The 72089-nt window shown below is 37.7% G+C and overlaps 1 protein-coding gene and 1 long non-coding RNA gene across 4 annotated transcripts; one reads left to right on the top strand and one right to left on the bottom strand.

Moving 5' to 3' along the window:
* Window positions 1-2944: 2944 nt before the first annotated feature.
* LOC6499931 (protein disconnected) lies at window positions 2945-57886 on the bottom strand. Of its 3 annotated transcripts, XR_004311396.2 has the most exons (4): window positions 57805-57886; window positions 18288-18544; window positions 3513-5291; window positions 2945-3417 (listed from the first exon to the last, which is right to left on the bottom strand). XR_004311396.2 is itself a non-coding variant. In XM_032456044.2 (3 exons), exons 2-3 carry the CDS (start codon window positions 18369-18371, stop codon window positions 3699-3701), a joined length of 1677 nt encoding a protein of 558 aa, XP_032311935.1. In that variant the 5' UTR covers window positions 18372-18544; window positions 57805-57886; the 3' UTR covers window positions 2945-3698. The 3 variants fall into 3 exon arrangements, 2 of the variants coding, with proteins under 2 accessions (XP_032311935.1, XP_014759710.1); XM_032456044.2 differs by having other exon boundaries at window positions 2945-5291; XM_014904224.3 differs by lacking the exons at window positions 18288-18544; window positions 57805-57886 and adding an exon at window positions 7558-8233 and having other exon boundaries at window positions 2945-5291.
* On the top strand, window positions 34584-35715 carry LOC116656437. The gene is made up of 3 exons (XR_004311397.2): window positions 34584-34673; window positions 34745-35434; window positions 35510-35715. It is a non-coding gene; the product is annotated as an uncharacterized LOC116656437 (long non-coding RNA).
* Window positions 57887-72089: the final 14203 nt, after the last annotated feature.

Genomic DNA, 72089 nt, shown 5'->3' on the forward strand with positions numbered 1-72089 from the left:
CTATAGGATATAATCGGCCGATCCTTATGAAATTTGGTAAATCGGATTAGATTGCCCAAAACAAAATCTGTATCAAGTCTCAAACTACTTCCAACTAAAAAACACCAAAGTTATGCCAATTATGATCGTTCTATGACAGCTATAGGATATAGTCTTTCGATCCTTATGAAAATTTGTAGATAATCCTGATCAAAAATATATATACTTTATAGGGTCGGAGATGTCTCCATCACCCGTTCACTGCGTTGCACACTTTTGGCCAATATTATAATACCCTCTTCAAGGGTAAAGTAAGGAAAGCCACCTTCGGGCGGGACCGATTTTGGGAACCGAGGAACTTGTACGCGTAGAAACTGACAGACTGACGCTATTACCGACTCAAAGGGTCATGCTGATCAAAAATAAATATTGTATATTTTATACATTTGATAAAGTATTTATGTACTTTATAGTGTCGGAAATTTCTCCGGCGTTGCACACTCTGGACCAAAATTGTAATACCCTCTAAAGAGTGTCATTCTAAGAAAGTAGTCAATACTTCAAACTATTTTAATATATTAACAAGAAGGGAAAGCTAACTTCGGGCGGAGCCGAAGCTGATATACCCTTGCAGTTAGGTAGCATTATTATCGGATATCGGATATATATCTGATCGTATATACTTGACCGATCCTTATGAGAATTTCACTATCGAATCTATTTTCTAATAAAAATGCTGGAAACAGTCCCAAGCATCTTTAAAAATAGGCAGATTAGACTATCCAAAATGGAACCCGTAGAAAGGGACATTATTATAGCTTCATAAAAAACAAAGTTAAGCCAATGCCGATCGTTCAGTTATAAAACAGCTATAGGACATTGTCATCCGATCCTTATGAAGTTTGACAAATCGGATACTTTGCCGAATATGGAATCTGTACCAAATCCCAACTCTTTAACTTAAAAAACACCAAAGTTATGGCATTTCCGATCAATCAGTTAAATGGCAGGATAGACGACCAATCCCGGCCATTCCGACTTAAGCCTGCAAACAATAGAAGGATATGTGTAAAGTTTCAACTCGATAGCTTTAAAACAAAGAGACTAGTTTGCGTAGAAAAAGGAAAGACAGATAGACGCACAGATGGACATGCTCATATCGACTTAGGAGATGATGCTGATCGAGAATATATATTCTTTATAGGGTCGGAGATATCCAAGAAATAATACTAAAAATGAATCTTAAATTGAAAATTTGTATTTGGCGTTGACCGCGTATGTAATTTAGGGAAATTTCTATAAATTTTTGTGGGGAGCCATATAGACTACATTTACATCGTCGATTTTTATCGGTTTTATGGGCCCCATAGAATAAATAAATGTGTTTTAGTAAAACGTAATCCATTAGGAACTTCCGTCATTTATAGGAAATTTTACTTTTAAAATATAAAAATCAATTACATAATTAATTACATTTTTCAAAGATCATAAATTCAATTAAGGTTCAAACGAATTGAAATGAAAAGGTCTTGAGTTTGTGTCCCTTTTTCTGCAAAGTATATCTTATCTTTTTCCATTGTATATCTTATTCGATATACTGGAGAGTTGACGTGTTATTTGAGTGACACTATTTAATTTAATTTCAAAATTACAGGTCCTTTCTGTGAAATCCATTCGACATAGTCGAGCGAACTCGAAAAAATGGTTTAGATTGTTCGGCTATTTATTATCTTAAGAACTGACAAAGTGGGCAGACACCAGCCGTTCTGTCTTTTATCTGTAACAGAAGGAAAGGTGTGCATGTGTTACAGATCGATGACCTAAGAACAGACGGACAGACATGGACTGCGACTAGCGATGAAGGGTCAGATGTGTCGCCTGCAGTGCGTTGTGCACACCTCTAAGAATTGTCTACCAAGATCGAAATTTGTACCGCGATGCTGATGAAACCGCAGCTGTTTTTATCAATAATGTGAGCCGAAGTTCATATAGGTACATATATGTATGTATATATGTATATGAATATCATTGTAATTGGCACAGTGTCAGTGCGTACTAGTACGTGTGTGCGCCAGAGTGTGTAATTTGTCCATAAGTAGCCTCCAAACCCCAAACCCTTGAACGCTGAAACCTCAAACCCTCGAACGCCTATATCAAACCTAATGCCGCTGTGACCAATGGGTGGTCATTTATATAAAGGGGAGGGTGGGCAGCAAGCATCGAGCAGCTGCCAGCGCGCAGTGGTTGGGGGACGCCGTCAAATCCAGCAACATTCGGCGTGTCACGCCTCCTCAAGAAATGCTTTGATTCACACACACAAAGCACCCATATACATATGTACCTAGCATATTACAAATACACCGACAGAAACACGCAGCCGGGGCGGGGAGACACTTTGGAAGGCGTTTCCGATTAAAAATCCCATCAAATTCAATCTGAACACATTTAAAACTATGTCCGTTCGTAGGGGAACATGTAGACCTCTATATCTGGACGTTCTCCAGCTCACCAGCGAGGCACCTATCAAGAGCACCAACCAAAAGTCACATCAAAGGCCTTCAGCTGCGCCGTCGTCAATGTCCATCAGAAATGGTGGAGCAGATCGAGACTCAATTCGAAAGTGTTCATGTTCGACAGATCATAAATAATACAATCCGTATCAACAAAAAAAAGTAAAGTATTATCAATGCCGAACACTAATGGAGAATGGAAAAAAAGAACGAAGGAGAAGCAAAGAGTGTAATTACTCAAGTTAATTTAACATTTTTTTAGTCCCATAATCCTAACGATGAAGATATTCCCATTTCCATATCGAGCGGAAACCTATTAAGAAATGTATATGTATAAAATGAACTTGTCAAATGAACAGATTTAAAAATTTATGAAAATGACAACCTAAGAGCATCCCAAAAAATGATTTTTTTTTTGCACTTTAATTTTCCCCCCAAAAAATGTCCAGTGGCTGTTTTCAATGTTGACATATTTATTGTTAATGAAAACTTAAATCATGTTATACAGTACACAATCGTTTCGTATGGAGCAATACTATTTCTCGGGAGCATTAACATTTTTTTAACTTACGATCTACATATAGCTGCTAACGGTTGTGGAGCTTTTCGTACACTTCGGATATGTTTCAGTAAAGCTTGCATGCGGTTAGTACTTCCAGCGTCGCAGTTTATTTAGAGGTTACAAAAAAAATTACTTAAAACTATTTAATATATGCTTGTATAATCTATTTGTTATAAATATCAATACTTCGTTGTGCACCCACCAAAAAGCAGGAACCCGAACCTATTGCCTGCTTCTCGTTGACCAATCTGCACAGATCGCCAGCAAAAATAACTGAGATCCTACGCACATACACTCTCACACTCTTTGCACGGTGCTGCTGCACTGAGGAACAGATTAAACACTATACACATAGATGCTGCATTACTGTAAACATACATAAATTCACAAAAAAAAGTTTTATATAACACATTTGTGAGCAGAAAAAGCTAAATTCCCGGATCAAGTCAGAGTTGTAATACCTGGGGTATAGGGCAGCGGCGGCGGTGTTTGAGAGCTGCCAGCCATTTAATGACCTATATTCGGCTAAGTCTTCTATTTCCACTTCCGATGGCCGCCCCTCTTAAGACGTCCTTAAAAAATAAGAACTAAGAACAAAAATAAAACAAAAAAAAAAAAAACATTTGACTAAGAAGCTCCGCCACAATTTATACCGATATAGCTGCGTTGGTTGACGCCGGTGACGTCTTTGGCGGCGGCTGTTGATGGTGTCGGTCGAGTGTTAGGTGACTCAGGTGCAAGTGATGTTCCGGTTGCTGGGGCTGGTGGGAGTGCTGGTACTTTTGCTGCTGTTGCGTCTTGAGCAAAATCGAGCGGTACATTTCGGAGAGCAGGCTCCACATTGGCGGCGACCCGCCCAGTGGCTCCACGGGTGATCCACCCGACGGCAATGCGAACGTGGTGGGTGGCTGAGCGGCGGCTGCTGCCGCTGCGGCGGCAAACATCTGTGTCTGCAGCAGTCGGATATGGTGTTGCTCGTCAATTTCCAGCAACGGCAGTGGGGGCGGTAGGAGCCGTCGGCCAGACAGGTCTATGCTGTCAACTTCCAGCTCCATGCTGCTCTCCGCGCCGAGACCAGGAATAGAGGTAACGGCAGCAGTGTCAGTGGCGTTGATAGATGTGGAACTTGCCGAATTAGACGCGTTGCTGTCGTGTCGCTTGCGTTTTCCCAGCAGCCTATCCATGGAGAAAGAGCCTCCACTGGGGCTACCCGATCGCTTCTCCAGCTCAAATTCCTTATTATGTAGTAGCTTCTCGCGACTGTGCTCCTTTTCCGAATCTAGCTCCTGGTCTGGGTCCTGCTCCCACTCTCGGTCCCGGCGCTTGTGCAAGCTGAAGTCCAGCGGCTGGTCGGGCCTGTCCTCATCGCCATTACTGCTGCTGATGCTTGCCAGGCTCAGACTGCAATGCATCTCTTCATCTTGATCATGGTCCTGGTCGTTATCCTCTTCGCAAGATGCAGTCGAGCTCGAACTGTTTGCCTGTATCTCTACGTATTCGAAGTCAGCCCCGTCGCCTCCATCTGCCTCCGCGTCGATAGGTGCCTCTGACTCTGCATCAGGCAGATCCAGACAGCCGGAAAGAATATTCAGGCCGGGCAGTCGGCCCTGGCCCCCGAACATGACGAACGAGGACTGGGTGTGATGAGGGTGATGCGGTGGCAGCAAGCCAGGGAAAGCTACAGGAAGGTGGCCAGCAGCTGCGGCGGCTCCTGTACCAAACACAGGAAACTGCTGGGCCGTGCGGCCGTCATGCGGTGAGATCTTGCGCCGGATGTGCGGCGAGTGCAGCTTGGGGTTCGGATTGGCACTGTGGCGGTTCCTGGAGCGACGCGAGCTAAAAACCATGTTGCAGCCCTCGACCGTGCACTTGTGCATTTCCCGCAGGTGCACCGCCGAAAAGTGGATTTTTAGGGCGCCTTTGTCGCAAAAAGTTTTGAAGCAGATTGAGCACTGGACGCGCTTCTTTCCCGTCGACGGATTGATGAACTGGCCGGCCAGGTTGATAGGCGGCGAGCCCCAGCGCTTCAGCTTCGATATTCCACCAGATGAGACTCCACCCGAGCCAGAACCGGATCCAGTCGACCCTCCTGGCGAGCTGGCCGGCGAGGAGGCGCTGCCCTTTGTATTGGTATGCTGGACATGGGGATGTGCGTGCGGATGAGGACCATGGGCGAGCAGATAAGCGGGCGACATGAACGGATTCACCATATGCTCCATTCTAACCGGCCTGGCTTTGTGCTGAAAAGATATGACGGAAAAAAGGAGTTGTTAGAAGTGTCAATCAGGGAGTCACTCACTTGATCAATCAGCAATCTCAAACTAATGCCAGGCACCAGGCCTGTCTGTGTGCCTCACTAGGTTGTGCAAATCCCGTTTCCCACTGCCTACTGACCACTACTTGTAAGAAAACTTCCTGGAAGCTACGTTATCACTAAGTCAAACAGCCCCCTTTTCCGACAGTGCCTACACTCCAACCTCCGTCGAACTAAAACTTATTCTGGAGGCCACACGCCTTCTGGGGTGGACTTTCGCGGTAGAATGTGTGTTTCGTGAGTGATTCATAACAAAAACGACAGATTAGCGCAAGAGTAGTCACAGGTCGGTCGGTCGGTCAACTTCCAGTTACAACTTCAGTATTCCACAGACATATAACTACAAGTTTTCGAAAGACATCACTTGTAAACACAATACACTACACTATCTATCGCTACATTGCGGTAACGAAAATTCAATCGAAGATGGCTGCAGTGGAAACGACAAGGAAGCAACGCTGTCCACATTATAGAAGCGTTCTTGAGAAACCCATAAAGGTGATTTAGCTAAGAGAGACAAAGAAATAACTAAAATGCCCTCCGACAAACCCACTTGGCAACCAGTTTGTCCTAACTCTAAGTGAAGCGAGATTCGAGCAAGTCGAATGGCATGGAGAGATACACACCACACTCGTCGTGTAAGCAAAGGTTTCTCATTTGTATAAGCAAAATCGTTTACAGCTTTTTGGCCTTTTGGCAATTAAAATCGCCTCTCAACGACAGCGGCGACGACATGTGGCGATGCCGTCAGATTCATTTAATTTTATTCCATTCGAGTCCATTCTGCCCAATACCATCCGATCTAGCGGCTTAGCCGTGTACATTATTGTTGCATTCGTGCTCCCGTAATTTCGAGCACCTCACATGAGATGGGAATGCCAAGAGGGGTAAGGGGTCTGGGGTGAGGTAGCTCCAACTGGGGACAATTGTTGGATTCGACATTTGGCAGTAACATGCGGATGACGATGATGATCGTGTGTGATGTCGTGGCCGGCTATCTGGCATCGATCTTAAAAGTCGGACATACTCGCTTGCCCAATGTCAGCGAAACCCCACAACTACACAGATGGAAGGGCACACATCTGCGATTAAGATACACGGCCACTAAAACTAAAAACACTCTCGCAGACCAGCTCCGCCAGACTAGAGCCAGGCGACGGAGATGGAGATGGCGGGCTTTTATAGAGCTCATTAGTAACGATAACAACAATGGCATTAAAATGACTTTAATTACACGGGGAATATTCACTGTCGAGTGCTGAAACAGCTGTACATTCTTTTAGCGGCGGATCTGACTTGTTTGGGTCAGCTAATCGGCCTATCGTTCCACTAAATTTTATCAAATGCTGTCCTATTGCGAATAAACAAATCCTCGAGCCTTGGCGTTCCACCGCATTTGTGCCATACCCCTTACGGGCTACTTACTATCTACTTTAAATACAAGCTTTTCGGGTAAAAATAGTCGAGTAAGACAGACCCCCACTTGAACTGTTTTTTTGTCCCAGTGTATCGATGGACCGACCCAGGTGATGCATGTACACGGGTAATTATTTTTGTCAAGCACATAAATGCAGACGGGGGAAAACCAATCACATGATTTGATGGTTCGGACGAATCTTTTTTTTTGTGATGTTTTTATTGTTATTATCGGCACCGTTGCCTGCATCCAACTACCAGAAGCTCGGACAACAAAATGTTGAATTACCCTGAGAAAGAGCGAAGAATTCCGGGGCCCAGAAGACTCAGACACAGCGTTAGATCCGCGTTCACTTTGCCTTCTTTAATTGCTGTTAGAGTTCCCCGCAATGGAGGTAGCGCGTTATAATAAAAGCGGCGGCAATGGCAGCCGTGGCTTCAGAGAAGCTGTTCGTATTGTAGCTGTAGGGTACTGGTCAGTGGGGGGCGGGACTCGAAAGTTGTTTCCGCGAGAACCACTGAAGCCACTTGGTTCGAGCTTCACCCCGAAAAGCAGCTTGCGATGGGAAAGTATTTCTCTTTCTAGGCCGTATAAGTATTCATACTCATTCATAAGTATTCATTCTATTCATCTGCCATCGATTGGAGACATAATCTGAACAATCGTTGGGGTCTTGGGGCTCTGCGACACAAATTGCGTTTAAATTGCGCAATAGCGCAACACGACTACCGACGGCGAATCGAACTCGAAAAACTTGAATTTGCTTTCCACTTACCTTTAATGAAAATTAAAGACTAGACACTTTTTATTTAGCGTAACTCCAATGGCTTGTATAAACTTCACTTTAATAGAACTTCGAATGGATACAATCGAAATGTCACAGCGCTTCCCATATAAAAAAAAAATTAGTTTATCGAATTACAGTCGCAGCAGTTCACTTCCATGAGCCCGATGCTATTTTTTTATTAGGTTTGTTTAAAGCTGGGCTCTATTCTAGAGCATCGTTGGCGATAAAACAAAAGTTTGCCGTCGTTCGCTTTAAGAGATGACCACTCACACGCTCATACAACACAAGAAGCGACGGGACCGTGATTCGGATTAGGATGCGGACACGAGTGCGGTATGTGTACGGTACCCGGTGTACGGTGTACGGAATGAGGAGTGTGGTGTGCGGCAACTAAGCAGAGACACGAGAGAACCACTTCTTCGGAAGACGTGGGTGACAATGATTGTCGCTGTGTCGGCGGCGAGGTTACGAGGCAGCAGCGGCAGCGACTGCTGCTCCGTCGCAGTCAGCGGGCAGAAAAATGTAACAGCGACGACAAATGCGACGCACAGGCAAACACTCGCACTCACACGCTCACGGACACTAACACAAACTCGATTCGGGGTGGGTGACACTTTGGTCTCGCTCGCTCCCGTAAGAGACACGCAGTGTTGGACAAGTTTAACGCAACTGCCCCACAATTGTCTACCTGAAAATGAGGAGTCGATGGCACTGTTATGGTGCTGTAGTGAGTGCTAGTGTGTTTGTGTGCGTGGAGAGAGGACAGGAATGAGTCGGCAGTGGCGGTGTGAGAGAGCGAGCTATTGGAATTGGAATTGGCCTTCCCTGAAGCGGCTGGATGTGACATATTGTCGCGATGGGTCACTAGGAGAGCCAGATAAAGAGCAAGCGAGAGGGCGTGCGCGAGAACCCATGTCTGGCGTCCTGCTCGCTCTGCCCAGTAACGCTTCGGGCGAGATAGTCTGGCACGAAGTCGGCAAAGCAGTTCATGGCGAAGAGAGAATGGTATGCTCTTAATTCTCTTAGCCGTCATATGACTCGGTTAATTTGTGATGCGTCCGAATAGAGACGCCTATATGCAAGCGCGTTCAGTTATTGCCGGCCCGCTTGCACACTGTCGTTTGAATGGACGTAACCGAAGTGGGTTGACATGCGACACATGTATTTGTGTTGCTGACCACACAAACTCTCAAAACTGCTCTGACGCACTTCAACGCAACCAAACGGAGCGCTCCTTTGGTCGTGTAAGTGCGAGTGTGTCGCCTACAGCAAGTTTGTGTGTGACAGAGCCGAAACGAGTGGCTAGGGCGCCGAATGAAATAGCAATGGCCAGCACCAGCACCTAGCTTGTCGCCGCAGCGGCGCAGCCCGCATATGCCATATGTGTGTACATACATAGTTCCACGTCCGCTGCCGGCTGCCAGAGGTCCACTGCCCATTGCCCGCTACCCAGTACTTCGTAGCCCGTTTCCGACTCCACCCTTCCCCTGCATCGTTACTGTTTTGTTATTGTCGTCACACGCTGCTTATTGCTGTTCGGTTCACGTCTTTTTAAATTTTGTCATTTAATGTCTTGTCCGTCGCGAACGTTTGTTGGAGAGAGAGAGGGTTCCGCGACCCCGAGCGCTCTGTCCGTCTTTTTCTGGCACACAAAAATATTTATTTCGGCCAGATTCGATTGCCAGAGTGGTGTGTGTCAGTGTGTGTGCCTCTCTCTTGCTTTACTGGCTGCAGATATGGATTGCGATTGCGCCACAATCGACTCGACAGTGTGTGCGTGTGCCGCACGCCTGTGTGGGTGCACCGATGTCACACAGAGCTCGACACTTTGGAGGCGATTGGACTTCTACCGTCGCCCTGCACCAATAGAATTCAAGCATTTAGTTGGTGACAATGGTCCCGAGGAGTCGCCGACGTCGCCAACGTAGTCGTCGTGTATTTGTCGCTGCGCTGTTCCACATTTTTAGCTCCTGTTCATGTTACTTTCGTCTCTGTTGGTTCTCCACCATACCCAAACAAGGTTCTCATTCCCCGTTCCATATCCCCTTGTCCATGTTCGCTTCGCTCCTCGTCACCTTTGCCATCCGCGTCCCCATTCTTTAAGTTTATGTAAATCGTAAAAACATATACACATACCTACATACAATACAGTTATATATTGATGTACGTATGTATGCTCCTTGATAATCATGTGGAGATGTACATACATATTTATGTGGCCACTTGCACTATGTAGGTATTAAAGCATGTATGTACGTACTTATATATACATAGGTACATACCTGACGGTTCTGTTGTGTTTTTCTTTTGCCTACTCTATTGTCCTTTTGTCCTTTTCATTGCATGTAATTACGGTTCGAGATTCCCTCGAAATTCGTTCTTATGTATTTATTATAAAGTATAGTTATATATGCGCCTACATATATACATACATACATACATACATACATACATACGTATAAAAATACAGATAGCGAGGGAAGGTCAGCGGCCCCCATAGCCTCCCATGGGAACGCCCTTGGGTATAACTATTGTTAAATATGTTGATATCTTGCGATTTTTACGGGCTCAGAATAACTTAAGCTCACTTTTATTCTCATATTTGCATAAATAACGTTTCATTTGAAGATCCCCCGCCTTAATGTAATGACATATTAATAAAGAAAAACTTAACAAAAATGATGTAAACTTGTAAAATAATTTGGTTTTTATGGGCGACACTTTCAACATAAAAATATTGAAAAAAAACAGGATACATTAGAGTAAGAACGGGTCAAAATTATAACTTCCACACACTTCCTCAAATAGGCAGATTAGGTTAGGTAGAGGCGGCGATGCGGGTAGCCAGTCATTCTGCTGCTAGAGCTCCATGTGGTAGCTCCATGTGGCTCCATCTTGCCACACAGGCAAGAATCGAAATCCTTCCCATCGTAGCTACTGTTGGGTCCGTGAGGTCCGATTTCCTTGTCACCGCGGTGGGATCTCGGTGAGATCTGTTGTTTTTGTAAGTAACGGCTTCTAAGAGAAATAGGCTTAAAATAGATAACATAGGGAATATGAAAGACTACGATGAATTTGACAAATTTTTTAAACAATTGGTTTATTTAAAAGCTTTGTACTTTAGCACATTTATAGAAATATGTACATATGTATGAATATCGAATAAACAATAAACTAAAAAGATTTCAAATCTTTTAAATATTCAAATCTCAAAGCTTTTACTTTTGTATTTTTTTGTATTGTTACTTGTATTTAGTTTCGTATATTGCCAAAAAAAATTTAGAATTGAGTCAAATATGTATGTATGTACATATATACATACAGTTGCGAAGAAAAACGCACTTCAGCCAAATTTTGTTTGAGAAAATACAAATTTGTTTAAGATTCGGTTAATGGTGAATTTATTAAAATTTAATTTTTTTTTATTTTGTTTAATGTTTCTTCTAATCGAAAACAGTGTTACTGGTAGTCAAATTTATTTAAAAATATTTAATTTTATTATTCATTTTTATAAAGGAACGAAAAAAATAGCACAACTTTAACTTTTCTTATGGAATCATAAAAATTTTCCTTTATACATATGTAAGAAGTAACCAATTCAATAGACTTTTATTTCGATAATCCGGTAAAAAAATGCATGAATAATATAAATATTCGACGCTGCAACCATTAAGCTGTGAAAAAACTTAATATACCTAAAAATGTATATAGAAAAAAAACTTGTGGAGTAATTTTGGTAAAATGTTCCAAGAAAAGCCCCTAACTATTGGAAAAACTTGAAAAATGTGAGCCAATATTATATTTGACCTCTATTTCACCATTTAAACATCGCTTGTGCTAGTGGTGATATTTTAATTATGGCAGCTGTATGTATAAACATACATGTATGTATAAGCTGTATGTATTGTTTAAGAATATGTGACTCACAATCAAACTACACTTTATCTAAAATTTAAGTTCAATTCTGCAGTTTGCTAGTTATTTCACTGTAAGGTAAAGAAAATATTCGGCTGTACACAGTATTTTTTGGACATACATACATATATAAAACATACATATGTACATATATGTAAAATACCTAATTACTTAATTAATTAAAATACCTAATACTTTATTAATTTTAATTGAATTCCGTAACATTTACGGCTATTTCTAGCTTTAGACCTGTAGTCGCTATAGTTAAATTCTCTAAATGTCGAGTAATTTAAGTTACCCGCAAATTTCTTAATAATAAAATAAAGAAATAAGAATTTGGGGAAAACCACAAATGAACATATGTATGTATATTTTATCTAAATCTGCTAAATTACCAGAGCTAAAATTGATGCAATTGATATAGTGGGCTCATCCTTATGAAATTTTAGCGAAAAGCGCAGCACTCTTGGGAAATTTATACACGGTCATCGCAGAGGTCAGGGTATATTTTTGATTCATTTGTATGTATGTAACAGGGAAAAGGAATCACCTTTGACCTCATGAAGTATATTTTCATGATCAGCATCAGCAGCCGAGTCGATATAGGGGTCTGTCCGTCTGTTCGTATGAACGCGTGGATCTCAAAGTTAAGAGATAGAGCTATAAGATTTAACATATAGACTTCTATAATACAAACGCAGTTCAAGTTGGTTTCAAATTTTTGTCAAATTTCCGTAGGGCCAGTTCAAGGAACTTTTTTAAAAAAAATTTGAAAAAGCTTGGCTAATGGGCTGAATGGCTAATTTAAATCTGCAAAATTCACACAAGCCAGACCATTTCTAGAGGAGTTATGGAGTTTTTGTTTTGCTTCCAACTAGATTTTTCAGTTGTTTGTTGAAAAACACAAATTCAGCTACCAAATTTGGATTATGTATCTTTATATATTTTATGTTAAAAAGTTAGTTACATAAAAAATCTTTTATAATGCGTAATAGGGAAGAGCACAGGGTATCATTTAGTCGAGAAACTGGACTATAGTCGTCCTTTCTTGTTTCAAAATTTTTTGATCATTATTTAAAAAAAAAATAATATTATTATTCGCCTACAAATGTCAAAGGCCTTCCTGTTTCGATACGGAAATCAGAAATTAAATATAAAAAAAAAAGTGTTGCATGGGAATTCTTGCTAGTGGGAGTCCTCCTTTTTAGGTCATTAATTGACTGTACTTGCTCAAGAATGCTTGGGGCGTGTATGTTGATTGTAGAGGATTTAGAGAACAAAATCGAAAAAATGTAATTAAATGTGAGATGTGACTCATTTGCCTGGGTTGAAGGCAAGCATGAAACTAGATCGAGCGATCGCCTTCCCATGGGCCATGGCCTTAGCTACTTGGCCGAGTTCGCATTCAGGTCCGGCATTTTGTGTTGGCCAAGAATCGTTCGAAATCGATGTTGCTTCGAAATTATTAATGGATTTTTAATATCGTTTGTGTCGGCGTAAATTGTATTTAAAAAAAAATGAGGGAGAGCGATCAAAAACGAAAATCTGAAACGATTTATTGACACGAAGTCAAGTACGCACCGCAGCGGTCATGGGAGAAATGTATCACATGCAATCCGGTGTCTGATCTATGTGCCTCGTACTGCCGTCAAAGCAACGCACTCCACAGGGCCCCTGTCCCAATCCACTTCACTCTACTTCACTTCACCTTGCCGAGGACGACAAAATGTAAAAAATGATTGATCGACTTATACTTGGACCTCGGATTCGGGTACAAAGGGCGCCGTGCCATGCGGTGCCGTGTTAATAAAGAACTTTACACATCCAGTCCGTGGAATAGCATTGGATCAGCTCTGTCTTTGGAGCGATTGTCGATTCCCCGATACCCTGATTCCGATTCCAACCGAGCGAAGATGACGGCGGCGGCGACAGCAACGATAATCGCTATAATATGATAGCAATTATTTATTAAATCTGGACAGGAGATTGGAAGCGGGAATGACAAGAAAGACATTCCCATGCTTGATTAATGAAAGAAATTCGCCATACAATGGAAGAGAAAGGAAAAACGAAAGTGTTGACTAGCTTTGACCAACTGCAGGGGGCGATACAGCGATAGGCCCTGGAATATTATGGTGAAATGGGAGTGGAGAAAAGGAGGAGGAGGAGACTTTTCAATTTTTCTTATTGACTTTTCAAATATACATATAATCAATAAACAGGGCTTGCACATCCACACCGAAGCAATAGCCCAAGTTCCCAATCCCAATCAGACACCATTAAAACTACACATGTCTTTACTAACATTTTTTAATGCTTTTACTATAGACCATTTCTGAATTTTAAGTTTATATTGTTAAAAGGTAGAATAAGATGTAAAGCATCCATTTTGGCTTTGTGTCATAAATTAATCGTAATATAATTGACTTTAGTGCTGCTATTTTTAGCTTGGAAGATATGGACTACAGATGGGGCTTGCGACCATTATTGTGAGCATGCATGTACATCAAAAATACATATCATTTAGAACATTCTTCATTTTTTGTCTGAAGATAAGTGTTCTGAATGAAACGGAGTTGCGGATACGGAATACATTGCGTTTTCATGCTCTCGATGGTGGTGGTGTAATAATCGCGCAGCGCCCTTGACAATTCCTCAATGAAGTTGAGAGGTCCGCGCGGCATTTCTTAGGCACTCGGCTATTACACAATCGCGGACTCAGGTAGGCAGGGCTAAATTGGGAAAGGGTGAACAGGGATAAGTTTGGAAAGGGAGGAAAGAGGTCATTAAACGGGAACAAGAACGAGAGCGGGAGTGGTTTCCTTTGTCGATACGCCGTTGTTGGCCGCAACAGACGGTTACCATGAATATGGCACATTATGTACCTAATAATTAAGTGAAAGGGATACAATGGCTTCATGAGAACTTTGCTAACCGGGTGATAAAACCCCTACTCGCCGAAAGGGTTTCGTTTTGCTTCCAACATGTCGTCGAAAATTTTATAATGGCCCCTTATATAAATCCATGCCAACTGCAAGACTCGCCCACTGTAGAATGGATCGCTTTTTTTGTTTTACCATAGGCAGTCAGACGAGGAACGAACAGGACAACGAGGAGAGACGAATGGCAGCTAAATGCCATTGCCGCCAGAGAGCACAGAAGGTCGATTAGCAAGTTCGACCTTAAACGAAGCCGCTTAATTTTTGGGGCTCAGAGGTTCCATCATAAACAGCCTCGAGTTTGAATTGCCCAAGATCGGTAGCGGAGGTGGCGGCGGCGGAAAACAGGTACCGGCATGCAACTCGTATGTATACCTGTAACCGCCCGCTTGACGACAACAACGTCACGCACATGTGGTAGTGCAGGGCGACTGGGCGTCTATTTAAAACATCAATTTATCAAATTCAGTACGTCGGCAAGTCTAAATAAAATCGCTGCCCCATGCTTCAGCCCCATGGTTTCGGAACTGTGAGAGAATCATTGGTCTGACCAAATAGCCCAACAATTTGGTGTTCTTTACGGTGAACCATGGCCAATTGGGAGTGTAATCCTGCCAACTGCCTTTTATTATTGTTATGAGAACGATCGACCCTAACAGACAGACCCCATTTGAAAGAGAAATGTTTTTATGGAATAGGTGAAACGTAGATTTGTAATATTTCCATTAATGAACGATTTAATACCGTCCCCATAATCGGGTAACAGTCACAAAAAAAAATAATTTCTGTTATTTACATTTTAGGATTAAAATGGAAAGAGACAAAATTGTTGGGCTCGACAAAATTATAAGGTCTGTTGTGGCATTCTGTAACAATCTGTAACATGCCAGCTTTAAGATATAGTCGACCGATTCCGGTCATTGCGACTTATATGTATATTGCGTTTGAAGTCGATAGCTTTAAAACTGAGATACATCGTCTAAGTAGGTGATCCTGATCAAGAGTATATATACTTTGTAGGGTCGGAGAGTTCACGTCACTGCATTGCACACTTTTCACCAAAATTAAATTACCTTCTGCAAAGGTATAAAAACGATAAGTTGCTACAATTAAAAGATAAAATTATATTTTATACCCTTGCAGAGGGTATTATAATTTTGGTCAAAAGTCTGCAACGCAGTGAAGGAGACATCTACGACCCTAAAAAGTATATATACTCTTGATCAGGATCACCTCCTGAGTCGATATAAGCATTTCCGTCTGTCCTTCTGCCTATCTATCTGTTTCTACGCAAATTAGTCCCTTAGTTTTAGAGCTATCGAGTTGAAACTTTGCACACATCCTTCTTTTATTTGCAGGCAGTATATATGTAAGTCGGAACGGCTGGAATCGGTCGACTATATCCTATAGCTGCCATATAACTGATTGATCGGAAATGCTATGACTTTGGAGTTAGAGGGTTGGGACTTTGCACACATATTACATTTATCCAAGATATCTTATCTGCGAAATTTCATAAGGATCGGCCGTCTATATCCTATAGCTGTAATAGAAAGATCGGAATGGGCATAACTTTCGAGGCCGTCTTTATCCTATAGCTGTAATAGAAAGATCGGAATGGGCATAACTTTCGAGTTTTTAAAGTTAGAAAGATGGGACTTGGTACAGATTCCATTTTAGGCAACTTAATCAAAATGTGCCAATAATAGCTGCCATATAACTGAACGATCGGAAATGGCACAACCTTGCTATTTTTTAAGATGCTTGGAGCTGTTTTGAACATTTTTATTAGAAAATTGATTTGATGGTGAAATTCTGATAAGTATCGGCCAACTTTATATGGTCCGATATATATAATAAGCTATAAGCTATATAATAAGCTTCTACCTAACTTGAACGGTATATAAACTTCGGTTCCGCCCGAAGTTAGCTTTCCTTTCTTGTTGCCAATACCTTTACAAGAAACTAATGTTAAGAAAAGAAGTAACTGTTTGACGCTAAAAGTTATATAGCTAGCCGATCCGAAATGGCATAACACCAACTTATGATATTTCGGATCAGCCAAAAATATCCGCTAAGCCACTAAAAACCAGGTTTTGTTCTCCCAAAGTTTTATTTACTTTTATAATAGTAATAATTATTAAAATGCACTCTGGGCAATGCATTGTAGATCCTTATCTGGTGACGTCGTATCGCTTAGTGTATAGATTTCTCCCTTCTGAAAACTAATATGGAGGATGATTTTTGGCTACAATGCGCATCAATTATTCCATCATTACAGCAGACACTCGAATAATAGCAAACCACGAGCAGCAGTGGCAACAAAGGAGTCTTCTTAGATATTCTCGGAGATTTTTTAGAGCCTTTGTTCTTGAGATGATGGGATCGAGTGAAGACTGTTGTTTAATATTGAATATTAGGCCCGAATTTCTGCAGATGTTTTCTAGAGATTAGCCATCGAACTGACTCCGATACAGTTCGATCGCATTTCCAGGCATTCAGGAACTTCGGGGATTTTTTTTGCTGAAACTGGGCCACCCAAAATTATAATTATAATATAAGTAGTTCTACTCTCATTACTAAGCAATTTGATGATCACGAAATCGTACATTATTAAGAGGACCGTGGATATTCAAATTTTACTTTTGATCATTTAAGAAAAAATACAACCCCATTAGTTTCCCGAAAACTGCTGTATATTCCTGATATATGTAGTAACTTTTAAATTGATTTTCCTTTGATTAACTAACGTTATATTGTATTCCTAAAAATATACTTATCAAAGAAATGGAATCATCTCTCACCCCATAATGTACATATATACATATATTCTTTATCAGCATCTACAGTCTAGTCTCTCTGAATCAACGCGCATATTTTTGAGACGAGCTTATTTTAGAGAGATCAAGAATACATATATTTAAACGGATTGGATATTTATCCATCAATGAGTTCCACACTTTTGACCAAGATTATATAAAAATAAGAAGGGAAAGCTAAATTCGGGCGGAGCCGAAGTTGATATACTCTTTCAGTATACTCTTGCTTATATTATGTATATAATAATAGCAGCTAATAGCAGCTTATATCGAATATACTTGGCCGATCCTTATGAGAGTTTCACCATCGAATCAATTTTTTAATAAAAATGTTGGAAACAGCCCCAAGCATCTTTTAAAATAGCAAGGTTGTGCCAATTCCGATCGTTCAGTTATATGGCAGCAATAGGATATAGTCGTTCGATCCTTATGAAATTTGCCAAATTTGTGCCATTTCCGATCAATCAGTTATATGGCAGCTATAGGATATATTCAAGAAAGAGAATGATGTGTGCAATGATTACACTCGATAGCTCCAAAACTGAGAGACTAGTTTGCGTAGAAACCGACAGACAGACGGACCGACGGACATGCTCATATCGACTCAGGAGATGATCCTGATTAAGAATATATATACTTTATAGTGTCGGAGATGTCTCCTTCACTGCGTTGCACACTTTTGACCAAAATCATAATACCCTCTGCAAGGGTATAATGATTGCTGTGTTTAAATTGAGCTTATTTAAAAATGACAACAGAATTGAATCCTTTCAGGGTATTGTTTTAGCATCGCTAACACAAGCAATGAAGCCACACCCATACTAAATATTATATATCTGGAGGTATATGGGTGTGTGAGATGACGACCACACATCAAGTAATAATTATACATTTTTTGGGGTAGGTTTTCTGCAGATTTCTGTTTGTGTGTGCGAGGAAGACTCTGGGGTATGTTTAATGTTCGTATGTCGGCACAAACTATTAAAGGACATTAAGGGTTTCACCCTAGTGGGCACGACTCTGTATGTGTATGACAAGTACTCACGGATTCAGCGGCATTTAGGATCGGGAACCAATTTTCCAGCCTCCATGATAGAGACATGTACCGGATAGCAACCCCGTTTCCCATTGCACTAGGGCTTCATCTGGGGATTATAAATGCGGTGTGGCTTACAATTTTTAATTATGCATTGTGACATGGCAGAGAACTAGACTTTGATTCACATCATGAGTAAAATCCGAGGGAGTGAACAAAAATGGCGCGGAGAAATGAAAATACATCAGCCAATAGCTCCGTGGATCCTGCAGAACGAACAAAAATTGAAATGATTCTTACCAGGAAACACATTTGGCAAAATTGTAGACTTAAATATTTTTTTTTATAACATTCATTTAAAAAAAAGTATTCATAAATAAGTTATTTGGTGACTCTTAATAATTAGCAAAAACATTAACGAGCGTAAACTCTTCGTTTTCGTCTATTTATAAACGATTTTTTATGTGATTCCGAATTTAAAGGCTTTTGTTTGTGACTCTTTTTTTCTGGAAATAAATTGTATTCAAAGCATTGGGACAAGTATGATATATTCTGAAGATGACATACATATGCATGTATGTATGTTCACGATTCACAGAACTAATAATAAATAAGTAATATCTTTGTGTTTTATGTTTTACATGTGCATATTTATAGGTAGATGGAAGTTTAATCTATTTTGTTTAAACTCGCGCAATGATCGTTCTTTATTGTTTAATGATATAAAAATAAATATGTATCCTTGCTACCTTCTTGGTGATTTAAGAATATCTTTATATCTTTGCAAATTATCACTATCTATGACCTATGAGACCTATGAAAGGATGGAGATTTGAATCGATTGAATAGATAAAGACTGCATTGCTGGAAAAGTTAGTTTGACAGGGACAACATAAAAATTGATCAATAAATAAATATATTGCTTAAAAATACCAAGTAAGCGTCTTTTTTACCACACCTCAGAAGCATGGTACGTTCTAATATTCAACCCCTATCATAAATCATTACTTATTAAACTTCCTCGGAGAAATCATTCAGATCAAAACTTCGTATTTCTAAAATTTTTGTTGTCAAAAGTTTAACAACTGATAGATATAAGATTATATGGCCAGAACAGAACGCTTATTGTTATTTTTTTCACAGGTTAAGTTTTGGCCTAGTTATTAAAAAAAAATATTAATAGTTATTAGAAAAAATTTTTTTTTTGTATGCGTCAAACTCACGATTGCGAACGGTACCCTATTCAGGTGTCAATAAAATTTTTTTTTTGGCAGGAGCACAAATTTTATGTTCGTTTTTTAGAAAAAAGCAATCCACTTCATTTTAGAGAAAATTACCATATTATTTATCTGCCAGAATAACAAGCAATGACAAAGAGACAAGTATTTCGATCGAGAACGTTCCACGGAAATAGTGTGTGAATAAAATTGGCCATTTATCAGTTAGTCAATGCATTGCTAATCTCTCTCTTTTTTTTTGCATGTTCAATGTCGCCGAAAAAATCTTGAGCAAAGGATGTGGGATAAAATGTAATGTATAATAAACAAGAAAGGAAAGCTAACTTCGGGAGGAGCCGAAGTTGATATACCCTTGCAGTTAAGTAGCATCTGATATTATTATAATATATGTATATATTGGATCGTATATACATAGTTGTCCGATCCTTATAAGCATTTCACCACCGAATCAATTTTTCAATAAAAATGTTCGAAACAGCCCCAAGCATCTTTAAAAATAGCAAGGTTGTGCCATTTTCGAGCGTTTAGTTATATGCCAGCTATAGGATATAGTCGGCCGATCCTTATGAAATTTTGTAGATAAGATATTGTAGAAAGTCCCAACTCTTTAAAAACACCAAAGATCAATCAGTTATATGGCAGCTGTAGGATATACTCGACCGATACCGGCCGTTCCGACTTATATACTGCCAGCAAACAAAAGAAGGATGTGTGCAAAGTTTCAACTCGATAGCATTAAATCTGAGAGTCTAGTTCGCGTAGAAAAAGACAGACGGACATGCTCATATCGATTCAGGAGGTGATCCTGATCAAGAATATATATAATTTATAGGGTCGGAGATGTCTTCATCACTGCGTTGCATACTTTTGACCAAAATTATAATACCCTCTGTAAGCGTATAATAAGAAAGGAAAGCTAACTTCGGGCGGAGCCGAAGTTTATATACCCTTGCAGTTGAGTCGCAGTCCGCTAGGTGACGCCACGCATCTTATATTATTAGATATGTAGCAGATCGTAAATAGTCGGCCGATCCTTATGAAATTTGGCATATTAAATTATATTGCCCAAAGAGGAATCCATGGAAACTTCTAACTTGAAAAACAACGAAGTTATGGCATTTCCGATCAATCAGTTATATGGCAGCTATAGGATATAGTCGATCGATCCCGGACTTTCCGACTTATATGCTGCCTGCAAAGGAAAGAAGGATGTGTGCAAAGTTTTAACTCGATAGCTCTAAAACTGAGAGACTAGTTTGCGTAGAAACAGACATACGGACAGACGGTCAGACGGACATGCTCATATCGACTCAGGAGGTGATTCTGATCAAGAATATATATACTTTATAGGGTCGGAGATGTCTCCTTCACTGCGTTGCACACTTTTGACCAAAATTATAATACCCTATGCAAGGGTATAAAAAACGAACATAACGTTCTGAATTAGGGATTAAATTATTGACGATCTAATCATACTTTTTATACCCTTGTAGAGTTATTATAATTTTGGTCAAAAGTGTGCTACGCATTGATTGATATAATTAATTAATTGGAAGTGCCAAATCTGACTGTTTTCAAAGTTCATATTATTCAAAATTGGTCTGATACAAAATTTTTTTTAAGTATCATTTAACTTTATCCTATATTTGCAATATATCTCCGATGCGATGGATGATCATGCTATGTACACCTCTATTTAAGTGGAAAAGGTATATTAATTTCGGCTGCGACTGGAGCTATCTTTCCTTTCTTGTTATCCCTTCTTTGTGTCTTTCGTTTTTTGTGTCTCAATGACAGTTGGCGGCTTTGTAGTACATACTTATGGCCTTGAAGTCAACGATAACCAGGCTTAACAATTTTTTGAGGGCAGGGAGGAAAGAAAGCCCACCCATCGAGCCTGACACATCCTGCCGCTGGGAAGTCTGAAACTTTGCGATTTGCCGAACGCAAAGCAATCAGATCAGACCGGCTTTTTGTTGCAGGTGGGGAGCCGTATTCTTATCCGCATCTCCACTTGCAGGACATGGCTAGTAAGCCAACAAAGCTCACCGTCCACCGTTCATCGTATATGGTCCACTGACCACTGGCCCCAGTCTACATTCGAGTCCTCTCTTTGCCCCTTTGTTTACTCCATCCTAGAGTATCCCATGTATTCACCGAGTGCCGTTACTTTTGTTGCCTGTTTTCGTTGTTCGTAGATTGTGATGCGATTGTTTTCAAAATCGAATGAAGATGGTGTCGAGCGATAGCTGCCGCCTGGTGACTAAAGTTGCGTCCCCATTGACTGAGTTGGGTTGAGTTACCCTTCTCCGTGTCCCCCCTCCGCCTATGACGCCTGCCCCCAACCGCCACCTCCTTGCCGCAGTCTGGACCAACAAAAGCCGTAAAAATTGCGGATTACAATCGCGGATTTCCATCGCACAATTGTTTATTATTGCAGCTCCATTCCCCCCGGTGTGCTTTCCGTGCCGTTTTTATTTCCCGCTTGCCTTTTGCGGCACTTACCGCGATATTTAGCTGTCCCCCTGCTCCCGCCAATATTTTCCCGGCTTGTTCATAGAGACAGCCGCAACGACAAAGAACAACGAATATGACTACAATGACGCGGGTTCATTTCGTGCTCGTGGCTTGATATACCCTGCCCTCTCAGACGAACAGGGCATACCAGGCACGCAAAGTGGCCCAGAGAAGTTATGCTACGACAACTCCGTCGAATCATAAACTTGTTAATGTAAAAACCTAAAGTAATATTTTTTTGGATAAGACTTTTGGGATTATTTAAAAAGTAAAATTTGACAGCCTTTTTGTCATCTAAATCAGGGTAAAGGGAAAAAATATTGTAAGGTAGTACATTTTCAATCTGATTTTGAATTCCTCGCAGATTATATCATACCCAACGCTTGTATTTATTGATCTGACTTTAATAATTAATCTGAATACCTAAATAAGGCTTTAATTTTTACAATAAAGTAAATTTTTATATAAAATGTAAAAAATGATACAAAATCTAAAAAAGGATAAACCGACAGTAATACCATTAAAAGTATAAAAAGACTTTTTATATTGTATATTGTAAATAAATGCAAAGGGTACAAATATTAACGCATCATGTAAAGCCTGCTTTTCTCTCCCTGTTAGTTGGGTTTTTTATGCCTGTTTCACGCGAAAAAACATTTGTATCTGTCAGTGGGCGAACCGCCCACCCAAGGGTATTACGGATATCACTCTCTCATCTAAGACTTATTTTAGACAAAAAGGAACTCCTTCCGTTTGCCCGTTGTTTGCTTTGCTTTTCTTGCTGACTGGCCGACTCCCCGAGACTGAGATTCCTAAATTTGCTAATTTGTGAACTTTTCTGTCCGTTACAATTCGCTACGCTCTGTGCTTTGCGCCCTTGTCTTGTTTGTCATTGGGTATGAGATTCGCGTGTCCTTTTGGGTGGCCCTTCTGTCTCTGGTCTCTGATCGCTTCCCCCATTCGAGTGTTTGTCGTTTTTTATTCCTTGTTGTTTCTTAAGTCATCGGTACATCCATTTGCCTCGGGCTCTCGTGCATTTCGAGTACATTAGACAGCTCATTTTTATTTTGGCCACTTCTTACCCCCCCCTTTGCCAAATCACTTTAGGACGATAACATCTTAATTTTTGGGCCAATAATAAAAATAAACATTTCGCCTTTTCACTCCAGAATCGGGGAATAATAATTTAATTAATAAATTTGCTAACATGATAACTCCGTCTTGAGTGTGTTTAAAATTGAGAGACCTTTGTTTTCGTTCGTGTAGAAATAGAAAGTCGAAAAAGCTTATATCGACACAGAAAGGGATCCTGATCAAGAATATCGGAATATAGCTTCTTGCACACTTTTTACCAATTTTATAATACCCTCTGCAAGGGTTTACAATTATTTTAGGTTTTATTTTAGTTTTATTTTAATTATATTAAAAAACAAGAAAGGAAAGCTAACTTCGGGCGGAGCCGAAGTTTATATACCCTTGCAGTTGAGTTGCAGTCCGCTAGGTGGCGCCACGCATCTTTATACCCTTGCAGAGGGTATTATAATTTTGGTCAAAAGTGTGCAACGCAGTGAAGGAGACATCTCCGACCCTATAAAGTATATATATTCTTGATCAGGATCACCTCCTGAGTCGATATGAGCATGTCCGTCTGTCCGTCTGTCCGTCTGTCCGTCTGTCTGTCTGTCTGTCTGTTTCTACGCAAACTAGTCTCTCAGTTTTAAAGCTATCGAGTTGAAACTTTGCACACACCCTTCTTTCTGTTGCAGGCAGTACATAAGTCGGAACGGCCGGGATCGGTCGACTATATCCTATAGCTGCCATATAACTGATTGATCGGAAATGCCATAACTTTGGTGTTTTTTAAGTTAGAGGGTTGGGACTTTCCACACATTTGACCAAAGTTTCTTATGCATAAAATTTCATAAGGATCGGCCGACTATATCCTATAGCTGTCATAGAACGATCGAAATTGGAATAACTTTGTTGTTTTTTAAGTTAGAAAGATGGGATTTGGTACAGATTCAATTTTGGGAAAAAAAATCTGATCTGCCAATTTTCATAAGGATCGGTTGACTATATACGATCTTCTATATATCTAATAATATAAGATGCGTGGCGCCACCTAGCGGACCGCGACTGAACTGCAAGGGTATATCAACTTCGGCTCCGCCCGAAGTTAGCTTTCCTTTCTTGTTTATTATTAGATATATAACAGATCGTATATAGTCGGCCGACCCTTATGATATTTGGCATATCGAATTATTTTGTCCAAAAAGGAACCCATAGAAAATCCCATCCTTCTAACTTGAAAAACAACGAAGTTATGGCATTTCCGATCAATCAGTTGTATGGCAGCTATAGGATATAGACGGCCGATCCCGGCCGTTCCGACTTATATACTGCCTGCAAAGGAAAGAAGGGTGTGTGTTTCAACTCGATAGCTTTAAAACTGAGAGACTAGTTTGAGTAGAAACGGACAGACGGACATGCTCATACCGACTCAGGAGGTGATCCTGATGAAGAATATACTTTATCCCCTAAGATCCCTAAGAAATTTTGCACATAAGATATTTTTCCCATATATAAAATGTGTGGAAACTTAAAAAACACCAAAATTATGGCATTTCCGATCTTTCAGTTATAGGATGTAGTCGACCGATCCCGGCGACCGAGCCCGACTTATATTCTGCTTCCAAGAAAAAGAAGGATGTTTACAACTCGATAGCTCTAAAACTGAGAGACTAGTTTGCGTAGAAACAAACAGACGGACAGACGGGCATGCTCATATCGACTCAGGAGGTGATCCTGATCAAGAATATATATACTTTATAGGGTCGGAGATGTTTCCTTCACTGCGTTGCACACTTTTGACCAAAATTATAATACCCTCTGCAAGGGTATAAAAATAAAAGTTAAGCGAGTTACAGGAACAAAATATATTTCTTTAATCACATTATATTTATATGCGTTCATTGGTATCTTAAACATGAAGTTATGTTAGAAATAAAGCGTACATATTTTACAGCATTTCCCAAATGATCAATTGGTCAAATTTTTCCGTCCGGCAATCTGTTTTTGTGTCCGATTTATTGCACTATAATTTTAAAACAATTTAGGGATGTTTCATATATAGTCAGTCATATATAGGATATAGTCGTCCGATCCTTATGAAATTTGGCAGAACAAATAAAATTGCCCAAAATGAAATCCCTAGAAAGTCCCATCATTCTAGCTTAAAAGACACCAAAGTTATGCCAATTCCGATCGTTCAGTTATATGGCAGCTATAGGATATAGTCGGCCGATCTCGGCCGTTCCGACTTATGTGCTACCTGCAAGGACAAGAAGGATGTGTGCAAAGTTTCAACTCGATAGCTTTCAAACTTAGAGACTAGTTTGCGTAGAAACCGACAGACAGACGGGCAGACAGACAGACGGACAGACATACAGACGGACATGCTCATATCGACTCAGGAGGTGATCCTGAACAAGAATATATATACTCTATAGGGTCGGAGATGTCTCCTTCACTGCGTTGCACACTTTTGACCAAAATTATAATACCCCCTGCAAGGGTATAAAAATGTAGCATACATAATAAAATTTCTGATCGTTCAGTTCAGAATAAGGCAGCAAAAGGATATAGTCGTAAGATCCTTATAAAGTTTGGTAAATCGGATCAATTGGCACAAAAAATGAAATGCAAAAAGGCCCAAACCTTAAGATTAAAAACACCAGAGGTTTGGAGTCGATAGTTTTAAAACTAGTTTGAGACTAGTTCGCGTAGAAACAGAGAGGCGGACCGACGGTCAGACGGACATCCTCATATCGACTCAGGAGGTGATCCTGATCAAGAATATATATTGGGTCGGAGATGTCTTCTTCACTGCGTTGCAAACTTTTGACCAAAATTATAATACCATCTGCAAGGGTATAAATTACACAGTGTTACAAAAATGACAAAAGTGAATGAACTTTTGAAGTGACATAGTAGGAATTGTTCATTGGGTCGAGTATATCACAAAACAATTTTTGAAATATTTCTAACACCCTCAAAATCTTGATTTATGGTTAAAAAACCGTTTCTCGGGAATTCCTGGACGCGTTTTTTTCAACCGATTTCAAAATGTTTGGTGTTTTTGAATAGTGAAATGTTGTAGCTTTTGAAAAAAAAATATATTTCGATTTTGTTAAACAAAAAGAACAAAAATTTTACATCTGAAACTGAAGTTTTCGACTTTTGTTCGTGTTTTTCGGATTTTGATGCCAGTTTTTCGGTACAACTTACAAAAATTCTGTCATTTTTGCCACATACCAATGTTGTCTCATTAATTTTGAATAAAATGAGACAAATTTCATCAAAAAATAATGAAAATTGGTAAAGTTATAACGCTATTCCCAAAAAAAGTCAATTCAACCTAGCGGACGCTCCGGAGTAACAATGTGTATAAGAATAAGAGTATATTGCTTTCTTCTGACAAAAATTCTGTCATTTATGCCACATATTAATATTGTCTCATTAATACTGAATAAAACGAGACAAATTTCATTAAAAAATAATACAAATTGTTGAAGTTATAACGCTTTTCCCAAAAAAAGTCAATAAAACCATGGGAGCACTATAAGAAGAAGAGCATATTCCTGACTTATACACACAAGTACTCCGGAGCGCAAGCAAGGTTGAATTGACTTTTTTTGGGAAAAGCGTTATAACTTCACCAATTTTCATTATTTTTTGATGAAATTTGTCTCGTTTTATTCAGAATGAATGAGACAACATTGATATGTGGCAAACATGACAGAATTTTTGTAAGTTGTACCGAAAAACTGGCATCAAAATCCGAAAAACACGAATAAAAGTCGAAAACTTCAGTTTCAGGTGTAAAAATTTTGTCCTTTTTGTTCAACAAAATCGAAGATATATTATTTTTTCAAAAGCTACAACATTTCACTATTTAAAAAACCCCAAACATTTTGAAATCGGTTGAAAAAAACGCGTACAGGAATTCTTAAGCGCAAACAAGTCCCGAAAAACGGTTTTTTAACCATAAATCAAGATTTTGAGGGTGTTAGAAATATTTCAAAAATGGTTTTGTGATATACTCGACCCAATGAACAATTCCTACTATGTCACTTCAAAAGTTCAGAATCACTGTTACACTGTGTTATCGGGTAAGAATTGTTTTAATGTGAAATTTTTAATGAACCTACATATATGTATATGTATATGGAATTTTTTGGTCAACAATATTCATATAAGATATTATGCGCGAGGCAGGCGCGTTTGGCATCAGTATTTTACCTTGTCAAGAGGTTTTTTTTAATTTGATAATACTTATACATATATAAAATATATTCATATGTATTTATTGCCTATTTATCTTGAAGCTTGTGTATTAATCATTGACCATTAAAAATGTTGTGTGAAATGAAACCATCTATCCCATTTTCACAAAATGGACTTTTATAAAAATGCTTTCCTACCGAAAGGCACCAATAAAGTTAAAAAAGCAAAAAAAAGTGCGCGTTAATAAGGATGTGAAGCCTAATAAATTTGAATGAAATCTTTCAATGTAAACTTCTTAGTGCCCGTCTCTCCGTGCTCAACGGCGCTATTCAGATACATAGGTCTATGATATTCTGACTGTCTGCCTGTTAAAATACGAATGGGACTTAACAGTAAGGAGCAACTTTCATAAGTCGAAATTATTTAATGAGCATGAAAATTGCGGGGAAGCGCAAGCATAACGAAGTCAGCATCGCAACGCCCTCATATTATTCTTTAATTTTTTCATTCAAAAGTTCAACCCCAACTGAACGACATCATAGCGCGACAAATAGATAACCTCAGGTAAAAATTAATAAATATCCTCCCCGTCTGTGGGTCCATCTGTCCGACGATCTCCTTCCGCCGTCACTCCCTCTCATCCGTAAGTCCACCGAGCGAAATTGTCAAAAATGCCTCAGGGGGAAAAGACAAAGTCTGTTTCGGGGAAAGGGGAGAAAAAACCGAAGCAAAACAAAGAAAACACAGATGGATAACGATGAATGGCTGCGGACAAAAAAGAGGGAGAGAGGGCTAGAGGAGCAGTCGCGAGCCCTGTTGTTTTTCTTGTAATCAAAAGCGTTTTTATTGTTTAACAATTAAATTGCTGGAAAAGGCATCATTAGCAGCCGTGAGTCGCGAGACCGGGTCGCGCAACCGCCAACTGGCAAAGAGCAAAGCCAAGAGCCATGAAAAGAGCATTGAGAACGCCACATCCATCCGAAGCTGATTTTGCTTTGTCCTGGAAAAGGAGCTTTGGGAGCAGAACAAAGGAAAATTTTAAGGCACAAGGCAAGTAAATAAAAACACTGTTTGTGTATCCCACGGTAATGGGTCGTAGTCGGCCAACCCAGCCAGGAACACATCGGAACACACAAACTTATAAATGTATTCAAGAGAAACACCATGCCTCATAATTAAAATTTGACTTTCCTATCTTCTTTCCAATAAAAAGATTTTTTTCAAGTGCAGAGAAGTAGAACTAAAGTTTTCGTTCTATTAGACGGGAGACGCTGATGCGCCAGACATTAAAGGGCAGAGAATAAGGAGCCAAATTCCGTGGTATGGGGTCTGAGCTTCAGGGTCTTCGTCCAGGATGGGGTTGGGTTTTCTCAACGTATTACGGGGAATCAATTTCGTGTGGGGAAAAGCAAATTATGAGGAAGCTGCGTCACCGCTGCCGGCAGCGACGACCTTCTAGCCTAAACTTTTGTACAAACAGTTGTTTAAATATCTAACAAACACGAAGGGTTAAATTCATAATATGGCCAAATTAGATACAGACGGGAGAAACAACTGCGGAATACCATAATAGAATGGCTTAACCCTTTTGTCGTCTCCCCGGTGCCACTCTAACTCTGCTTCCTTACCTCCACCCATCTTCATACCGAAGCAGGAATCCAAGTCCATGCTTCGCTAATGAATTCCCAAAATGAATTTTTCCCTACTCCGGATGGAAACTGTAATACCTATTATTTTTGAATGCAAAAAAAAATGAAAGCGAGCGGTTCCAAGTTCTTTGTCCCCCTGGATCCAATTAGCTATGTCGTCGTCTAGGTGGAATTGTCGTGGCCGCTCTAACTTTAACATCCTCAGCGCCTTCTGATTTTATTAATTCTTCTGGCTCAAAAATATTCTTTAATACTTTTGGTTATCTTAAGAAGGACCAACTTAAAAAAAAATTAAGAAAACGACCCCACGTTCCACGTACCGAATAAGAATATTTTTAATATGTAATTTTTATACCCTTGCAGAGCGGATTATAATTTTGGTCAAAAGTGTGCAACGCAGTCAAGGAGACATCTCCGACCTTATAAAGTATATATATCTGTCTGTCGGTTTCTACGCAAACTAGTCTCTCAGTTTTAAAGCTATCGCGTTGAAGCTTTGCACACATCCTTCTTTTGTTTGCAGTCGAGATATAAGTCAGGTCGGTCGACTATATCCTATAGTTGCCATATAACTGATTGATCGGAAATGCCATAACTTTGGTGTTTTTTAAGTTAGAAATATGGGACTTTCTACGGATTCCATCTCATGGGCAATCGAATCCGATCTGCCGAATTTCATAAGGATCGGCCTACTATCTCCAATAGCTGTCATATAACTGAACGATCGGAGTTAGCATAACTTTAAGCTAGAATGATGGGACTTTTTACGGATTCGATTTTGGGCAATCGAATCCGATCTTCCAAATTCCATAAGGATCGGCCGACTATATCCTATAGCTGCCATATAACTGAACGATCGGAAATGAAACAACTTTAACTGCAAGGGTATAAAATTTCCGCTCCGCCCGAAGTTAGCTTTCCTTTCTTGTTTTTTTTTTTATTTTAGACGGCACATAGGTTTTTCAAACCAATAGGTACATGAGTTCCCTTATCGCCACGCCAATTGACCACCTTTACGAGATGTGGAGTGTAATAGATGCGGTTGAATCGGCACTAAAGGAGAGATTACACTTTTATTTGTGTCCAGCCCACCCCAAGGCTAATAAATTTGAACATGCACATAGATGTGTGTGTCGAAGTTCTGTTCACAAAAAATGAGCTTTTGACACGAGAACATACATTATAAGCCGTACTTAATTGTGTTGTTCTCGGGATGCGTCTATGTTTATTCATGTATGTGCCAACAGAAAAATGCGTGACCGACTGATAATGACTGCTTTGTTACATTCCTGCACGATGCTTTTGCATTTGTTCCTTGGCTCTTAATCCTTGGTCCTTTTCTTCTTTCTCCTTACACCACCTGGCAATTTCATCAAGACTAATAGCGATGTCTATTGGATAAACCCCAGTTTCGTAAAAACTCCTCTACGGCAAGTGTTAATAATTTAAACGCTTTGTACGCTGTTAAAATTGTTGTTAATTTTTTTATTTTTATACCCTTGGTATTATTATTTTGGTCAAAAGTGTGCAACGCAGTGAAGGAGACATCTCCGACCCTATAAAGTATATATTTTCTTGATCAGGATCACCTCCTGGGTCGATATAAGCATGTCCGTCTGTCTCTTTCTTCGCAAACTAGTCTCTCAGTTTTAAAGCTTTGCATCCTTCTTTTGTTTGCAGGCAGTCGGTAGTCGGAACGGCCGGGATCGGTCGACTTATCCTATAGCTACCATATAACTGATAAATCGGAAGTGCTATATCCTATAACTGTCATAAAAGATCGGAATTGGCATAACTTTGGTGTTTTTTAAGTTAGAAAGATGGGACTGGGTATTGATTCCATTTTGGGATGTCGCAATGTAATCCGATTTGCAAAATTTCACAATGATCGGCCGACTATATGCTATAGCTGCCATATACCTGATCGATCGGAATTGGCATAACTTTGGCGTTTAATCTAGAATGATGGGACTTTCTACGGATTTCATTTTGGGCAATCGAATCCGATCTGCCAATTTTCATAAGGATCGTCCGACTCTATCCTATAGCCGCCATAATTATATTACGTAATCTATTATGTATCTGACACATATTTACATTATTATTTATTTTTGTTGAAATCAATTAAGTGTTGAAACACTTTCTAAGCTCCGAATGTTTTAACCCTTTTAGTCGAAATGTAATTTTGAAGAGCATGGGAGGTGAAATTTGTAATTTTGTGAATTTTTGTGAAATATTGTAGTTTATTGTACAATTTAATTTTATTAATTGTTGTGTAATCGTAAGTATTCAGTTGTGCTTGTATTATTCGTATACTAATTTATTTATATTATTATATAAGTTGTATATATGTACATATATGAGCATTTTTATAAACTCAAAAGAAAAAAATGCATGGTCGCGGATCTCGATTATGAAAACAAACAAACAAAAGAACAAGGCATATATAAAATAAAGAAGGACCAACTACATAAGGAAACTGAATTCATGGGAGACATTTTGTTTTGACGTCAGTGGTACTTAAATTTAAAATAAGGGTGAACATTTTAATAATCTTGCTGCGATCCTCGCCTTTTCTAACATCCTGCCGTTGCTGTCATTGAAATCATCATCATCACCATCGTCATCAATGGCTATTGCAAATATCAACACAATCCAAAAATCCGAAAAAACTTGTTCTGAACCCCGCGCTACTTAAATAAACATTAGCTTATTGAGTTCCAAAATAAATGCAGAGAATTCGAAGGGGGATGCTCATGTTCAGGGATTGATGATTTGCTTCCGCCCTCCATCCAAGGAATCCATCCATTTAGGCAAGGCCATCCTGGCAAGCCGATCACAATTGCGTATTGTAGTCACAATGAGTCCTTATGTACGCGGATATGTGAAACATTTGCTCAAGTGATTATGCTTCCATTTCCAGGATCCCTTCTATCACGGAGAGTATACCATGTGAACGAACGTATCTTGCCACTCCACTCATCGCCATCGTCATCTGAGCATAAAATCTTAAAAATGGCCTCGAACCTTTTTAGTTTTGTATGTATTTTCCATCCCTTCGTGATCAGATTTAATACAATCTGTTGCACACATACAAACATACATACATATACCGTATTCCAGCAGTAGCAAATTTTAATGTGTGTATGTATATATGGCCGCGGCTGAATACATGCACGACTACTGTACGCTTAATGCTTAAAACGCATATATAAAGCATATATAAATATATGCTTAAAACGCTTTGTAGACTTTGGTTGAAAAAAAAAAAATTATTTGTATATGGAACAAAAAAAATGTTATGGGAGAAGTTTTTTAAGCTGAGACCGCAATCATTTTGATTTTTAGGAAAATTTTAAAAATAACACAGGACGCCAGCAAAAAAACTCTACGCATAATTTCACTTGATCTATAACCTTTGCTCTCCCCAAGAATAAGGTTCTATTATCCTGTACCCTGTTCCGCAGTGGTAAAAAGATATGAATTTGTTAAAAATCAATTATACATTAAATTATTTAGGCTATGTAGTACAGAAAATGTTTGTTAAGTATATATAGATGAAAATTATAAAATGACGTCCAGTAGTTATCAAATCTTTGAAATACTCATTCAAAGTTGAAACGTCCAATTTTATATATTTGGTTCTATGATTTATCACCAATTACACAGGCCGACACTTTCCATTTATATTTCCTCCACGAACTAAAGTCAGGAACAACAAGAAAGGAAAGCTAACTTCGGGCGGAGCTGAAGTTTATATACCCTTGTAGTTGAGTCGAAGTCCGCTGAATGGCGCCACGCATCTTATATTATTAGATATATAGCGGACCGTATAGAGTTGGCCGATCCTTATGAAATTTGGCATATCGAATTATTTTAGCCAAAGAGGAATCCATTGAAACTCCCATCCTTCTAACTTGAAAAACAACGAAGTTATGGAATTTTCGATCAATCAGTTATATGGCAGCTATAGGATTTAGGCGGCCGTTCCTTATGTAATTCGTATGATCGTATACGTTTGCCCAAATTAGAATCCATAGAAAGAACCCATCCTTCTAACTTCAAAAACAACGAAGTTATGGCATTTCCGATCAATCAGTTATATGGCAGCTATAGGGTATAGTTGACCGATCCCGGCCGTTCCTACTTATATTCTGCCTGCAAAGGAAAGATGGGTGTGTGCAAAGTTTCAACTCGATAGCTTTAAAACTGAGAGACTAGATGCAATTTTTTCATATATGGAAATTTTTAGGCCGTGTAATTACGTAGATCATCATTGTTTTTAGTGCATTTAATTTCTAAAATGTATGTATACCAACTAAAATAAAAAACATGAAAGGAAAGCTAACTTCGGGCGGAGCCGAAGTTGATATACCCTTGCAGTTGGGTAGCAGCCTATATTATAATGTATATATAGGATCATATATAGTTGGCCGATTTTTGTGAGAATTTCACCATCGAATCAAGTTTTCAATAAAAATGTTGAAAACAGCCCCAAGCATCTTTGAAAATAGCCATTGTGCCATTTCCGATTGTTCAGTTATGGCAGCTGTAGCATATAGTCGGCCGATCCTTATGAAAATTGGCAAATCAGATTATTTTGCTTAAAATGGAATCTGCACCAAGTCCCTAAAAAAACATCAAAGTTCCAATTCCGATTGTTCTGACAGCTATAGGAAGTAGTCGCCCGATGCTTATGAAATTTTGTACATAAAATGTTTTGCCCAAATATAGCATGTGTGGAAACTCTGTAAGAAAAAAAACACCAAAGTTATGGCATTTCCGATCAATCAGTAATATGGCAGCTATAGGATATAGTCGACCGATCCCGGCCGTTCCGACTTATATACTGCCTGCAAAGGAAAGCAGGGTGTGTGCAAAGTTTCAACTCGATAGCTTTAAAACAGACGGACAGACGGACATGCTTATATCGACTCCGGAGGTGATCCTGATAAAGAATATACATATATTTTATAGGGTCGGAGATGTCTTCTTCATTGCGTTGCACACTTTTGATAAAAATTATAATAGCCTCTGGGTAGATGATGTGGATGAGTATTCCAAAGATATGGTAACTGCTAGATACTATTTTCTTTATTTTATTTGGTATACATAAATTTTAAAAATGAAACGTACTAAAAACAATTATGATCTACGTAATTACACGGCCTACATAATTCAATATATGGTAAAATTTTATCGATTTCTTCTCTTAGGTGTACCGCGGAAACTGTGGGTGATAGAACCTATGTTTGTTCTGGACTTTGATTAAGGGGAGCCTAAAGGTTATGGAGCAGGTGAAATTATGCGTGGAGATTTTTTGCTGTTGGCCTGTGTAATTTTTAAATTAAAGATTTTTTGTTTCCCAATAGAATCAGTAAAACACACAATGTTTTAATGTTCTATTTACGGAAAAGCTTTTATTGATTTCATTACAGTAAGTAAATCAATATTTTTGTCAGTTTAATAGGACACTTAATCTAATTTTTACAAAAATGTATGGTTTTCTAGAACTGTTTCCGTTTTTAAAACAAATCACTTCGAAAGCTTGAATACATAGCTTTACAAATTCTATAGATAGCCATGACTTTTTAAAAATATCGACTTATAAAAATAATAAAATTCATGTTTACTAAAAATTGACTATTGAGTTTTTAAATTGATCGAGTATTTTGCTTAGACAGAGATATTTAATTTATTCAAAGGTTTGTATATTATATTCTTTGACACAACGATTTTATTAGCATCGCGTTCTCATGCTCTCTATTACATACAGTCACATAGTCTCTCAAAATTTTGCAATTCATTATTATTCAAAATAATACAGGTCAACTTGGTCAGATAGCTCCATTCGAAAGATAAATGATTGTCAGCACATCTTACGGGGTGGTTGGATGATGCTTACACGTTAAAAATACACATATGTATTTAAATTAATATCTTTCTGGTGATCCAGCACAAATTTTGTGAGTTTGAAAGGAATTTATTTATGAATTAAAATATGGCGGATTCATTTAAATCAGAGTCTAGCGCAAATCGACCTATTCCATACCTATTTCAGGCTTTCCAGCCTTAAAAATTGAAAAATTTTTACCATTCACCCCCGGACCACAGTTAAGAGGATAGCAATGGAAAGGGTTGATGGATAGTCAAGGAACAAGCACCCCTGACTCAACTGCGGATTAATTAAATGCTCATATATGAAAATGTATGACCATGCGAATGTACGGGACGTGGTATACGGGCAGTACGGAAAAGGGCGTGCGGACTCCATGAAACGAATGAAGTACTATGTGTGTGGGACGAGGGTCGTGTGCCAATGGCATTGTTTTTCATAACTCAGTGCACTTTCGACCAGCACAATGGCAGGAACACACTCGGACCTACCCACACAAACGTAGTCTATTCTGAAGAGACATATAACCGGAGAATCGGAGTACGGTGGAATATCCGTACACACTCTTATGTATGTATATAAATTCCAATTATGTGTATGATTTGCAGTGTTTGCAAATATTTGCATATTTCCGTTTACATTCAGCTGCAATTTTGTCGGTTTCTTTATGGATCAGTCGAATGCGAGTGGGGTTCCCCCCACCTTTAATACCCTGCCACTCTGTCTATTTTGTTTATAAGGCAATAATTACTGATATAAGGTTCGTCAAAATTGTCTACGGAAACAGTAGAAACCCAAATCATATTCCATTTTTTTATTTATTAAAAATGATCTGTTATTTTGAATTATAATTAAATATAATTAAAATACTAAATTACGCTAATAAAGATTTAATAATTTTAGATTTAATTAAATTTAGGGATTATTAAGGGGATATGAGTTTGTAATTTTTACAAAAAACATGAAAAGGATCAGGTTCGGCGAGATTAGTTATACAAATCGGTAGCAAAAGGGTCGGAAGGAGCTAGTAAGCCTGTTAGGAACTGAAAGCAATAGGAGTAATTTGGAATCAATCTTATCAAGTATGTAATAACACAGGCCGACAATTTCCAACTTTTGGAGTTTAGAATTAAATTGGAGTTTTTAATCTCATATTTTCAAAAAGTCATGGCTATCTACAACTTCTGTAAAGCTTTATGAAACAAGCTGAACCTTCAATAGATACGTTTTGAACAAAGAAACGTATATAGCCATGACTTTTTGAAAATATGAGATTAAAAACTCCAATTTAATTGAAGAAAATATTGTTTAACCACCTTTAATAAATTCAATAAAATCATTTCGCGTTTTTCCTGAAACCCAAAATTAAAACATAGTATGATCTACTGATTTGAATAATAAAATAAAAAGCTTCCATAGAAAAATTTTTGGGGAAAAATCAAAGAAGACCAAAAATTAATGTAGAAAATCTGAGATTTCAACTTTGCATGAGTATTCCAAAGATATGGTAACTGCTAGATACCATTTTTTAATTTTAGTTGGTACACATACATTTCAAAAATGATATGTACTAGAAACAATGATGGTCATCGCCATTACACGGCCTACATAATTCAATATATGGTAAAATTTGATCGATTTCTTCTCTTAAGTGTACCGCGGAAACTGTGGGTGATAGAACCTATGTTTGTTCTGGACTTTGATTAAGGGGAGCCTAAAGGTTATGGAGCAGGTGAAATTATGCGTGTAGATTTTTTGCTGTTGGCCTGTGTAATATATGTATTATATACGTACGCATATATACATAAGTACGACCCCATAAGTACAACGATCATGCAATAGAGGTACGTTTAATAATTTTTTGGCGGCAAAAATATAGTGAAAGTTATAGTGGGATACTGTACCCAATTAAATTTTTAATGCCAATAAAAGAAACTGCTTTTAATAGCTTCAATAGTTTTTTGATAAACTGAGATAAACCGATAAACCGTACTTTAAAAGCATGAACAGTATTCTAGGATAGGACGAATCAGAGAGACATATAGTGTTTTAGTGGTAAAAGGATCATAAAACAGGTAATTTTCCCAGGGCCCGCAATGGATAGGGGCCCGGCAGCGGGGTCTAATTTTTTTTTCGAAAATTTAGATAGCCAAAATTGAGAAAGAAATGTATGAATGTTTAATTAGAATGAATAAATATTGAAAATGATATTGGTTGATCTCACTAACAAGTCATTTTATAGTAACAAAACTAATTTACAAACGTCATTTATATAGCGAACAGATTATGCCCCGGGGCCCGACATGGCAGGTCGAATTATATTGCCCAAAATAGAATCCGTTGAAACTCCCATCACTCAAGCCTAAAAAAAACCAAAGTTATGCCAATTCCGACCGTTGAGTTATATGACAGCTAAAAGATATAGTCGGCCGATCTTTAAAATTTAAAATTTGGCAAATCATACTACCTTGAACTGTAATCTTTAACAAGACCCATTTTTTTAACTTAAAAAACACCAAAGTTATGCCAATTCGGATCGTCCTGGGACAGCTATAGGATATAGTCGGCCGATCCTTATGAAATTTTTTAGATAAGATCAGATCGGAAATGGCACAACCTTGCTATTTTTACAGATTCTTGGCGCTGTTTCCAACATTTTTATTAGAAAAAGGATTCCATAGTGGAATGCTCATAAGAATCGGCCAACTACATAATAAAATAAGCTGCTACTTAACTGCAATGGTATGTTAACTTCGGTTCCGCCCGAAGTTAGCTTTCCTTTATTGATTTTTGAATAAGTTTTCAAAAACATGTGATTAAAATTCAACATCAGTTTATGCAACTTTTGGCCACTGATGTTTTTTTTACAGAAAATGTTTTTTGTAAGCATGTATGTAAATGATGTGCCGTTTTCTAATATGTATGTTAAATGTACTGCACATATTTATATATTTAAAAGAAAATTTAGTAAATACAGTTGTGTTCATTAAAATATCAGTGAAACAGAAACAAAAACATTGAACTATTTTGTGTTGAGTTATCAAAAGTTAAATTATTTTTGGTTCTGAGGGTATTATAATTTTGGTCAAAAGTGGGCAACGCTGTACAGGCGACATTTCCGATCCTATTTAGTATATATATGTATATGTATTCTTGAACAGGATCACCTCCTAAGTTTTATTCTACGCTAACCATTATCCCTATTGGTATTGGTAATATATTTTTTTGGTGACGATAAAATCACTATGGACGGCAGTCCACGAGGTGGCGACCTGCATGCCTTGGCGTGCGGGAGGAGACTCCATATATACCCGAATTAAAAATTTTTTAAAGGCATTTGATCTAAATGATTTATATATCAATCGAAAGGTATTGTTTTAATTAGATCATTTTTGTCCAAACATTTTTCAAAAATTTTAAATTTGTCAAATATTTGGTTTGGTAGAAATTAGGGTGAAAGTTAAAAAAAATTAAAATCACTATATGGAGACATTTTAGTCCCCAGATGGAATATTTATTTATATTCCTATACTCCTAAATACGTGTCGATTGGTACCTCAACCGACCCGATCCGACATTTCTTTCAGAAGTTAATCAATAAATTTGTACAGCTTTTTCAACATTTTTTTTATTTATTTTTTTTAAACTCTTAATTTATTTACAATCTGTTTTTATAAACAATAGGTAAATTTTATAAGTAATATTAAATAACAGGAATAGCAGTGAACCCCGCTATTATATACAACATCGTTTCTGTTAATTGAATTTATCTATCGGGGAGATCTAGTATGTGGTATCTTTTTGATAAGCTGCTATCTACTAGACTTAAGGCCAAATTATTTTCATGATTATGGAGTCTGTCGATATATTTATGCCCTTGCAGAGGGTATTATAATTTTGGTCAAAAGTGTGCAACGCAGTGAAGGAGACATCTCCGACCCTATAAAGTATATGTATTCTTGATCAGGATCACCTCCTGAGTCGATATGAGCATGTCCGTCTGTCCGTCTGTCTGTTTCTACGCAAACTAGTCTCTCAGTTTTAAAGCTATCGAGTTGAAACTTTGCACACACCCTTCTTTCCTTTGCAGGCAGTATATAAGTCGAAACGACCGGGATCTGTCAACTATATCCTATAGCTGCCATATAACTGATTGATCGGAAATGCCATAACATGTTTTTCAAGTTAGAAGGATGGGACTTTCTATGCATTCTAATTTGGGCAAACTTACACGATCTGCCAAATTTTGTAAGGATCGGCCGTCTATATCCTATAGCAGCCATATAACTGATTGGTCGGAAATGCCATAACTTGGTTGTTTTTCAAGTTAGAAGGATGGGAGTTTTAGTGGATTCCTCTTTGAGCAAAATAATTCGATATGCCAAATTTCAAAACGATCGGCCAACTATATACGATCCGCTATATATTTAATAATATGAGATGCGTGGCGCCACCTAGCGGACTGCGACTCAACAAGGGTATATAAACTTCGGCTCCGCCCGAAGTTAGCTTTCCTTTCTTGTTTTTACTAATTTTATTTATTTCTTCTCTTATGGTTGGGATATTGAGATCCTTGTGGATATTTTTACATAAAAAGGAGCATTGACAATTTGTCGCAAATTTTTAGCGTAAGTCCAAACAGGCTTTAATATAGCTTTGTAGAGGCGAATTTTGTTTTCCAGTGAGGTTTCCGATTTTGGATTTATCAACCAGGACATTTTTAGTGTTTTAAGTCTGAGTTGCTGACATTTGGCTTTTATGTGATTTTTCCATGTTAATCTGCGGTCGAGATGCAAGCCCAGATACTTGACACAGATACTTTGTGGAATTGGCGAGCCGTTAAGTAAAACATTTGGGCAATTACCTGGTCTCAATGAAAAGGTTATTCGGACAGATTTTAGGGAGTTAATTCTAATTTTCCATGGAAGGAACCAGTCTTCAAATAGGCTTAGCTCACGCTGCAGAAGTTCAGCAGTTTCATTTCTAGATGAGCTTGTGGCCAAAACGGCTGTATCATCAGCATATGTTGCAACAGTGCAGTTGTTTGTGACTGGCATATCCGCCATATATAAAGTGTAGAGGATTGGTCCCAATACGCTTCCTTGTGGGACGCTTAATGACAAGAAACGTTGATGCATCGTTTTTCTGCTGCACGTAAAAGCATCTTTTATTAAAATATGATTTGATTATAACGGAGCATACGGGTAATACGGAGCAGGTAGCAATTTTTTTATCTTGTACAATAAACCTTTGTGCCAGACTCGATTAAACGCTTGTTGAACGTCAAGAAATGCAGCTGTGCAGTATTTTTTTGTTCTCAAATGCAGTATCTATATAAATAATGACCCAAATGACCCAAAGCACTGCTCGGGGGTCCCGTGACCTCTCCTGAATCCGAATTGGTATTCAGGAATAATGGAATGTTCGTCGAAAATTGGCAACATTCTCTTCAGGAGTATTTTTTCAAACACTTTCGAGAATATTGTCAGCAGACTAATGGGACGATATGATGTTATTTCCGTTTCCACTTTGTTTGGCTTTAGGATCATTATAATCTCTGCACATTTCCATTGACTTGAAAAGTGCAGTCTAGTCTAGTCTGAGAATTGCGTTAAATACATATAAGAGTGATAAACCTTATGCATTTTGTTGGTAAGCTTTTCAGGGTGATGTCGTTTATTTTATCAAGACCTGGTGCTTTTTTATTGCTCAAGTCTTTGCTTATCCAAATTAACTTCTTCTTTTTCCAAATGAAGGCAGTTTGTCTGGTTGTGTTTTTTAATACAAAATGTCTTAAAAAGAGACAATAAAAAATACACTGAATTTTTTGTTTTTTTTTTTATTGTACATACATACATGGATGTGTATATTTGATGGGAAATATTTTTTTTGAGCTTGTGCATGTATGTGTGCAATAAACTATGGCTACCATATTACTGATTGATCGGAAATGCCATAACTTTGGTGTTTTTTAAGTTAGACTTTTCACACATGTTATATATGGTCCAAATATCTTATCTACCAAATTTCATAAGGAACGGCCGACTACATCCTATAGCTATCATAGCACAATCTGAATTGGCATAACTTTGTTGTTTTTGAAGCTAGAATGATGGGACTATCTACGGTTTTCGTTTTGGGCAATCTAATCCTATGTTTCATAAGGATTGGCCGACTATATCCTATACCTGCCATATAACTGAACGATCGGAAATGGCACAACCATGCTATTTTTAAAGATGCTTGGGGCTGTTTCCAATATTTTTATTAGAAATTTTTTTGATGGTGAAATTCTCACAAGGATGGGACAACTATATACCATCCGATATTTATAATATAAGCTGCTGCTTAACTGCAAGGATATATCAACTCCGGCTCTGCTTGAATTTAGCTTTCCTTTCTTTTTTTTTTGATAATTTATTAAATAATGAAACTTTTATAAGGATCGGTCCCTTATCTGTTTATTTGTTTAAACAATTTGGTTTGCCACAACTACGAAACAGTTTTGGATTTTTAATAAAATTTTAGCCAAATTTTTAATTAAAATTTTTAAACTAACCAAATTCCAAAATCTTTGTAAATTATAAATACGTATAACTTTATAAGCCCTAAAGCTATCAAAAGGTTTTTAATTATTCCATTTTCTTTAATGTTAAAATCTATGGAGTAAATAAAAAGAGTTTTGGTGTTTATCCTTACACTTAAAGTATTGCTAACTGTGTGAATCGCCTGCCCAGAGGTTACTTTAATATTTTATATATTATGTGTTCTATTTTAAGTAATTAAAAATCTATGTTCAGGGCCGGATTTACTTTAAATACCTTAAATATTTGGAAAAAAAATCGTATTCACACAATTTACAGCTGTAATGAATGTAAAATAGTAGTTGATATATTGACATATATTTATTCATCGTTCAATCATAAAAAAATATTCACATATAACCTGCATTATTGTAAGCTTACAAAATTCTCAATTAACAAACATGACAAACGCTTCAGAAGAATGAGATATAGTGCACCCTTTTGCATCACCTTATGATAAACCAAATCCAATAATCAATTAAATTAATTGATTAAATTAATCAATTAAATCATTACAAAAAGTAACATTAAAGTCGGTATCGGAAAACTTCAATAAACAAACAAAATTATTTCCAACGAATTGCGTGTTTCGACACGTCTTTTCAAACGCAAACACTTTTTTTTCGGTGAAGTGATTAATCAGATCTTCACATTCCAAGATTCGAGTAAATCGGACTCAATGCACCGAATTGCTAGACTATTTAGCCGATTTCCACTCATAGTTGAACGTAAATAGTTTTTGATCCTTTTTATACCCTTGCAGAGGGTATTATAATTTTGGTCAAAAGTGTGCAAAGCAGTGAAGAAGAAATCGCGGACCGGTCAACTATATCGTATAGCTGCTATATAACTGATTGATGCGAAATGCCATACCTTTGATGTTTTTTAAGTTAGAGAGTTGGGACTTTCCACACATGTATTATTTGGCAAAAATATCTTATCTAATAGCTGTGATAGAACGATTGGAATTAGCATAACTTTGTTGTTTTTTAAGTTAAAAATATGAGACTTGGTGCAGATTCTATTTTAGACAAAATAATCTGATTTGCCGAATTTCATAAGAATCGGCTGATTATCTTCTATAGCCGCTACAATAACTAAGCGATTGGAAATGGAACAACCATGCTAGTTTTAAAAATGCTTGGGGCTGTTTCCAACATTTTTTGTAGAAAACTCCGCCTGAAGTTAGCTTTCCTTTCTTTTTTAAATCAAAAAAAGGAAAATGTTAAAAAAAAAGAAAAATGGGAAAGCTTACTTTAGGTAAGATTAGTCCTATAACTGAACGATCGGAATTGGCATAACTTTGGTGTCTTTTAAGCTAGAATGATGGGACAATCTACGGATTCCATTATGGGCAATCTTATCTGTCTTAGCTTATCAATCTATCTATGAAATGGTATATGAAATTCGGATTCGGATATAAATTTGACTCATTCTAGCTCATAATTGGAAAGTCACTTATTGGGATTCTTTAAATGATAACGTTTGGAAATTATAGGTTTGGCACAGCCAGGATGTCCTGTTACAGAAAACTGGGAAAGCATTCCCCAAACTAAATGCCCCCAGGCCGAATTTTATTATTTGGTAAGAAGTTCAATAAGATATAGGTGGGGCAGAACCTTCGCTTAATTGCCTGCCTCGTAGAATTTCAAGGAGATCACAAGTAGGACAAGTGGTAATACAGCAAACTGTGGTCGACTGTAATTACGGTCCATCAACTCGACGAAGAGTTTTGGAGCATACGTAATTATAATCAAATTTTAGGTTTAGATGGGTGAAAAAAACGACTTAGGCATCACTGATAAAAAAAATCTGTACCAAGTTAGATCTTTAATTAGAAGGAAAGTAGTTTGAAAATATTTTAAAATTTTTCGGCATTTAGGACTGAATTTTATATTTTCATGGTTTGTTTTCCCAATTGTTCGGTTACGTACGTGCTGCAAAGCATTAGAGCAGCATCTATTACACAGTGTTACAAAAATGACAAAAGTGAATGAACTTTTGAAGTGACATAGTAGGAATTGTTCATTGGGTCGAGTATATCACAAAACCATTTTTGAAATATTTCTAACACCCTCAAAATCTTGATTTATGGTTAAAAAACCGTTTTTCGGGACTTGTTTGCGCTTAAAAATTCCAGAACGCGTTTTTTTCAACCGATTTCAAAAGTTTTGGTGTTTTTTAATAGTGAAATGTTGTAGCTTTTTAAAAAAAAATATATCTTTGATTTTGTTAAACAAAAAGAACAAAATTTTTACATCTGAAACTGAAGTTTTCGACTTTTGTTCGTGTTTTTCGGATTTTGATGCCAGTTTTTCGGTACAACTTACAAAAATTCTGTCATTTTTGCCACATATCAATGTTGTCTCATTAATTCTGAATAAAATGAGACAAATTTCATCAAAAAATAATGAAAATTGGTGAAGTTATAACGCAATACAAAATGCAGCATTTATTATGAATAATTTAAGTTGAAAAGTGTAATACTCAGAGCTGGTCACATTATATATTAAATAGCTGCGCTGCGTTAAACGTTGAGGACACATGCACTGAAGCTTTTCGCTGTAAAATTAAGGGATTTGTTGTTTGCTTTTGGTTCATTATTAATTGTAGAACAACGATAAGGCGGGCGAGCCATCTCGGGTTGCGTGGCAATGCTTTTTACCTAATTGCCAGGTGGTACTCATCTTCAAACCGCGGCTACCATTGATGTGAACCTTAATTATAACGCCATCGAGCTGCGTCATCATTTACAAAACGACTTCCAGCATATGGCCGAATCAGGGCAGCCATTATTATTACGATTGCCATGGAAGGTCTATGTTAAGTACATAAAACCAAAATTTCCATACACCATTAGCGTACTCTTATGTACGAGCCCCAAGGGTTTGGCTTCGTTATTCAGTTGTCCGCTTGTGTGTGGTTTAAGATAAGTGCTCGGTCCTATTCCGTTCCTGGCCAGGGAATTTCGGTAAGACAAATTCAAGCTGACACTAAATTTCGCTCGTCTAAAAGGTTTGTTAGGTTCGGCAGTTCTTGCGGAAAAAGCAAATGCTCCTAACATCTCCCACATGATATTTTTTTTTAAAGTTTTCATAAAATTTAACCTTGCAAATTGTTTCCAAAACTTTTGGTTTTTTAATGCAATTTTTTTCACGCTCTGGGGGAAAAGTGTAGTTAGCTGTTGAGTTAGGCAAGTATTGCACATTGTATATTACCTTAAATTCCAAGTCAATCTTTAAAGTCTAACCACACTGTAATAGTATTTAAAACTAAGATTGAAATAGCTTGTTGATAAACAAGATCTTATCCTTTTAATCATTATACCCAGTACTCGTAAAGTACTAGGGTATATTGTATTCGTGTGAATGTATCCAAAAGAATCATTTCCGATCCCATGAGTTATTTATATTCTTAATCAGCATCAACAGCCAAGTCGTTATAACCATGTCGGTCTGTCCCTATGAACGCGTGGATCTCGCGTGGAGACTATAAGAGATAGAGCCATAAGACTTTGCACGACTCCTGTAAACAAAGAGCCCCCTTCCGCACAAATTTGGAGCCAGTTAAAAAAGGTATTTTAAAAAAGTTTTGATGCCAAACTATTTCTGTGGCTAATTTTTATGTGGAAAGCAAATTTTAGAGGAGTTATAGACATTTATATTTTGGTCCTATATTGGTTTGCAGTGTTTTTGAAGGCGCAGATCTCAGAGACTATTTTAGATAGAGCTATCCAATTTGTCACATAGACTCATATGATACCCAGGCAGATCAAGTTTGGGTAAAAATTTTACCATGCCCCCCACGCCATCAAAAATAAATTTTATTTATTGAAAAACATGTAAAAATAGGAAAGAACAATTTTTTTTGAATAGGGCCCTGCCGTCCACTGATTTTCAGACAGGTCTTTCAATAACTGTGCCGATCTACAACAAATTTTTTCAATTAAAAAAATATCCTTATATATAAAAAATATACATTACCAACATATATATTATATATATATATATATATATATATATATATATATATATGTTTTGATAATTTGACTAGGATTATTCTTTAGTTACTTTTTATGCCTTTGCTGAGAATAATATAATTTAAATCAAAAGTGATCATTTTAAACATCTCCCAGCCTATAAATATTTTTAATCAGGATCATCACCTGAGTCGATATAAGCATCTTTATACCCTTGCAGAGGGTATTATAATTTTGGTCAAAAGTGTGCAACGCAGTGAAGGAGACATCTCCGACCCTATAAAGTATATATGTTCTTGATCAGGATCACCTCCTGAGTCGATATGAGCATGTCCGTCTGTCCGTCTGTCTGTCTGTCTGTCTGTCTGTCGGTTTCTACGCAAACTAGTCGTTCAGTTTTGGAGCTATCAAGTTGAAACTTTGCACACATTCTTTTTTTCCTTGCAGGTAGTATATAAGTCGGAACGGCCGGGATCGATCGACTATCCTATAGCTGCCATATAACTGATTGATCGAAAATGCCATAACTTTGGTGTTTTTTAAGTTAGAGGATTGAGACACACATGTTATATTTGATCAAAATATCTTATGTATAAAATTTCATAAGGATCGGCCGACTATATCCTATAGCTGTCATAGAACGATCGGAATTGGCATTACTTTGGTGTTTTTTAAGTTAGAAAGATGGGACTTCGTACAGATTACTCTTTGGGCAAAATAATTCAATATGCCAAATTTCATAAGGATCGGCCGACTATACACGATCCGCTATATATCTAATAATATAAGATGCGTGGCGCCACCTAGCGGACTGCGACTCAACTGCAAGGGTATATCAACTTCGGCTCCGCCTGAAGTTAGCTTTCCTTTCTTGTTTAAGAATTAAAATTATTAAAATAATTCTTTAATGTAAATGTTTCTGACCTATCGATTTTCTTCTGTTAAATCCTATCTTTGAAAATAGGTAAATAAACTTTCAAAAGGAAAAGGTAGGTATGATACACCTTTTGTTTAATACACCAAAAGTTGGAAAAATCGCAGATGCCAAGCAATAGAATGTAATTCAGAATTTCTCTTCAGCGTCAAATACAAATACAAATCCTAAAATAGAAACGGCATCTGCATTAAACCGAAATATAAACAGAGAACAAAGGCACAGGGACAATGGCACAGTGTTGCGAATGAATAATTAAAATAATAGGTCAAGTGGATTCGAAAAAGGCACAATGACGGGTTGCCGGCTGATCCTGTAGGCGCAGTGTAGCGCCATGCGCTTAGGCTTAGCGCTCCGAAACAAAGCCCAGGTTAGGGTGCAGGAAGGTTTCAAACTCGGAACTCGGATTGCTGGTGTCGTCGGGTAAAAGACAATGGGCAGCGAGCGGCAGAGCAAGCAAAACAATGCAAGCAAAGCGTTAAATATGCCGAGTAGGCAAACGGCCAAGGAGGTAAAATGGCAAGGGACTCGTACAGAATCGCCGCAGCACTGCAGAAGGGCTGAGCCCAGTTGATCCTAGCAGTAGCAACGGCAAAAGCAGCGACAAGACAAAGGCCAAAACAGGACTAATTCTCCTATTCACATCAAGTGTGTGTAATTATCGCTGGCTGTTCTGAAGCCGGTCAGTGATGGGACAGTGATCGATACTCGTCAAGTGCTCCGGCCCTATTCCCCTCCCAGTATGAGGGTTTTCGTCCTTTATCCAGTCCACCATTGCTCTGTTCCTGCCGCGCCTCCTGAGGCTGCCGCAAAGCAACCCAAAGCCAATTACCGATTTTATCTGGCAAACGGTAAACGATTTTGGGATAGCCTCTGAGAACAGAGCTCTTCCGAGTGACAATGGTAAAGGCACCTCATTGTCACGGCTGTCGTCCTTCAAGCAACTGGCGTTGATTCCGATCCCCGTCGGCATCTGTCCCTTTGCATATATGTACTTACATAGAGCCGTACAGCAGTTAAACTTATTCCCATGTTGTGATCATTAATCAAACACTGAAAATTGTACCTGTTCGAATCGGGATTGCGTCTGCTGCCGTGTTCAAAATCAAAAACCAATGGAATGTCAATTCGAATTCTAAGACAACGTAACCGGCATGATTTTTTACCCAAGATGAATCGACTAATTATTCGCACCCCGTCGATAAGCAGTTAATTATAGTTATTTCCATCTTGGATTTACACATCCATGGGCGTTGCACATCGCCAGCTCCAAGCCGTGCGCATTATTTCAAGTACGCGTATCTACTTGTAGTTTTCCGATTTCCGAAGTTTCGGCGCCAAGAATGATTAATCAATGGCATTCAATACAATCATCCATCCAATCTGTCCATCTAGTCGAGGCATTCATTGCAACATCATGAAATATGTCTGCCCCCTCGGTGGAAAACTTTATAAATCATAATTCCTAAATTATACATCGTCAATCAACATAATGAAATACGGACTGGGATCCGTTCTCGAACTCGGACTGGGACTGGGATCCCAAACAACAATAATCATCTCGTAGTGAGACAGCATTTTTCATCTCCTCTAACGCTAACTCCCTCCCTTTTTTTTATCCACTTGCAAGCCCAAAATTGGAAATTGTCCCAACGGGTAAGTAATTACAAAACTCAAACGAGTATGGCGTTTATACGATCGGATCAGTTACTAGCCTACAAGTTACAAGGCTATATATGTATGCTACGTTTTATATGCTATGTAGGTTTATACCATGCAACCCCATTTTAATCTTTTTTTTATTAAGCAAAATGTATTGTATTTTATTTTAATATTTTATTAAGTATAAATTCTAGATCAATTAGAACGTATTATGTGGCTGGGGTACTTATATAAGTGGTTTTTATACCCTTGAAATATTAAATTTTGCGAAATTTTATATTTTTGGTCAAAAGTGTGCAATGCAGTGAAGCAGACATCTCCGACCTTATTAAAGTTGGACACCTCCGACTATATTAGGGTATTTCCTTCATAAGGATCACCTCCTGAGTCGATATGAGCATGTTCGTCTGGTCGTCTGTCTGGTTGTCTGTTTGTTTCTACGCAACATAGTCTCTCAGTTTTAAAGCTATTGAGTTGAATCTTTGTATATAAGTCGGAACGGCCGGGATCGGTTTCGGACTTTATTCTATAGCTGCCATATAACTGATTGATCGGGAATGCCATAACTTCTATGTGTTTTAAGTTACACATGTTATATTTGGCCAAAATATCTTATCTACAAAGGATCGGATTGGATTTCATAAGGATCAGCCGACTTGATCCTATAGCTGCCATATAACTGAACGATCGGAAATGGAACAACTTTAACTGCAAGGGTATATTAACTTCGGCTCCGCCCGAAGATAGCTTTCCTTCCTTGTTTTCTATTAAATTATATTATTTTGGTTAAAAATGTGCATCGCACTAAAAGAAACATTTCAGATCTTACCAAGTATTCATCAGGGGTGCGATACAAATCGCTTCCGCTTGAAAACTCCTAAACTTTATTTCCGATTCAAAGCTTCCGATTCAAAACAAGAGGGTTACTCTAGTTCCCAAGACCGCCTCTAGACCGGTAATGTTAAAAATATCGTTATTTTATTCTTTTCATTCCTTTTGACTCGGTTTTGCGTTGTTTTTAATTCGGAAAAGTCAAAAATTTAAGTTGGTTGCCTTTGGAATACATACTAGAGCTTGCGCAAGCTGCTGTATTTGAAGCAGAAAATTTGTCCAACTCGAACGATGTAATTATTTTGTAAAAAGTGGAAAATGCAAATATTTTTTTTTCAAATATTATAAATAGTTTGCCGGTGGAATTAAATATTGTACCGTGTTGTTGATAGTCTCAAGGACGCAAAATTCGAAACTCACACTTAAAATAAGCTTTCGTTAGCTTTTTATTGCATTTATAAAATATCCCGTCTAGAGGCGGTCTTGGGACAATTCGGGGAAAAAAATTTATAAAGTAATTTAAAAAGGGAAGCAACTTATGACATATTTAAGTACGAATAACTGCTTTAATAATGAATTAATTTAATAATGTAAATAAGTTATCAGCTCTTTCCGACGTGGAGATTGAAAAATTATTAAATTCTATTGATTTTGACATTGATACCATGACATTGATCTATGTTGGGTAGAGAGATTTGTGTAACTTCAAGCGGAAGTCCTACTCCTTTTGCAAAATGGTTGTCACCCTCAAGTTTAATTGCGTCCAATTCACCTCAAGCACAGAAACGCAAAAGTAAAGCGCCTGCTGATGTGGATCTGTTTGGACTATGGATCCAAAAGCACCGCTTTTCAAAAAGATGTTGTGGTACCAAACGAACCTAGTCATGGATAAATCTGCAATATCCTTTAATGAGCCTGACCTCGGAGAACTTCAAAATCTGGATACACCATTCAAGTGTTTTCAATTTTTATACCCTTGCAGAGGGTATTATAATTTTGGTCAAAGAGTGCAACGCAGTGAAAGAGACATCTCCGACCCTATAAAGTTTATATATTCTTGATCAGGATCACTTCCTCATTCGATATAAGCATGTCCGTCTGTCTGTCGTTTTCTACGCAAACTAGTCTCTCAGTTTTAAAGCTATCAAGTTTAAACTTTGCACACATCCTTCTTTTCCTTGCAGGTAGTACATAAGTCGGTCCGGGATCGATCGACTTTATCCTATAGCTGCCATATAACTGAACGATCGAAAATGGCACAACTGCAAGGGTATATCAGCTTTGGCTCCGCTCGAAGTTAGCTTTTCTTTCTTGTTATACCCTTGCAGAGGGTATTATAATTTTGGTCAAAAGTGTGCAACGCAGTGAAGGAGACATCTCCGACCCTATAAAGTATATATATTCTTGATCAGGATCACCTCCTGAGTCGATATGAGCATGTCCGTCTGTCCGTCGGTCCGTCTGTCTGTCGGTTTCTACGCAAACTAGTCTCTCAGTTTTAAAGCTATCGAGTTGAAACTTTGCACACTACCTTGCAGGTAGTACCTAAGTCGGAACGGCCGGGATCGGTCGACTATATCCTATAACTGCCATATAACTGATTGATCGGAAATGCCATAACTTCGTTGTTTTTTAAGATAGAGGGTTGGGACTTTCCACACATGTTATATTTGACTAACAAATCTTATGTACAAAATTTCAGGATCGGCCGACTATATCCTATAGCTGTCATACAACGATCGGAATTGGCATAACTTTGGTGTTTTTTAAGTTAGAAAGATGGGACTTGGTACAGATTCTATTTTGGACAATTTTCCCAAATTTCATAAGGATCGGCCGACTATATACGATATGCTATATATCCAATAATATAAGATGCGTGGCGCCACCTAGCGGACTGTGACTCAACTGCAAGGGTTATAAACTTCGGCTCCGCCCGAAGTTAGCTTTCCTTTCTTGTTTTTTATGATACTATTATTGAACATATGTATCACTTAGCAAACAAATTTGTATGTTGCCCAAAAGGATGTCAATACTTCGTTTTCCGCTACAAATTTAGAAATTCTGCAATTCTTTCTACGAAAAACTGACATCAAAGTAAAATGCCAATAAATATTTTATTTTAATGTCAGTTTTTCGCTACCCAAATGTTCGTTCATTGGGTGGAGTACGCATTTGGAACAATACAAAACGCAATGTCAAGAAATCGCTTTGAAAAAATATGAGGAAATTTGCATTTTAATGACAACAGTCAGTTGCCCTCCAAGGATTCTGCCGACCACGATCCTTTATACAAAATACGGCCGCTCGCGACTCATTTCAATGACAAGTATCAATTAGTTCCGATGCGCCAACGCTTATCTGTGGATGAACAAATGTGTGCAACAAAAGAATTGATTACCTAATTTTTTGTTTGCCTATCATCCCAAAGACGCCTCTAGGCGGTCCAAGGATATAGTCATATAAAACTCGATTCGAGCAAAAATAAATTTTGTTTGAAAACAAACATTTAATTTTGATACATACTGAATCCAAAAATAGTTTTTTTCTTGAAAAAGAAAATTTGGGCACTATAGTTTTAATTCAGTTGACATTTCACTAAATAAGGTGTTGTCACGCCAAAAAGTAGACCGGAAATTTTAATTGGCATAGAGCTGTCAAGTAATTTTAATCGTGTTTTGGGAAAAATTTGTGAATGTTTTAAATTTAAAAGAAGATAGTTTAAAAAATAAATTTACATATAAAATTAATGAAGATGTAATTAAAACCCCAAGGTTCTGCAACGATAGAACTTGAAATATTGCTTATCAATCACTTGGGAAATTTTCTTACAAGGTGTCAGCCCTGAAAAAGAGATGTTCGTAAAGGTTTGGGACTTGGCTATTAATATTAAGCCCTGTGTCACCGCTACAATTTTTGCGCAGAATTGCTTTCAACTATATCAATTCCGTTGGCAACCCGTAAGTACATATATAACTATATAGAGTATATGTATTCCCATAAAATTCCCAGAATTCCCACTAAATATATTCTTGATTAGCATCAACGTCTGTGTCGATATAGGCCTGTCCGTATGAACGCATAGATCTCAGAGACTATAAGAGGTAGAGCTTTAAGATTTTGCATGAATACTTCTATAATACCCAGCCAGGTCAAGTTTATATTATTATTATTATTATTTATTTTTCCCACCCCAGTTCAGGAAAGTATTTTAAAAAGCTATTTTTATGCTTACCTGGAATCTATACCTGGAAAACACAATTTAACACAAACCGGTCGAAATTTACGAGAGTAATAAACATTTATATTCTGATTCCAATATGCATATTTAACAGAAGTTTTTTTTAAGGAGGTTAAAAGGAGATTTTTAAGGGACTTAAGACTTTTTATTCTCATTCCCTACTAGGTTTTTGTTAGTTTCACCACATACAAAAGTATGCAACAATATGCAATATATCTAGTCCCCAAGAACCGTTAAAAATAGCAAGGTTGTGTCAATTCCAATCTTTCAGTTATATGGCAGGTAAAGGATAAGTCGGCCGACCCTTATGAAATTTGGCGGATTGGATAAGTTTGCTCAAAATAAAATCTCTCTAAGGTGCCAATGCCCTTAAAAAAAAAAACAAACATATGACAATTCCGATCATTCAGTTATATGACTACACATCCAATAGGCCGATCCCTATGAAAATTGCCAGATAAAGTATGTTGGATAAAAAAAAATCTTCAAAAATGTTTGAAGTCGATAGGTTTAAAATTAAGAGACTTGTTTGCTGCCGTATAACTGAGTGATTGGAAATACAGCTTTTGTGCTTTTGATTATGTAATGTTTGATATTTTCTATATGCCAATTTCCATTAAGATCAGCCGACTATATTCTATAGCTGCAATACAACTAAACGATTGGAAATTACACGCTTATTTAAAGATGCTTATTTAATAATATATATATGTATATATATATATATATATTTAATAAGGGTCGGCCTCTTAAAATTATATTTATACATTATAATATAATAATATATATATATAAACATTATATATATATAATGTATTGTAGTCGTGCGACAAAATAGGAAAGTCAAATTTCACTACAAACAAGCTTCCAGGATTCCACTGCAACATAGGATTACAGGTTAAATTAAGTGAACCGCACACACGCCTGCCACAGACATTTAGCAAAATGTTTTCAATTAGAGCGAAATACCTTTAGGTCATGTTGGAATCATTTATAGAAATTTTAGTCACATGTACACACTAGCTTCGCACCTTAGGGTTGCTCACGAATTAACAGTGAATTAAAAGTGAATTAAAAGTTTCAACTAGAAAATAAACTAACTTAAATTCAAGACATATAAATGTTTTAAGTAATAAATATATCAAATCAATGTAGTAAAAGCTTTGAAATTCCTTGAATCGCTCAAGTCATGAAAATTATTATTTTACTAAATAAAATATTATCAACCCAATGTGCGTACTCGAGTAAATTTCTTTCTTTGACAAACCACCCTCGTAGTGTTCAGAGAACCAAGTTGTGGTAAATGTTCAAATGTTTCTTGGTTGTTTTTGCTTGGTTTTAGCTTAAGCAATTGAAATAAACTCACCTACAGATGCTGGCGAGCACCTCAGAGCCCTACACGCGCAGTGTGGTGTGTCGTGTCCTACTAGTTGTGTTGGGCAAAAGTGCTTTGGGCTGCTAATCTCTTGTTGAAGGCAGAAGGTAATTGAGTAAATAATAGGGTCAAAGACAAATATTATTGGGAGCATGCCAATAATAAAATGCCTTTGACGTCTTCTATGCGTGAAAAACGTGTACAAGTTTGTGGAAAATTGAGAAACATTAAGTGGCGGGAAGCGAGCAGTCAGTGGCTTTATTAGGATGATACGATTACACCCGCTTAGCAGATGGCTAAAGGCATTGCCCCAAGCTTACTTTCAGGTATGCTGTACAATAACTAAAAATAATTGGTTTCTTCTTGCTTCAAAACATAAAATTTCTAGCAATATAGTTTAACAAAAAAGTTTTATTTTTAGTATATCGATGCGATACGGGCATTTGAAACCGACTTTTTATACCCTTGCAGAGGGTATTATAATTTTGGTCAAAAGTGTGCAACGCAGTGAAGGAGACATCTCCGACCCTATAAAGTATATATATTCTTGATCAGGATCACCTCCTGAGTCGATATGAGCATGTCCGTCTGTCTGTCCACACATGTTATATACACACATGACTATTCACACGTGTTATATTTGACCAAAATATCTTATGTACAAAATTTCATAAGGATCGGCTGACTATATCCTATAGCTGTCATAGAACGATCGGAATTGGCATAACTTTGCTGTTTATTAAGTTAGAAAGATGGGACTTGGTACAGATTCCATTTTGCAAAATAATCTGATTTGCAAAATTTCATAAGGATCGGCCAACTATATCCAATAGGCGCCATATAACTGAACGATCGGAAATGGCACAACTGCAAGGGTATATCAACTTTTACTTGATTTACTACTTTTTATCTAGGCCACCCTAACGCTTATACAAATCGGGTCATATAAAATTTCTCACAAGTAGAAATTTCAAAAGACGGCTGTAGACGGCAGTCCACGCCGATCCGTATGAAATTTGGTGATAAGATTTTGGAATTTGGTGACTTTTTCCTTCAAATTTAAACAAGAATCGAGTTTCCCGATTATATGATACCCGGTATTCATCTCTTTCTCCCACACTTCACATACATACATATCCATGCTTTCAAAGTACAGATCAGGGATACCCAGCCCCATTGCTCTCGTTGCTACTAGCTACGAGAAGCTGGGTCGGGTGAAATGATATTTTTTGGAAAAAAGGGTGCAATCGATTGCCCAACAAATGACCACAAACGACCATCAATATTTTAAAATAACCCCTCCCGTTTGGAAAATATTCAAAAATGAAAATTTTAAAACTTGACAAAAATGAAAATTTTAAAACTTGACAAAAATGAAAATTTTAAAACTCATCTTTTAGAATTTTGAAAAAACTTTTAGTTTTTGAAACATTTAAGTGTTCTGTTTAACTCATTTTTTCACAGGTAAAACAAAATTTCAAAAAAAAACTACTGAAATCGTTTTCCAATAGTGTGATAAACAATGACCATCAATATTTTCAAATGACCACCTATTGTTTTGAAATTATTTAAAGTTGAACATAGTTAAACAATTTTCAAAAATTTCAAAATCGACTTTTTGAAAAATTTTTTTTTCAATATCGAAATAAACGCAATTAACCACAAATGGTCATCTTTTAGAATTTTGAAAAAAAATGTTTATTAAATATTTAAGTTTTCAGTTTTGGTCATTTTTTGGACAGGTAAAGAAAAATTAACAAGAAAGAAAAGCTAACTTCGATCGATAGGATATAGACGGTCGATCCCGGCCGTTCCGATTTATATACTGCCTGCAAAGGAAAGAAGGGTGTGTGCAAAGTTTCAACTCGATAGCTCCAAAACTGAGAGACTAGTTTGCGTAGAAACCGACAGACAGACAGACAGACAGACAGACAGACAGACAGACGGACAGACGGAAAGACGGACAGACGGAACGGCCGGGATCGGTCGACTATATCCTATAGCTGCCATATAACTGATTGATCGGAAATGCCATAACTTTGGTGTTTTTTATGTTAGAGGGTTGGGACTTTCCACACATGCTATGTTTGACCAAAATATCTTATGTACAAAATTTCATAAGGATCGGCCGACTATATCCTATAGCTGTCATAGAACGATCGAAATTGGCATAACTTTGGTGTTTTTTAAGTTAGAAAGATGGGATTTGGTACAGATTCTATTTTGGGAAAAACAATCTGATCTGCCAATTTTCATAAGGATCGGCCGACTATATACGATCCGCTATATATCTAATAAAATAAGATGCGTGGCACCACCTAGCGGACTGCGACTGAACTGCAAGGGTATATCAACTTCGGCTCCGCCCGAAGTTAGCTTTCCTTTCTTGTTTACTTTCATATGATACAAGTACAGTAGCTTACACGAAAAATGAACCTCCGTAAAAAAATGTTTCTGGATGTTTGATGTGAAACAAGAAAGGAAAGCTAACTTCGGGCGGAGCCGAAGTTGATATACCCTTGCAGTTTTGCCATTTCCGATCGTTGAGTTATATGGCGGTTATTGGATATAGTTGGCCGATCCCTATGAAATTTGGCAAATAAGACTTTTGTCCAAATTTTGTCCAAAATATAATCTGTACCAAGTCCCATCTTTGTAACTTAAAAAACATGAAAGTTATGCCAATGGGCCACTGTTTCACCTCGTAAAGCAGCCATTAAACCTCCATGCTTTATGGTCCTCCATGCTTCATGGTTTCGGTAACCTTTTGAATTTCTCATGTGGCAGGTACCTCTAATATTCCTTACTATCGAACTGACAGCGGTTTATTTTGGTCTCGTCTGACCATATTACTTTTTTCCAGTCCTCTACTGTCCAAGACTTATTTATAACGTGCTGCTACATTTTCCTCAGAGGGTGCAGGTTTCTTCTATTTAATTGACGATGGCAGGCCGGTCGTGTGCAGAACTCTGCGTGCTGTCCACTCCCTTACAGGTTTGTTTATGGTGAAAATCGATGGTATCGTGAAAAAGGAGCATTATCCTATTATTTTGGAGACAAATTTGCTTACCCCATTGAAGCACAAGGCTAAAACTAAAAAAAATTGGCTAAGAAATCGAAGATCTCTGCTTATGCAGTAACTAGCTCAGAACCCGGATTTGAATCCGATTGAAAATCTATGGGATCTGCTAAAAAAACGACTGGCAAAGTACGATATTGCACCGGAGGACTCTGGGGAACTGTGGGTCAGAATAAAAATAGGGTGGAAAAGTATTTCAAAGCAAATGTTGCAGAATTTGGTTGAAAGTATGCCTAGGCGTATTAAAAGTGTCATTAAAGCTAAGAGTCTTTGGAAAAAGTACTAATATTTGCGAAAAACCGCGAATAATCACAAACGTGCAAAAGTGGATGCATTGACTTTTTATACCCTTGCAGAGGGCTACCTATAAAGAGGTGACATCTACCCTACTGACCCTATAAAGTATATATATTCTTGATCAGGATCACCTCCTCAGTCGACATAAGCATGTCCGTCTGTCTGTCAGTTTCTACGCAAACTAGTCCCTCAGTTTTAAAGCTATCGAGTTGAAACTTTTCACACATCCTTGTTTTGTTTGCAGGCAATATATAAGTCGGAACGGAGCGGTAAACTATATCCTATAGCAGCCATATAACTGATTGATATGAAATGCAATAACATCGTTGTTTTGCAAGTTAGAAGGATGGGACTTTCTATGCATTCTAATTTGGGCACACTTATCCGATCTGCCAAATAAGGATCGGCCGTCTATATCCTATAGCTGCCATATAACTGATTGATCGGAAATGCCGTAACTTTGTTGTTTTTCTAGTTAGAAGGATGGGAGTTATTTTGCCTCTTTGGGCAAAATAATTCGATATGACAAATTTCATAAGGATCGGCCGACTATATACGATCCGCTATATATCCAATAATATAAGATGCGTGTCGCCACCTAGCGGACTGTGACTCAACTGCAAGGGTATATAAAATTCGGCTCCGCCCGAAGTTAGCTTTCCTTTCTTGTTTTGGTTTAATTTTTGACAGTAAAGCCTTAAATTGTCTAGCCCGATGTGTTATCGCTCGTAGCCTCTTTGATGGCTGTCGCCTTGCTTATCTTTTTATCCTTTTTTAAGGTATTAATTTGTACTGACTTCTAATTAGCTTAAAAATTTAACCAAGCCAAGATCTTACAAGTGTCGTGTTTTAAATTAAATACGCCATGGAAGTGGAAGTGACCCTCTGCTAAAATTTTCGCTCAGTCATAATTCCTTGACAACTGTTTACATTATTCACATAAAACTTTATGGCTTACCCATGCTAAGAGAGTTGCGACCCCTTTACTTTGCCATTTGCCGTCCCGTCTCGAGCTGCGCGCTTAGTCCATTTCAGTCTCGGAATTTGCATTTTAAACATTAATAGGTGCATAATTAAAAAAAGCTAGGAAAATGAGGCCGCTGTGGGCAAACAAAGGGTTAATTAATAATTCTCATCCTTGAAACATAACATGTACTTATTCGCAGATCCATTCGACAAATGGATGCTTTAAAAAGGATACTGCCTTCAAGTCATCTCGCAGCCCTTTTTTTCTTTTTTTCGGAGTTTCTAAACTTTTTTATATTTTAATTATTATTACAAAAATGTCCAATACTTGCAACAGTCATCAGATGGGGTTACTTTAAGTCCTCCCCTTGGGTATATTCTTCTCCTCGCAAAACGGACTATCCTAACCTGGGTCCACCAGGCAAGCTGAAGTTCCTTCCATCATCTACTAATCTTGTGTTTTTCGCCAGGTCCTGGTCGTGGGCCAAGTTTACTTCACTTTCGTCAAAAGATTTTGGCTTGTTATCGGAAAAGCGGTTCGTCTGCCTGGCGGGGGTGTCTTTCGGCAAGGTGTAAGGGTGCGAGTCCTTGTGTGGGTAACTACCCAACTGGATGGTTGGTGCAATGTGTCTGGGGTGCCAAAATGATTGCGAAATTGAATTTTCAATTTTATTTTTCGAATAAAAAATTCAAAAGGAAACCGAAGAGAAACACAGAAGCTTAAAAGTATGAAACAAAAGCGTTCGCCTGAAACCAAAAAAATATTTACTGCATATAAAGTTTTATTACAATTTGTGTTTATTCGCTCAACCTTTTTTCAATTAGAAGTCTGGGAGTCGAGTGGAGAGCATCGTAAAACAAATTAAATGAACGAGAAAGAAAATACGGCATCAGAAATAAATGCATACGGCAAAATTAGAAATGGTTATCCATTTTTGATAAACCTGCCTTTTGAAAAGGTATTTTATAATGACGATAGCCGGGTGTTAAACTATACTTATTTTCTTTCTTTTTACCTTTGCAGAGGGTATTATAATTTTGGTCAAAACTGTGCAACGCAGTAAAGGAGACATCTCCGACCCTATAAAGTAAAGTACAATGTGTTTCAATACTCGAGTGCTGTTAGATAGGAAAGTTAACGTCTGGAAAAGCCGAATTTTACATACCCCTGCAAGTTAATTGACACTTTAAATTATAACATTCATATCAAACCGGATTTAATTGACCGATCCTTATGATGTAGGACTGATCCGCTATAGGATATAGTAGGCCGATCCTTATGAAATCTGGTACATCGGATTAATTTGCACAAAATGGAATCTATAAAGTCCCACCTTAAAAGTTTATTTCCGATCAATCAGTTATATGGCAGCTATAGGATATAGTGATCCGATCCTTATGAAATTTGGTAGATCGAATCAATTGACCAATAGTAGAACCAATAGTAGACCAATAGTATCCACATTTTAATGGCATATAGACATTACCTTTAAGTTCTGTTTACTTGGAAAACCACGTATTTATACGCTTGCGGAAGGTTATAATCAAAAACGTCCAACGCAGAGAAGCAGCCATCTCCGACTCAGGAAAGAATATATGTATATTCTTGATAAAGATCAACTCCTGAATCAATATAAGCATGTTCGTATGTCTGTCGGTCCGTCTGATGGTCTGATTTAGTGTTATAGAACTTCAAATTCGGTCACATTCTTCTTTCCTTTGAACGCAGTTTATAAGTTGTATTGATATCGGTCACCAAAATCCTATAGCTGTCATTTAACTGATTGATCGGGAATGCTATATCTTTGGTGTTTTTAAATATAAAAGTTTTGAACTTTCCAAATTTTGATAATGAATGGACTGGACCGGCCAACTTCATCTGATATTTGTCATATAGGTCCGCTATACAGATATAGGTATATATATATAGGTATGTATTATATATTCCTATACTACAAAAGTATATAAATTCTGGCTTTGCCAAAGTAAGCTTTCCGTTGTTGTTTGAAATTAAAGTGGCCATACCCTCTCTGTAAACTTTCTTAGACTGGGCAGGCTTATCCTATATGTGTCCACTTCTTTCTGAGTGGATGTGTCAATACTTTTTCTGTTCAGCTTTGACAGACAGACAAGCAGGCATGTGAACCCTTTCCTGGGGATGAATATTAATAAAATATATGTATTTTGAGGTCTGGAAAGCTTCCTTCACTACATAGCGGATATGTTGCCGGAAATAAAGATATCAAAAAGGATATACGATTCTTTCCGTTAAAAACATTTTATTATTATGTGTTGCTAGAATGCGATGAAAGGAGTAAAAAAAACTTGAAGCCAATAGATCTTTGAGACTTTAAATCAACAGATTAAAGAAATAAATGTAATATAATCTAAATATAATAGAAAGCCGAAAAAGTCACAAAGCCACGAAGGTTTTAGTCTTTACATACATGATTTGTCGAAAATGTGTCTACCGATGGCATTTCAAAAGAAAGAAGAAAGCTTAGACCAACTGTGTCCAGTTCCTCATTCTTTAATTAATGAGAGTGACTTGTGGTACTGCAGCATTCACCCATTATTAAGGATCCAGGTTTCAACAAATCATCATTCCCACACGGGAATTCATATTGCATATGCAGACACACCTCGCCGTACCACACACAATGCTTTCCCGCCATTTGGCGACGGTTTGGGTATTTCTGTTTACGACCCTAAGTCCAATCCACGGAACAATGTGTCCTCCTTACGCTTTATGATGATATGCTCGAACCAACGACCCTAAAACAAAACAAATCACGCAACCCACCGCTATGTCAAACCAATAATTGAAAAATTCCCCCTCCGATGTCTTGGACTGTCATCAATCTTTGAGGTGTGTTTTGCTCCTGCCGCTCCTTTCTTGATTTTCGTTTGTGTTGCGTGATGTTTTCACCGTAGTAGATATATACATTTGAACTTGGACATAGGATAGCATGCATGGTTGATGCCCACATTCAAACTTACCATCCGCCGGAAACTTCCCCACTCTGTTTATTTTTTGCAGGGTTTTCGCAAAAATAAAGCACCCCAACAGGATGTAGTTTCATGTTAACGTGATCAGAAATCTATATAATAAATTGATTAGGCAATGCCTCTTTATTTAATGGAAATATAGTGTCAAGATTAAATGAATCCTGTTTGATTTTACATATAAGAAGAAAGAAAAGCTAATTTCGGGCGGAGCTGAGGTTGACACCCATGCAGTTAGGTTGTACCATTTCCGATCGTTCAGTCATATGGCGGCTATAGGATATGGTCGGCCGATCATAATGTTCCGACTTATATACTGCCTGCAAAGAAAAGAAAGATGTGTGCGAAGTTTCAACTCGATAGCTTGAAAACTGAGAGACTAGTTTGCAGACAGACGGACATGCTGATATCGACTCAAGAGGTGATCCTGATAAGAAATATATATACCTTATGCGGTCGGAGATGTCTTCTTCACTGCGTTGAACACTTTTGACCAAAATTATAATACCCTCTGCAAGGGTATAAAAAGAAAGAAAACTTATCTTAGGGCGGAGCCTAAAATGATATACTCTTGCAGTTAATCCGATCTTAATGAAAATTTTTCTATTAAATCAATTTTCTAGAAAAAAATTTTGGAAAAAACACCAAGCATCTTTAAAAATATCAAGATTGTGCCATTTGCGATTGTTCAGTTAAATTGCAGGTCTAATGATTAGTCCGCCGATTCTTTGGAAATTTCGTACTTATATATCCTATATAGGATATAGTCGGAAATTGTACATAAGAAATTGTACAAATCGAAATAAATGACCAAAAATAGAATCTGTAAAAATCTCAATTTTCTATTCTCAAGAAAACCAAAGTTGTGTCAATTCCGATCGTTTAGTTATATTGTATTAATTGGATATAGTCGGCCGATCCATATGAAATTTTCATTTTTTTTTTTTTGCTCGTTTTTTATGAAAATATAGGTATCATATAGTCAGGAAACTCGACTAAAGCCGACCCTTCATTTATAAAATAATTTCCTGAACTGTCGCTACAAAAATATGCCATCTTTGGGGAATGTGCAATAATTTGAAACAAAGTAGACCTATATTTCATTCATACAGACCGTGTGTTTATTTCTTCCAACTAGTCCCTTCGCTTTAAAGCAGCCTTAATCCTTTGTGCAAAATCTTATAGCACTATCTCTCATAGTCTTTGAGATCTACGCTTTCAAACGGACAGACGAAAATGGCTATATCGACTCGGCTGCTGATTGGGTTGGAGTTGATTCCTTCTCCCTGTTACATACATTGACACGAATACAATGTATATTGGCATTTCCAGGGTTGCAAACGGCACATTTATTTCTGTTTTTAATGTTACTCCTCTTATAAGACAACTTATAAAGAGAAATTTAAAGACTGGAAACATCAAATGTTTTCCATGCAAAAAAAATATATATAAAATATTCATCAAATCGGCAAAATGTAGCTTTTTTCATTTTTCAACGCCCAGGGCAATATTTTCGTTAAAAAAAACTGGCTAATTATAACATGTGTGGAAAGTCCCAAACCACTAACTTAAAAAACACCAAAGTTATGGCATTTCCGATCAATCAGTTATATGGCAGCTTTAGGGCATAGTTGACCGATCCCGGCTGTTCCGACTTATATACTGCCTGCAAAAAAAGAAGGATGTGTGCAGAGTTTCAACTCGATAGCTTTAAAACTGATAGACTATGATAGTTTGCGTAGAAACAGACAGGCAGACAGCCGGACATGTATATACTTTATAGGGTCGGAGATGTCTCCTTCACTGCGTTCCACACTTTTGACCAAAAATATAATACGCTCTGCAAGGCTATACAAATGCGATTATATTCAACATTATTTTTTTCGCCCTTGGTTGAACATTTTCTGGAAATGCCCAAATAAAATGTAACAACTTCTGTTGTGGATTGGTCTTTCTCGGGTAACACATTTCTGTTTGCATACGTAATTCACTTATTCTATGGTAAGAGTGGCAGATCTCATTTCAATTAAAGCTTTTTGAACATTCCTCCAAATCCTTGTACTAGACATAAAAACTAACAAATCAGGATCTGTCTGAAACAATTGCTTATTTCCACTTAATTAAGCCTTAACCCCAGTTTTGTTGCGACAGTCGAAGTTTTCTTGATCCTGCCGCCCATAAATGCCTGTGGGCCTTGAGCCAACCATACAGGTTGTAAACTTGACTGTGGGGGCTCAGATAATCATTCTGGATGCCAATCGACATAAAAAAATACACATTCAGCAAACATTTAAATTTAAAATAGCTTTACTTGTATAAAATTTCTTGTATTAAAATTTCGTCTGAACCCTAATGGCTAATTCTGTAAAACTGTCTGATTATTTCAATGCAATTCAGTGTCTTAGATTTGGAATTACCGGCCTATAGCTGTACACAGCTTTTAGCTTATTTTACGCTTATTTTAAATTTTAAAGCTTTAGCTTTACTTTTATTAGGATCCAGGATGGATTTCCAGGATGACCGTGTGTTTGTTTCTTCGAACTAGTCTTTTCGCTTTAAAGCAATCGTTTCCCGACACAATGATTTCAATGCATTAGTATTAGTAACGAATAGCCAAAAAGTTGACTGCGATCGTGAGCTTGGGTAGAGCAATTTTCTATGCCCCTAGAACAGGGTCGACCCACCCATACAAGTGGTACCCCCCTGGGACCCCCCTAGGGATTCTCCCTTACAAAAATATCACAAAATCACAGCACCTAAAAAGTATGCTATGAAAATGTAACTCAAAACCTGTTGCTCCGCCCACCGCCATTTCTCCTCCTTTTCGTCCCTTGGGGCCCCAGGGGGGTACCACTTGTATGGGTGGGTCAACCCTCTAAAGTTTGTGGGTCGTTCATACATTTGGACTCGATTGGGGCACTCTAAATGGGTCAAAACAGGATTTTTCCTAAACGCCAAAACAAGGGACATCTTGAGCAAAGTTTCTTATTTTGATCCCTCGAATCCGAAAATCATATGTGCCTAAGCGATTTTTCAATCGACCCACCCTAGTATGTATGAATCGGAACGGCCGCGATCGGAAGGCATTTCCGATCAATCAGTTGTATGGCAGCTATAGGATAAAGTCGACCGTTCCCGGCCGTCCCGAGTTATATAGTACTTGTAAACAAAAGAACGATGTGTGCAAAGTTTTAACTCGATAGCTGTGAGTGAGACACTAGTTTGCGTAGAAACAGAGAGACAAACAGAGAGACAGACGTGAATATATATACTTGTGATCCTGAACTTTATAGGGTTATAATACCTTCTGCAAGGGTATAATAAATGCCCACATGATAACCTATTAGAAGTATGGAAAGCATAGAAGAATTCAAACATTTTTAATTTAACTAACAAGAAGTTTTATGGAAAAAAAAAAATGCATTTGAATTTGAGTAAAATTAAGCATTATGGAGTGTAAGGAATGTAAAATGTATAATTTTATATTTTGTGTGTCGTGTTCTATACACGTGTTCATACATCAAGAAATCATGAAAAATAAGGCGGGTTTGCGCATTGAAACAGCAGGTCAATTGGGGTCCTTGTGCTGTACAATACACCAAAACCCTCTGGTGAGACTATCAAGCCTCAAAACACAAACGCAAAGGGAAGAAGCGTCAGGACCAGCTACCGAATCTATTGTGGCTCAAAGGGTGGACATGTGGGTAATCCGATATCCGGTCGTACGCCCACTGGCGAGCGTCCACGAACCTTTATGCAAATTAATTTCAATTGATTGCTCTTGGAACTTTTTTTTACATTCCTCTGATGCAAACACATTATTGTTACATAACAACTCTCGCTTTGATGTTGCTCATGTGGACAATTTCTGACATTATATTGTTGTGTTATCATAGGTTAGTCGAAAAGTTAGTGTGCGGCGAACAGGGGGTATACCAATTATCCCATGAGCTGTGCAATGTAGCTTAAGATTCACAAAGCTTAAAATACACATACTACGTTCATACATACATTCGTTCACGGATTCAATTAAATTTGATGGTTTTTCAGAAAAGAATTTCTTTAGAATAATTTGCAGTTGCTTAAAACAGTAGAAAAAAACACTCATTATACCCTTGATAAGGGTATCACTGTGGACAGCAGCCCGTGCGCAATGAGGCGAATATACAGAAGGCGAGAACATGTGGTAAAAATTTATTAATCGGCTAAATTTCTTTTTTCCAATAATCTCTATTAATTTCTACCATACATAAAAAAAAACAAAAATTCAAATAATATGTTGTTTATATTATATATTATTTTTCATTTCAAAAAAGTCTTAAAGTAATAAAAATGTATTCACTTTTGCACGTTTGTGCATTTTCGTGGTTTTTCCCAAATATTAGTACCATGTCCAAAGCTGTCCAACTGTGGCGTAACACTTAAAATATTAATGAACAACATTTACGAACTAAAAAAGACGCCTTTTCTTAACAAAGATTTTCATAAAACACAGCTCAAATTTGTTATATATTTAAATGTATAAATATATGTATAAATTTTTATATCCTTGCAGAGGGTATTATAATTTTGGTCAAAAGTGTGCAACGCAGTGAAGGAGACATTATGGCATTTCTGATCAATCAGTTATAGGGCATAGTTGACCGATCCAGGCCGTTCCGACTTATATGATGCCTGCAAGGAAAAGAAGGATGTGTGCAAAGTTTCAACTCGATAGCTCTAAAACTGAGAGACTAGTTTGCTTAGAAACGGACAGACGGACATGCTCATATCGACTCAGGAGGTGAAGCTAATCAAGAATATATATACTTTATAGGGTCGGAGATGTCTCCTTCACTGCGTTGCACACTTTTGACCAAAATTATAATACCCTCTGCAAGGGTATAAAAAATCTAACGGTGCATTTCCAAGATTGTTGTTGTTTTGAGCTAAGATATCATGAACGAAGTAACGCATAAAGAAACAAGAAAGGAAAGCTAACTTCGGGCGGAGCCGAAGTTGATATACCCTTGCAGTTCAGTCGCAGTCCGCTAGATGGCGCCACGCATCTTATATTATTAAATATATAGCGGATCGTATTTAGTCGGCCGATCCTTATAAAAATTGGCAGATCAGATTGTTTTTCACACAATAGAATCTGTACCAAATCCCATCTTTCTAAATTAAAAAACACCAAAGTTATGCCAATTTCGATCGTTCTATGACAGCTATAGGATATAGTCGGCCGATCCTTATGAAATTTTGTACACAAGATATTTTGGTCAAAAATAACATGTGTGGAAAGTCCCAACCCTTAACTTAAAAAACACCAAAGTTATTGCATTTCCGATCAATCAGTTATATGGCAGCTATAGGATATAGTCGACCGATCCCGGCCGTTCCGACTTATATACTACCTGCAAAGGAAAGAAGGGTGTGTGCAAAGTTTCAACTCGAGAGCTCCAAAACTGAGAGACTAGTTTGCGTAGAAACCGACAGACAGACAGACAGACAGACAGACAGACGGACAGATCGGCCGACTATATCCTATAGCTGTCATACAACGATCGGAATTGGCATAACTTTGGTGTTTTTTAAGTTAGAAAGATGGGACTTGGTACAGATTATATTTTGGACAAAATAATCTGATTTGCCAAATTTCATAAGGATCGGCCGACTATATACGATCTTCTATATATCTAATAATATAAGATGCGTGGCGCCACCTAGCGGACTGCGACTGAACTGCAAGGGTATATCAACTTCGGCTCCGCCCGAAGTTAGCTTTCCTTTCTTGTTTCGCATAACTTATAGCCGAAGAATTAAAAATTCCGTGTGCTTGCAATCTGAACGAGTGATATAAAATATAAATGATATTATAAATGAAAGGTATTTTTTTTATTAGATGGATTTTATCCAAAAATTTGCCAAAAGTACTTTGGCTTGGGAGAAATTTGCGTAAATTTGATTCACCAATTTGGAGATACTGGGGACATTGGTGTCACCAGATTCTGTTCCAAAATACGTGTCGATTGGTACCGTAACCATCGCGATCATTTCTTTCAAAATTCTTCAGGAAAAACGGTTTTGTCAAAAAGTTTGTCAAGTTTTTCTTCCAAAATAAGAACGTCCGCCTTTTTTTTATTTTTTCTTTAAAAATGTTTAAAAATCTTTTTCACTTTCTTTAATACGCAATAGGCTCTTATGATCCTATTTATTTTAAATGTGGAGATAGCCCTTGGAGAAGAACTGTTAAGAACTGGTCTGTTTCTACGCAAACTTTGCATACATCCTTCATTTGTTTGGCCGGGATGGTTCGACTATATCCTATAGCTGTCATATAACTGATTGATTGGAAATGATTGATAGGCTGAATTCTGATTTGTATTTATAATCGTTTAATCGTTAGGCATTAAGTTTTTTTATTTTTGGGGGCGAATGGAGAGTAGTAAAATTTTGAAACAAACTTGATCTGAGTGAATATCAAAGAAGCTTAAGCGCCAAATCTGATACTTCTAACTCATGTAGTCTCTTAGATTCACGTTTAAAAATACTGGAGCCAATATGGGTACCAGAATGTAAATGTCTAAAACTCCTCCAAAAATCGGCCGATTGAGCTGAAAGCTATAGCTTTAGAAATAGTTTGGCATCAAATATTTTTCAAAATACTTTTTTCAATTGGCACTACATAAATATGCCATTGTTGGAGGCGGTAGGGGGCGTGGCAAGAGTTTAAAACAAACTTGATCAGCGCTTCATTCACAGGAGTATCCGTGCAAATTCTTATAGCTCTATCTCTTATAGTCTCTGAGATCCACGCATTCATACGCACTGATGGTCATGGCTATAGCGACTCAGCTGCTGATGCTGATCAAAAATGTATATATCTTAGAAGGTCGGAGGCTATTCCTTCTCTGTTACAAAAATTTACATAAATACAATATACCCTTAAATTTACGAAATTATATAAAAACAAGAAAGGAAAGCTAACTTCGGGCGGAGCCGAAGTTTATATACCCTTGCAGTTCAGTCGCAGTCCGCTAGGTGGCGCCACGCATCTTATATTATTAGATATGTAGCGGATCGTATATAGTCGACCGATCCGTATGAAATTTGGCATATTGAATTATTTTTCCCAAAATAGAATCTGTACCAAATCCCATCTTTCTAAAAAAATGGGATTTGGTACAGATTATTTGGTACAACTTAAAAAACACCAAAGTTATGCCAATTTCGATCGTTCTATGACAGCTATAGGATATAGTCGGCCGATCCTTATGAAATTTTGTACACAAGATATTTTGGTCATAACATGTGTGGAAAGTCCCAACCCCCTAACTTAAAAAACACCAAAGTTATGGCATTTCCGATCAATCAGTTATATGGCAGCTATAGGATATAGTCGACCGATCCCGGCCGTTCCGACTTATATACTACCTGCAAGGAAAAAAAGGATGTGTGCAAAGTTTTAACTCGATAGCACTAAAACTGAGAGATTAGTTTGCGTAGAAACAGAAAGACAGATGGAAATGCTTATATTGACTAAGGAGGTGATCTTAATCAAAAATATTTATACTTTATAGGGTCGGAGATGTCTCCTTCACTGCGTTGCACACATTTGACCAAAATTATAATACCCTCTGCAAGGGTATAATAACAAACTAAAATCCAAAAAAAAAAGAAAGACGGCTATAGTCAAGTTTCCTGTCTTTATGATACCCGGTACTCATATTTTCCACCCAAACTTCATTTAACCTTTCAAAATAAAGATTCACCAAAAAAAATTTTTTTTCATTCTTTTATGAGTTTTGAAATAAACAACTTAAGCAATTTACTAGGGAAGCAGAATGAAAAATGTATAACTCCTCTAAAAAGGGCTGATTCTCCGATAAAATTGCAATATTGCATACTACATATTGCATACATTTAAATTGCTTTAACTATTTTCGAAATTTCTTAAAATAATCATTTTAAGGGTCAATCAGGCGGTGACCTGTGAAAATATTTTGCAGGATAACACGTCCGAAGGCCATTACACAAAATGCGGTTAACTCAAGAGGGTGAAATCAGTCCTCTGTAAATAATTTACGTCAGCGCCAAAACAAAATTGGGATAGTACAAATTGTCAAGTGATAAATGGTCTTAACAGGATTCTATTTATTTTTTTCTGTATTATGCTCTTCATTACATTTTTGTGCTTCTGCTTGGAGCCATTACTTAATTTTAGCATAAAAGTGTACATAATTTGACATTGACAATGCATAGGGTAAGTGCGCGGGGTGGCGAAGCCAGAGGTCCTGGCCAAGGACCTGGGCCTGGGTTTGGGTCTGCTCCTGTTTCTGGATTGACACCAAATTCCGGAATGTGAGGGAACAAACGCAAATTGATTAATTGGTTTGTGAGCGTCTAATTAAATAAAGCGGTTCAGCGCTGGGCTGTGGAAACTCAAGCTGGAATGAGAACCAAATAGATCGGTGTTTGGACCCACGTCACCACTCTAAGAGGGGCTAGCCCTCGGACAGATGGGTGGACGGATGGGATGTTGGCATGGCCTCAATTTAAAGCAGAACACTTTCCGTTTTTGTTTATATTAATGTGATAGCTATTTGTTTCTAGTAAGCAATTACAAAGCAATTTTATAGCAATTACCTTCTAACAGCTTGGAACAAGGCTTTTAATGCTGCATACAGCCGCGCCAAAAGCCCTCCCACTACAGTACGATATATTGCCCTGTTCCTTGAAATATGCAACTCATCCCTCCTGCTTCCTTTTCATTATCCTACGATGGTCGTGGGTCCTTTAATGTAATTTTGGTTTTAGCTTGGCACAGATGTGACCGGGCCATGTGCTGTAAAATATTTCCTTCGGTTTTGGGCTCTGTTTGAAATTTTCCTCCGATTTTCGCCACTTATTCTATTTTGGCGGTATCACTTGTGACACACATTTATATACCACATGGACTTGGCCACGTTTAAAAATATTTTGGTTAGATATTAAAAATTATTAGAATACAAATAGGCAGCTCAGACACCCGGTGAGTCAAGGAGAAACGAATGGGATCCGCCCACGGGAATGTGGCATGATTCTGGATTGATGAAAAGTAACTGCAGAATCATAATGTAAGAATTAATGGATCTCACAGACTCTAAATAAGACGGCGCAGTGCCGCACCGAAAATCTCATAAGGATTGATCAACTATATACGATCCGATATATATAATAATATAAGTTGCTGGGTATATCAACTTCGGCTCCGTCCGAAGTTAGCTTTTCACTTATTAAATATTAAAAATACGATTAAAATTTTGTGTGAAAAAAATATCAGTAGATTTAAAATTTCAAAGAATATTACACTTCTATAATGTGTACAAAGGAAAAAAGGATGTGTCAAAGTCAATAGCTTTAACTAGTTCGCGTACAAACAGACTAACAAACGGACCGACGAACAGAAGGAGCGACGGACAGAATGACAGACGGAAATCCTTATATCGACTCGTGACATGTCATGTGACATGGCACATAGAGAATCTATGTATATAAAGTCCCAACCCATGTGTGCAGTTTCTAAGAAAACATCGACTTATAACAGCGTGCTAGGAAATGAACGTGTGCAAAGTTTGAAATCGATAGCTTTCAAATTTACCGACTATTTCGCATAGAATAAGAAAAAATTTCAATATCCTTGCAATACGCTTCCTGATATGATACATCAGACAGAGCACGCGTTGAAAATCATTGCATGATCTATGCAATTTATCCCATCATATCCCTATATCTGTCAAATAACTTAAGCCGTGATTTTTTTTTTTTAATAATCCAACAAAAAGGAATTACTTGTAGTCTTTCCATTTGACTTGCTTTCGGTAAATGGTAATCAAAATATGTTGATGGAGATAAAATCAGAATACACTGCGAGTGAGCACAAATATTTTCTTTTCCGAAAATGCTGGGCATTCCTTTGAAGTATGTCGTTTGGGTTTCGTTTGTGCGACCCCGGCATTTCTTGCGTCTTGCGACCCTGCGGCTTTTTTCCAAGGCTTTGGTATTTTAAAGACTTTTCTAACGGTCATCAGGATGGGAATTGACAGGGGCATGGAAGAAAGAAGCTGCACACAAAAAGCTTTTTAAAAATGCTCCGATAATGCGTAAAATTCCATTAAATCGGGTGTAATTAAATGACATTTACTTTGGCCACATTAAAAAGAGCATAAATCAGCGGCTTCTGCATCAAGGCATATTTCGTTGGTTGCTCGGACCCGACCCTGGGGGGATGACTGGAGGGCTGAATGAAGCCAGAAGTTCTAAGTTGTAAGATGAGTGGTGAGAGGTAAATGGGGAGGGAAACCTTCCTCCTCAAAGTTTCCTCTTCGTTTGCGTACAAAAGCCAAAACAAATATAGGGTGAATTGCTTTACTTCCACCAAGATGGAAATGGACTAGGTAAGGATCCGGGGTCTGAGGTCTCAGCTTCGCAGCCTGAGGTTTGGGGCAAATGACGCGAAATCTGCTGAGAAACCTAATTTATTGAAAAATTGTTTTTTTTTCAGAATGGGCAGGCTTGACTTGCTTCCATGCGGCCGTCCGCATGCCTGGAGCATGCTGTGACCTTTTCGCCAGGACTTTGTTTGTGTTCACAGTGTTATAAAGACAACTTCTATTACTTAATGCCCGTCGCACCATCTTTTGGACTCCGGATTCCCGCTGCCACCCCCGGTTCTGTTCTCTTTACAGAACATAAAAAAATTGTGCATCAAAGAACAAGTCTTGCCCATACATTTTAAAATCTGTGTGAAGACCCCTTCCTATTGTCGACAGCTAAATGCCACAAAACCTTAGATTAAAAAAACAACATATTCAAAATTATAACGACGACTTTAAGATACTGAAACAACATAAAAGTCTAGAAATGTTTTTACTTTGGCCCTGACAAAAGAATATAACGATAAAAAGCTATATTAATTAAAATGAAAAATAGAAATCTAACTTTGGGCATAGTCGAAGCTAATAAGTAACCGTTTCATTTTTAATTCAATTCATTATAAATTTGGAAAAAAAGATCCAAAATGTTGATCCAAAATGAAATACATAGAATTATTTTTAAAATTACCATTCGTTCGAAAGAGACAGACGGTCCGACGGACAGACGGACATGCTTATAGACTCCTGATCCTGACCATATATATATCATATAAAAAAACCTCTTGACGAGGTAATGTACCGGTGACGAACCTGCATGCGAAACCCAAAATATCTGATATCAATTTCAGTGACGATAATATGCTATATAGGTGTA

Source organism: Drosophila ananassae, chromosome XR (genome assembly GCF_017639315.1).
Source record: "Drosophila ananassae strain 14024-0371.13 chromosome XR, ASM1763931v2, whole genome shotgun sequence".
Classification (NCBI taxonomy): domain Eukaryota; kingdom Metazoa; phylum Arthropoda; class Insecta; order Diptera; family Drosophilidae; genus Drosophila; species Drosophila ananassae.

Coding starts and splice junctions, on each gene's coding strand:
- LOC6499931 (XM_032456044.2), bottom strand. CDS start 18,371: ATGGGAAACGGGGTTGCTATCCGGTACATGTCTCTATCATGGAGGCTG. Junction 5,292..18,287: donor TCCTAAATGCCGCTGAATCC/GTGAGTACTTGT, acceptor ATATCTTTTCAG/CACAAAGCCAGGCCGGTTAG.